The following is a 72,089-nucleotide window of genomic DNA, read 5'->3' as shown; positions in this document are numbered from 1 at the left end:
GTATGGTCTAACCAACACTTGGAAAAGTCTCCTGTATTTGAGTTCAAGTATAGAGACTAGATGTCATTAGATTCTATTTCCCATCTGTGTATCCTCAAACCTTTCTGGATCTACGATGCTTCTAGCTTTTTCGCATTTAGAAAGTATTGTTAAATATTTTTAGATCAAAACAGATTATCTTAACATTGGTAATATTGAAATCTGTTTAGCAAAGATTTACTTATTTGTTTAACCTGTTGCTAATTGTCTTTAAATTCATGCTTCCACCTGCTGCTCTTCCAGTACCACCTGCCTTTGTAGCCAAAGGTGGAAATGCATCTCTGTAAATTATCATCTGATATTAATAAATCACTGTTGTGTATTTAATATTTCAGTAATATTTTAGTATTCTCGTGTGTGTGTGTGTGTGTGTGTGTGTGTATATGTATACATCGTTTGATTAAACATTCTTGTTCATTTAAATAATTCACTAAGGATTATGTAAGGATATGTTAATTGCTTATGTCATGACACTACCATGTGATACGTGTGCGGCTCACTTGAAGTAAACACAAGCTAAGGTTTGCATCTTTCAACTCCCTTGTTTTCCTTTGAATTAGTTTAATGTTTTAAAGTTACAAAACATAACCTTCACCATGTCACATGTTTCTTCCTGCCAATCTGACAAGTTACTTGAGTTCCTTCATTGGAAAAGTAACTCCATTGCAAAGGCCAATCAACTATCTAAATGAGACCATCAATTTAGTAGCAAAAGTATTATATTGAAGGCAGTAGTATGTTGGAGAAGTGCACAGCTTCATTGTATAATCACATTTGATGGGGTTACATTGTAAAATTCCACTTCCACCTGTGTTCTGGTGGAAAGACACTTCTTGTCAAGCTTGTCCAGAGGAATTGATAAACAATGTGCAGAACACAATTTTTAATAATTGTCACTGTAATGCATCATAATACTAATGTCACATACCCTCAAAAATGCATTTCATACAGTCCCAGCCTATAACTTGTGGTCAATGCCAAGGATATCTTTTATTTCTCCTCTTTTCGGAAATTTCCCAAGAGTAAAAGTATTCTCCTTGTGAAAAATGAGCTTTTTATCGTTCCTTGTTGTTATTTCCTATGGCATGTTCTTGCACTATTTCGTGCAGTCTCTGTTCTTCATTTGCAAATCACTTAAATATTCAGTTTGCATCAACAATTGGCAGATGCCACTTTAATGCGGATAAGTGTAAAGTCACGCATGCAGCATACAGATTAAGCAGAGGGATTATAGGAGAAGTGGAAAAACATAAGAAGGATGAATTGGAAAAGGAGTATCAGGGAATAATGGTGTCTGGATGCTTCAAAATATCAAGCCATTTTATCAGAAAAAGTACAAGGGATGTTGGATTGCAAAGGGAGAAGAAGATTTTAGAACAAAGTAAGACTTTCAACTACTCTGCAGAAAGTTGGTGAGGCCAAACCTGACACATTATGTGCAGCAGCAGTTGGACAACCAAACAGCTGGAGAGGAGAGGGAGTTTGAGAATAATGAGGTCCATGATCCATAACTCTTTCCTTCAGAGAGAATACCGTGATAGAGTAAAGATAATCTCATTGATAAATCTTTGGCCATAGTTGTTTGTTTTGGCATAGGAATCCAGAAATATAACTATAAGCTTGTCCTTGAATAACATGAGGAAAATATTACTTCAGTTAGAGAGCATTTTTGGAACGTCTACCAAGAGTGGTGGAGTAGCAAATAGCTCAGATCTCTTCATCTTCAAGAGAAATGCATGATTAATTGTTGGTGGAAGGACAGCAGGAAAGCCTTGGAGAACAAATGACCCCTTCCAGCCTTGAGATCTTCCAAGTCAATGCAGATTTGACAGATTCTCTTGCAAGCTAATGACTGTATGTACATGTGCATTTCACACTATGAAGTAGAAATTTTTGCTTAAGGCTATTCCAGATACACTTACCAACATCTGTGCACTAATACATCCCACATCTAAAGGAAGTAAATGTTGACATTTTTGAAGTAATTTGGCCAAATGCACCAGAAAATCTGTCACTCCTGCCAGTTCTGGACAACGTTTCTCACCCTTTGCATGCCACCTTGGCTGAACAGAGGAGCACTTTTAGTAATAGACTGAGACAACTGCGCTGTTCAAAGAGCGCGATATGAGGTCATTCTTACCCTCAGCCATTAGGCTCTATAATGAGTCAACCTATAGTTGTGCATTGATGACCCCCTCCTGTTAAACTGTTTGAGGTAACTTATTTTTTATTATTTCTTATTTCTTTTCTACTATTTGTATAGCTGTGCACTTGTAATGCTGCTGAGACACTGTAATTTCCTTTGGGATTAATGAAGTATCGATTTATCTACCTCCCTTTTTAGGAATAACACATTCTACTGGCAAAGAAAAATTCACCAAAGTATTTCAGTTGGCTTGGGTCTTAATTAAATCACTTTATCAAAAATATCATACTAACTTTATATATTCGTGTCTGAAATTTCCACTAATTTCACTCTTTATCAGTATGTTAACTTTTAAAACATTTTCCTCTTTAAGCTGTGGCTGCCTCTGTTGTACCTATAGTTATAACCAATCTTCAGTTTGATACTATATAAGTGAAAGTGAGTCGTGAACAGCACTGATCAGTAAGCGGAGGAGTCAAAGTTCAAAGTACATTAACAAAGTATGCATATATTATACAACCTTGAGAAATGCTGCCTTGCCAGCCACCACAAAGACTAAACAAACAAATGATATTATTTTAAAACATGCTGATGTGCAGAGAGAAAAGATCTAGCAAAAGAAAGCAAATAGGATTTAGAACAAAAATGAGTCTACAGACATGAAGCCCAAAGCAGCTGGAGCAGGCCTGCAGCCTCAGCCTCAGTTTAGCACATAGCAGAGTAAATGCAGACACAAGGCCCGGAGTAGCTGGAGCAGGCCCACAGCCTCAGCCTCCGTGTAGTGAAGGGTGGATTAACTGTCATGAAGCAGTGAGCAGAGTGAGTACCAGTCAACCGGGTTTGGTGGGATTGAGGGATGTGGTAGACAGGTCACGGACTGGGGAGAATCGAGCCAGTGATGAGTGCAATAGCAGGTAAACATTGGCACTGAGCAATGCGGGGAATGTTAATGGGCAGCGGGACGTGGGGATGGATGAGGGAACAATAGGCAGTGGGAGGTGCAGTGAGGGTTGGTGGGGGCTTGGGGTGTGAGGGAAGATGTCTGTGGAGGTGTGATGGGGCGAATTTGGTGAGTGATATGACAGGAAGAGGGATGTGGAGGTGTTGCTAAGGTAGGAGGTGAGGATGGGGGTGTAATGGGAGGTGGAGTGGGGTGAGGTGAGACCGGTGGAGGAAGTGAGGCTGTGATGGGGGAGTGGGATGGGAGTTGGAGGTGGCGGTGTGATGGTGAGTGGGGGTGTGGTGTAATGAGAGATGAGGGTGGAGATTGATGGGAAGTAGGAGTGGGATGGGAAGAGGAGATCTGGGTGAGATGCGTGTGGGGTGAAGTAGGTGATGGTGGGGCAGAGAGCGTGGGGGTGAGATGGAGTGGGCACGGCAAGTGATGAGAGGTGACCATGGTAGTATACGGTGACTTTATCAATAAATTTGCTTTGACTTTGGTTCTGCTTTAAGTTTTGCTTTTCTGCTGCTATAAAATCCAAATTCTCAGCGTTATCAGTTGCATTCCGTTCTCAGTGTGTGGTCTGCCTTCACTGGATTTTGTTGGCCACAGTTTAATCACTTCTTTTAATCGATTCATTTGTGGGCGATTTCATGCTCCCAATCTCACTGCCTGCAATTCTGCTTTTCTTCGTGTGGCACAGGCAAATCTTGATGCCTGTTTCTATTTCCATCAGAACAATCATTAGTGAACACAGAGAACATCTCTGGACCCATCAGAGATCTGTGCAGGTTACATTCTGGTCATTACTGTCCTTTCCCATTATCCCTTGCCTCTCCAGCCAGACAGTCAGATTCCCAACTACATCAATGGTTTGGCAGTACCCACCCCCCACGAACATGAGCTGCATAGCCTTCTGAAATTTCATACAAGCCGTGTTCAGAAACAGGGCCCTGCCCATTACTTCATCCATCTCTTCAAAATATTTGGACAGGACTCAGTTCCTGAACGTGGGCAGCTTTGTTATGTTACGAGTAATGTGCCTGCAAGTTCTTCACCTGCTTATTTCACTGCCCTAGGGTGGTGACCATCTGTTCCTGGAGATGTGCCGATATTCAGGCAGACTACTTTCATAATGGCCATTACCTTAGTTCACATTAATTCCACCAGGTTCCTCCACATTACGTAATTTTATGGACCTGGCCATTACTAGTTCTTTGCCCTTTTCCTTCACTGTAGAAAGAGAGTACAAAGCATTCATTTAACAAATCTGGCATTTATTGATATCCATTATAGTCTCTGTCTTTAATGGACCCTTGTTCCCCTTATAACACAATCGTTATATCAAAATATCTACTCAGTCAATCAAAACAAAAATGTTTATTGTGTACTATTACGTGTTTACTAAGTGACAATATATCACAGTGACATACTGGGGAATGAGATGGGTCATTAGATAAGCCGATATGCAATTGTGATCTTATTGTGACATTTTATTATCTGTCAAGCACCAAGTTTGAGGTGTCGTCTCATTGCTTTTTTTTGTGGACAAACATCTTCTGTGTGAAATATGAATCTGCAGCGTACGTTCAGCGTGAGGTGGCAGCTCTTCAGAAGATTCTCAATTGTTCCCTGTCTTCTGCGTTGTATAAAGATAGCTGGCTTGGCAAAAAGTCAGCTCTCCACCAATCAAACAGTCGCTGAGCCCAGATTTGATGGAGCACCATTTGATTTAATCAGCAGCTTTAAAATCAAGCAAGATTCTGGTCATCTCGTTTGCACTTAGCCCCTTTTAAACAGCAGGTACTATGGAGAGCCATCACGATAAATAGCCACTTCCGTGTACACAACAGTTTCTTGAACATTTTATGAATCACTAAGGAGCAGCGCGGCATTAAAAAGAGCTTATGAAATAAACATGAAATAAGCCTTGTAGGCTGGTCCAATGCCCGAGCATTGCCAGCACACTGTGCTTTTAATGCTCATGCATTCCTTTCAACTCTGTTTTATTACTCAATAAATACCTGTACAGAGGGTTTAATACTTAATAACACACACAAAGCTTTCTTCCCTGTGGTTTGCAATTGGGTAGCAACATTTCCATTGTTTTAGTAATAATGCATAAGAATTTCTAGCATAGTACAGCTGGTGTGATTATTTTTTCTATCCTGGGCAATGTGCCTTGACTGGATCTCTGGATTAAAGCAGCATCTTCAATTCTTTCTGTTCATCCTTTCCCAGTGCAAAGAAGAGCAGGCTGTTGCAGTTTCCTGGTGTCATGGCTTACCCGTAATTGATGAGATGGGCTTCGAGCACAAGATTCTGATTGATTATTGTGGAGTCAGATGACGGAGCTTCCTCCCAACGTTTCATGTTGAAATGTAATTGAGTGTGTGGGTGCTGAGAAAACATTCCAGTGTAGAAGGGAAACCATTAGGGCTGTACTACAAAGGTTTAGTAAAGCAACAATCCTTTAAGTTATATTCTCTTGCAAATTTTAACCCATTAATTATAAGTACCATACTTATATCACATATGCACCATGTGAAGGGTTATATGTGAATGTTAATTTGCATTCCACTTTAGACCATTGCAAAAATCCATTACCATCAAAAGGGATAATTATTATGGGGTAATTGAGGAAATGTTATCAGTTCATGCTTGACTCCTTTGAACTGCAATAGAATCATACAAACTCAGCCCACTCTATCATGGGTACCAGCCTCCCCAACATCGAGGACACCTTCAAAAGGTAACGTTCACCATTAAGGACCCCCATCACCCAGGACGTGCCCTCTTCTCAATGTTACCATCAGAGAGGAGGTACAGGAGCCTGAAGAGACACACTCTCAACATTTCAGGAACAGATTTTTCCCCTCTGTCATCAGATTTCTGAACAGACACTAAACCAACCCATGAACACTGCCTCAATATTTTCACTCTCCTTTTGCCCAACTTATTTAATTTAAATTTTGTACATATATATTTCTTACTGTATGTTATAGATTTTTGAAGTATTACACTGTACTGCTGCAGCAAAAGAACACATTTCATGACATATGTGAGTGAAATTTGAATGCAATTCTGATTTCTGATTCCGAACCACAGCTTTGTCTATAATCAGCTAATCATACTGAAAAGGCAGAAATTTTATGTTGCTATATTTTTCCATCTGTTCAAAATACTCCACCAAGATTTAGGATGATCTATGCCCATAAATAATTCCAATCTGTCAGGTTTGCCAGGTAATATGTTTTAATTAGGAGCAGAGCGAACCCAAAATGTTGCGGGCATCCTTCTGTAGGCAGAAGTGGGCATGTGTCTGTTTGAGTTATGCTAGACTGGACTTCCCATTTGTTCATTCAGAGCAATTCACTCAAAGCGAGCGAAAGCAGCACAGAAGATTCAGGCACAGGTTACAGTCTTTGCCCATTAGGTTCATGCAATCTATTGCAAAAGTTTAGTACCAATCATGCTGGAAACTATCATCCAGACCTCTAATCCCTTTCCCATCAGGCAGAATATTCCATAATCTGAAATCATGTACCACCAGGCTCAAGGACAACTTTTATCCTGCTGCTATAAATTGAATTGAATAGAATTGAATGATCTTTATCGTCATTATACATAGGTACAATGAAACTCTGTTTTGCTTCCTCTCAGGCAATCAAACAGAGCCGTAGATAAAATCAAAACAGGAAAAGAAAAAAAAGTGTCATTAGTGCAAGTATTTGAGTCCTTGTGTGTGCTCACAGTTTCAGTCATTGTTCTGTGGGAGTGGAGTGATGGAGGCCACAGCTCTGGAGTAGAAACTGTTCCTCAGTCTATTTGTTCTGGCTTTTAGTGTCCTGAACCTTTTGCTGGATGGCAGCAGGTCAAACAGGGAGTGGCCGGGGTGTGTGGTGTCTCTGGTTCTGCTGATTGCTTTCCTCCTGAGTCTGCTGGAATAGATGGTGTCCAGTCCTGGGAGCTCCATCCTGACAATTCGCTGGGCCGCCTTCACCACGCGATGCAGGTCTTGTCGCTCAGCGGCTGTGCAGCTGGCATACCACACTGGTGCTGTTGGTCAGGATGGTTTCAATTGTGCTTCTGTTGAAGTTAAGCAACAGCTTTTGTGGGAGTTTGTCCTGTTTCAGCTTTCTGAGGAGGAAGAGTCTTTGTTGTGCTTTCTTTACAAGTGAGGTGTTGGTGGTCCATGTCAGCAAGGTGTTGGTGGTCCATGTCAGCGAGGTATTGGTGGTCCATGTCAGCGAGGTGCTGGTGGTCCATGTCAGCGAGGTGTTGGTGGTCCATGTCAGCGAGGTGTTGGTGGTCCATGTCAGTGAGGTGTTGGTGGTCCATGTCAGCGAGGTGTTGGTGGTCCATGTCAGTGAGGTGTTGGTGGTCCATGTCAGCGAGGTGTTGGTGATCCATGTCAGTGAGGTGTTGGTGGTCCATGTCAGCGAGGTGTCGGTGGTCCATGTCAGCGAGGTGTTGGTGGTCCATGTCAGCGAGGTGTTGGTGGTCCATGTCAGCGAGGTGTTGGTGATCCATGTCAGCGAGGTGTCGGTGGTCCATGTCAGCGAGGTGTCGGTGGTCCATGTCAGCGAGGTGTCGGTGGTCCATGTCAGCGAGGTGTCGGTGATCCATGTCAGCGAGGTGTCGGTGGTCCATGTCAGTGAGGTGTCGGTGGTCCATGTCAGCGAGGTGTCGGTGGTCCATGTCAACGAGGTGTTGGTGGTCCATGTCAGTGAGGTGTTGGTGGTCCATGTCAGCGAGGTGTTGGTGGTCCATGTCAGCGAGGTGTTGGTGGTCCATGTCAGCGAGGTGTCAGTGGTCCATGTCAGCGAGGTGTTGGTGGTCCATGTCAGCGAGGTGTTGGTGATCCATGTCAGCGAGGTGTTGGTGGTCCATGTCAGCGAGGTGTTGGTGGTCCATGTCAGTGAGGTGTTGGTGGTCCATGTCAGTGAGGTGTTGGTGATCCATGTCAGCGAGGTGTTGGTGGTCCATGTCAGCGAGGTGATGATGGTCCATGTCAGCGAGGTGTTGGTGGTCCATGTCAGTGAGGTGTTGGTGGTCCATGTCAGCGAGGTGATGATGGTCCATGTCAGCGAGGTGTTGGTGGTCCATGTCAGCGAGGTATTGGTGGTCCATGTCAGCGAGGTGTTGGTGATCCATGTCAGCGAGGTGTTGGTGATCCATGTCAGCGAGGTGTTGGTGGTCCATGTCAGCGAGGTGTTGGTGGTCCATGTCAGCGAGGTGTCGGTGGTCCATGTCAGCGAGGTGTTGGTGGTCCATGTCAGCGAGGTGTTGGTGGTCCATGTCAGCGAGGTGTTGGTGGTCCATGTCAGCGAGGTGCTGGTGGTCCATGTCAGCGAGGTGTTGGTGGTCCATGTCAGTGAGGTGTTGGTGGTCCATGTCAGCAAGGTGATGATGGTCCATGTCAGCTGTTTTGACAACATAACTCCAAGGAACTTCAGGTTTTCCATACTTTCCACTACCTCTCCATGTATATGGAGGGGTGTGTGTACTCTGTCCTCTGATCTCCTGAAGTCAATGATCATCTCTTTTGTTTTAGAAGTGTTAAGGACCAGGTCGTTGTCCTTACACCACTCCGTCAGATGATCCACCTCGAGCCTGTAGGCTGTTTCATCGTCCGAGATCAGGCCAACCACTGTGGTATCGTCTGCAAATTTAATTATGGAGTTGGAGGTGTAGATGGGGGTGCAGTCATGTGTGAAGAGTGTGTAGAGCGTAGGGCTCAGCACACAGCCCTGCGGGGTGCCTGTTTTTAAGATGAGGGTGGTGGAGATGTGCTTACCAACTCTGACTTGCTGTGGTTGGTCTCTGAGAAAGTCCATGACCCATGAGCATAGAGAGAAACCAAGGCCAAGCGTGTTCAGTTTGCTGACCAGTTTATGGCAATGACTGAGTTAAATGCAGAACTGAAGTTTACCGAATGGTCCCTTGGAAGAATTATCTGGAGCCTTGAGTTCAAAGTCTGCATACCTCATTGTGGCCTTGCATCTTGCTGTCTACATGCACTGGACTTCCTCTATAACTGTCGCACTTTATTCTGCACTCTTACTGCTTTACTCTGTTGTGCTGAAATGACCTAAGGAACAGTATGGAAAACAATTTTTTTCACTGAATCTCAGTGTCAATAATAAACCAATTTACCAATTGACTATCCATCCATAAACCTTGCCATACCCTTTGACCAAGTTAATCACCAAGGTAAGTTTTCCCTCATAGTATCTATTGGCCAGGCTCAGAGGAAGCTCTTGAAATAAAGCTGCTTTATTTCAGATGTCATAACTCTGACAAGTATATTTAAGCCAGAAAATCTTAAAGATTTTACATGTTTGTTTGCAGCAACTTGAGGAAATGAACACTTCAGGAAACAAGTGCCTATATTGTGATAACAGAAACTCGGCGACAGAGTCCTCTTTTCATCATTTGAGATGCAATCTCATTGCACAATAACAAGCTACAGTAAATCTGCACAATAGAATGAAAGATCAAGCTAATTGATGACAATTCTGTTGAGAATTCAGACACTGTGAATAAAATTTCCAAAACCATGCATTATGCTTAAAATGAATAATCACCAATGCACTGTTTCTTTTGTTGAAAGCAGGGGTGAGACAGGCATATTAACCATTCTAATAGTGGCAGGTGAGCTTGGTCCTGTTAGCAAAATGTTGAAAGAGGAGTCCTCTGCTCGGTTTCTTGTTTGTTTTGTGTACTCCAGCTCAATCCAAACAGTATACAGACCATGTAGGTGTACTGAGCTTCCAAAGCTGAAGGCCCAATGTGGGCCCAAGATAATACCATTTTGGTTAAAAATAACGTGGGATAGAAATTCATCCTCAGTTGCACGGGATACACAGATGATACACTATGTGCACAGTGTATTCTGCTTTGAAAATTGCAAAGTAGAATTTAATGTGCACAATATTTTACATATAAACCCATGGTCCATTTCTGTCTGGCATGGGAGTAATGGGCCAAATAGCCTCATTTTGTAACATAAATTTATATGATTCTATTATATATTGCAACATTGCATGTTTAGTGCATGTAACAAAGAACAAATCTTATCTCATGTTTCATTTCATGGGTTAGTTGACAGATTCAGAGGGAGGAGAGCAGATAAAACCAGCAGTGGAATTTTACTAAGAATCTTGCTTGCATCCATATCCTTATAATTGCATCATGAATAAATTGTGACAGCTAGGTCATTTATATGACAAGACTAGTCATTGGACTAATGTGCTTCAGTCAGAATTATATGTAAAAGTATTGTGCTCTGAAAATTCTCATCTGAAGCAAAAGGAGAGACAACCTGTCTCTGAAGATCATTTGAAGTTATTTTGAAAGGGACTTGTTATAAGATGTGTTTACCTGGGCAAGACACATAACACATCCTTCACAGTGACATATTCTTTCCTCTCTCAGGCATGTGTGTGTGTGTAAATATATGGTTTATGTTGACCATAAGAATGTCTGATCAAAGTAGAGTAACTGATTTTCTTAGACATCTGGAGTACATATAAACTGGTTGATGTGCATATATGTCAGTAATATTTAAATACTGTATTCCAGATTGTCCAGTGTATGAAATAGCTCCAATCAGCTGCCTTAATATGGGGTCTGGAGAAAATAGTCAAAAATTAACCTGAATGTGCAACATTATAGTAGCCCCACTAATTACTTTAAATTTAGTGACATCTGAAAGCAAATAGATACTTTATCTAATTCTGTTTATATTTTCCTTCATATTTATCCACAACATAGCGTCTGGCGTCTTGAAACTGAAGCAGTCCACCAGCCCTGTAACCTTCTGCGAGGTGAATCCTCTTGTTCAGCCCTGAATTTGAATTGCACGCCATTAATGGCCAGTTCGCTGCCAAGTACCTATGCTCCTGAAATTCTCTCCCAAAATCTTGCTGCCTATCTTTAAAACTCTTCCTAAATCTTGCCTCTTGACCTCATTCCTATCTGGCCCATCACGTGAGGCTCAGTGCATGTGTGGCAAAGTTCCTGTGAATCACCCCGAAGGTAGCTTTGGCAGCACTAAATCTCAGAATGAATGGAAAATGTTTTCGTCATTGTGTGAGAATCTCATGACACTCCACATACGTAGCTGCTGCCGATTCACAGATATACTTAGTCCAGTAGAAATATAAATTCTGAACTTTATCTTGAACATTTTATAGTTCTAATATAATAATCAATTTAAGTTTGTGGTTGCATGTTGCATGCAGTCATTTTGCGCGTTGCATAAATGCAATTCTTACTTTAAAATTCTTACTTTAAAGGAAAACATCTTTGACTTTGTAACCTGCTGTAAGGCTTCACTGCTGATGTAATAGCCTCTCTGTAATGTTTCACTGCTAAGGTAATGGTTTCTCTGTAGCAGCAATATTTGGGTTATGATTAGAGATAACGGGGTTTTGGAATGTATGCTGTCCAATGAGAGGGACGTTGCTCTTTCTTGTGGGTCTGGAAGCAGGGGTTTTGTGGTTTACTGTTGGGGAGTGATGAGGAGAGAAGACATAAATGGAGAGAGTTGGTAGACCGCCAGACGGAGTGGACCTGGACCGAGGGTCCGAGGGTCGGCTATGCTCGGAGGAAGTCAACGCGGAGCAAGTGAACAGAACTGTGAGCTCCAGCGCTGTACACTAGACTGTTTCATGAGAATGGGTTCTTTTCCTTTGCCTCTTTACTAACCATTCAGTCAAATTACGAATTATTGAAGTTCAACCGTTTAATCGCATATTGTGTACTGTTAGTTATTTTGTGGTACTGATTTGTAACAGAGAACACATCGTGCAGCGTCCACCCAAATGAGATTTCTTAAGTTTGGCTGTGTAGGAGGCAGTCTTCCTCTAGATTAAGCCACTAGCCAAACCCAGAGTTACAACTTTAACATTCATCAAAGCTGGGAAAATACTTAGTAATATATCCAGTGGCCACTGAGTTGATGTTCATAGTCTTCTATTTCTGCAGCCCATCTATTTCGAGGTTTGACATGTTAAGCGGTTCAGCGATGCTCTTTTATGCATCGCTGTTGTAACACATAGTTATTTGAGTTACTGTTGCCTCCCTGTCAGCTTGTACTGGTCTGGCCATTCTCCTCTGACCTCTCTCATTAACAAGGCACTTTTGTCCACAGAACCGTCGCTCACTGAATCAGTTAATTTTCTCATAGTCTAGAGACTGCTGTGCGTGAAAATCCCAGGAGATCAGCAGTTTCTGAGATACTCAAACCACCCCATCTGGCACCCACAATCGTTCAATGGTCAAAGTCACTTAGATCACATTTTTCCCCATTCTGATGTTTGGTGTGAACAACAACTAAAGCTCTTGACCGTGTCTGCATGCTTTGAGTTATTCTCACCTGGTTAACTGATTAGGTAGTTGCATTAATGAGCAGGTTTACAGGTGTGCCTAATCAAGCGGCAATGGCGTGTATGTGCATGTGTGAAAAATAATAGATTTTCTCCTACTTATTTCCATATTCCCTTCCAACAAAGATGAAGACCATTTGATCCTCCTACCCATCTCACTCCCTGCTTATTTCTCAAGTCCATCATCGCCCCCTTCGATCTCCTGCCACTCAGCCGCAAGAAGGATAACTCACAATGGAGACAAAAGAGATCAACCTGAACAGATTGCAGGACTACTCAGCAAGTCAGGTAGCGTCCATGGAGATGAACAAACAGTTGACGTTTCAGTCTGAAACCTTTCTTCAGGACTGAAAAGAAAGGGGAAAGATGCCAGAATGAAAATGAGAAAACCTGCAGATGCTGGAAATCCAAGTGACACATACGAAATGCTGGAGGAGCTCAGCAGGCCAGGAAGCATCAATGGAAAAGAGTAAACAGTTGATGTTTTGGGCTTAGACCCTTCATAGTGTCCTGACAGATGAAAGGTCTCAATCTGAAACATGGACTGTTTACTCTTTTCCGTAGATGCTGCCTGACCTGCTGAGTTCCTCCAGCATTTTGTGTGGGTTGCCAGAATAAAAAGGTGGGGGGTGTGGGAAGGAGGCTAGCTAGAAGGTGGTTGTCAAAGCCAGGTGGGTTGGACAGGTAAAGGGCTGGAGAAGAAGGAATCTGATAGGAGAGGCGAGTGGACCATAGGTGAAAGAGAAGGAGGAGGGAACAGGGGGGGAGGGGTAATAGGCAGGTGAGAAGAGGTAAGAGGCCAAAGTGGAGAATAGAAGAAGCAGGGAGGGGGAGGGAATGTATTTTACTGGAAGGAGAAATCAAAATTCATGCCATCAGGTTGGAGGCTACCCAGACAGGTGTTGCTCCTCTACCATGACCGTGGCCACACCTTGGAACAAGAGGAGGACTTGGACCGACATGTTGATCCACGATAAAGAATGCAGATGCTGGAGTGAGGAAGAACCTGTGATAAGCCACAGCACTTCTTTAACCTGCCAGCACATTTTCAACTGGTGAACTGGTAAACGCGTTCATGATTTTTGGAGTGCGGGAGTTGTTCGGAGTAGCCAGGAAAACCCACTGTAGCCGCGGGGAAGTGCGCAGGCGCCACCCTCGGAGCTCTGAAGTCCGCTTCAGACCGGGTCTTTGGAGAGCGTTGCCGGGGCAGCAGCTGGCCGGGAAATGTCCTTGAACCAAGCAGCTTATTAGACCATTTTGTGGGGCATTTAAGAGTCAACTCTGCCGTTGGGCGAGGAGTTACAAAAAGCACAGGCCAGGGAGAAGTGTCAGCTTTCCTCTCTGAACACAGGAGATCCTGCAGATGCTGGAAATGCAGTCACACACGCACAATCACACTCACACACACACACACACACACTCACACTCACACACACACACACACACACACAAACACACACACACTCACACTCACACACGCACAATCACACTCACACACACACACACACACACTCACACTCACACACACACACACACAAACACACACACACTCACACTCACACTCACACACACACACACACACACTCACACTCACACTCACACACACACACACACAAACACGCACACTCAGACTCACACACACGCACACACACACACAAACACGCACACTCAGACACACACGCGCACACACGCACACTCACACTCACACATACGCACACACACACTCACACTCACACACACACACAAACACGCACACTCAGACTCACACACACGTGCACACACACACACACTCAGACACGCGCGCGCACACACACACTCACACACAAACACACACCCGCACACACACACATACACTCACACACAAACACACACACGCACACTCAGACATGCACGCGCGCACACACACACACTCACACACACGCGCGCACACACGCACACTCAGACTCACACACACGCGCACACACACACGCACACTCAGACTCACACACACGCGCACTCACACACGCGCGCACACACACACACACACAAATGCTGGAGGAACTCAGCAGGTCAGGCAGCATTTATGGAGGGAAGTTAACAGTCGATGTTTCAGGCCAAGGTCCTTTATTAAGAGACTTCTTCTCTCTAAAGATATTAATGAATCAGATGAGTTTTATAGTAATCCAGCAGCTTTATGATCAATATCACTAAAGTCTAGTTTGTCTTTTTTAATTCAGATTACTGGTTGAACGTAAATTCCAAGCTGCCATGGTGAAAATTGAAGCTCTGTCTCTGGATTGTTGGCCCAGGGCCCTGTATTTCCAGGTAGGTAAATTAATCACTGCACCAGCATCATATACCTTAAAGACTATTATCACGTTTGGGGATTTTTTGGACTAATTTTCAACATAAAGGCAGGATGGAAATACTTCTGGTTTTGAAAAGAAAATGGATTTCCACAGGTTTTTTTGAGAGGACATCACAGGCAAAGGCATTTGGCAGGATCTGTATAAAGTCAGACACCAATAACATTACCCAGTACGACTGAGGACAAAAGGAGAATCAATATTCCACACTGGAGGTGCCAAACTATCATTCACACCACAGGGAGAGGGAATGACACTTTTTGTTGAGCTTGGCAAGAAGCTACCGGCAAAGAAAGGCAGGATTTGATTAGTAGCTTTCTGACCAAAGCCCCAAATTGGGAGGAGGGTAGGAACCTGTAGTGCTGTTATTGTTACACTCTGGTAGTACATTTCCTTTTAAGAATGTGCTGTGTATTTCTTTTGTGAGACTGTATATATTTCTATGCATGTCCAGCATCTTGTGCTAAGGAAAGCAGCCATTTAGTTCTTCAGTGTGCGGCAGTGAATTTATATATATTAAAATCTATCTGTACAGTTTATAGATCTAGTTCCGAACTCCTTGTGTAAAAATGAAGGAATTATAGGGGCTATTTTTTATTGTAAAATTCAATTGCCTGGAAACAGAAGAAGTATTAATTCCTCTTTGTCATAGAAAGGCGAATTTCATGGCAATTTTTTTTGTTTGTGTGAAGAAAAGTGTTTCATTTAAGTGGGGAATTGTGGACTGCCCATTATCATTACATATGTATGGATGTAAATCTAATCATAGCTGTTCTTCTGGTTATTTGACTTCATGGAAATGAAGTGCTGTCATGACATACGTAAAACCCTCAATTTTGTAGCATTAACTTAACCTTGTAAAATCGTGGGTGGAGCTTTTTGAAAAGAAGCAAAAAACAAATACATTTGTTTTCTGGTCAGCTTTACTCAGTACCGAATCATTGCAGATACATTATTTACCCTCTGGTCTGTTTTGTTCAACAATGCCCTTTTCCAGGTAGTTACTGCCGCAAGAAAGCAGCATCCATCATCAAGGACACCCACCATCCAGGCCATGCTCTCTTCATGCTGCTGCCATCAAGAAAGAGGCACAGGAGCCTTTGGTTCCATACCACCAGGTTCAGGAACAATTATTATCTTTCAGCCATCAGGCTCCTGAACCAGCATGGATAGCTTCACTCATGCCAACACTGAACAGATTCCACAAACCACAGACTCACTTTCAATTCATGCTCTTGTATGTATGTATGTATGTATGTATTTATGTATGTATTTATTTATTTATGTATGTATGTTTTAAATTTTCACCGTTTGTCTTTTTTTAGCAGGTTGGCTGTTTGTTACTCTGTGTATAGATTTTGTAGTCAGTACGTAGGTCTACTGTGAATGTCTGCAGGAAAATAGATCTCATGGTGACATATACGTACTTGCACAATAAATTTACTTGGAAGTTATTCACTGAATGTTTGAATATTCTGAAGTTCAAACCAGAGTCAATATCTAGAATGGTTCAGTCCCGAGTGGAGGAGAATGAAGAATTGAATAATCGCCAGCGAGGAGGAGAAGTTATTACCAATTCGGACAGATTGGGGTCTTACGGTTAGGAAGTCGAGGATTGAGTTGCAGAAGGAGGTACAGAGGCCCAGGTTCGGTAGCTTTTTCATCAGTACTGCAGGAATGATGCTGTTAAACACTGAGCTATAGTTAATAAACTGCATTCTGTCATCAGTATTTGCATTATACTGATTGTACTGGAAAGTGGCCAGTGAGTGAGTGGGCCAGTGAAGGAGTGGAGATTTGAGGCTTTGACTTGAGAGATTCTGGCAGTTTTGGCAGTTGGACTGTGCAATCAAGTCAATCAAGATTTGAATAGCTCAGCAGAAAGCCGTTGATCAGACAATCAAGATTTGAACAGCTCAGACTCAGTAGAAAGCAGCTGATTGGGCAATTGAGGTCAGGTGACTAAGCAGTTTGAAAAGCTCAAACAAGTAAATAGAGGGTTACCTCAAGCAGAGCGGCCAGTGAGTGATTGGGCCAGTGAAGGAGTGGAGATTTTAGGCTTTGACTCGAGAGGCTGAGGACAAGCTTCACTCCAAGTGAGGTAAGGCCGGGTAAGTTCCTTTCAAAGGAGGAAGTTTCAAAAGTTGAGGCAAGTATTGGGTAGGTCATGGCAGCTGAGATCGGCCCCGTGGTTTGTTCATCCTGCAGCATGTGGAAAATCAGGGATACTTCCAGTGTCCCTGACGACTATGTGTGCAGGAAGTGTGTCCAATTGCAGCTTCTGGCAGACCGCATTGAGCATCTGGAACTGCGATTGGATTCATACTGGAGCATCTGCGATGCTGAGAAAGTCGTGAATAGCATGTTCAGTGAGTTGGCCACACCGCAGGTAAAGGCTACACAGGCTGTAAGGGAAGGGGTGGCCACTGGATAGCATAGCAGTAGGCAGGTAGTGCAGGAGTCCCCTAAGGTCATCTCCCTCCTAAACAGATATACTGTTTTGGATACTGTTGGGGGAGATGTCTCATCAGGGGAAGGCAGCAGCAGCCGAGCTCATGGCACCATGGGTGGCTCTGCGGCACTTGAGGGAAGGAAAAGGAGTGGGAGAGCAATAGTGATAGGGGATTCGATTGTAAGGGGACTAAATAGGCGTTCCTGCGGCCGCAAACGAGACTCCAGGATGGTATGTTGCCTCCCTGGTGCAAGGGTCAAGGATGTCTCTGAGCGGCTGCAGGACATCCTGGAATGGGAGGGTGAACAGCCAGTGGTCGTGGTGCACATAGGTACCAACGATATAGGTAAAAAACGGGATGAGGTCCTACAAGGTGAATTTAGGGAGTTAGGAGATAAACTAAAAAGTAGGGCCACAATGGTAATAATCTCTGGATTACTACCAGTGCCACGTGCTAGTCAGAGTAGAAATAGAAGGATATTTCAGATGAATACGTGGCTTGAAAAATGGTGCAAGGGGGAGGGATTCAAATTTCTGGGGCATTGGAACCAGTTCTGGGGGAGGTGGGACCGGTATAAACAGGATGATCTGCACCTGGGCTGGACTGGAACTAATGTCCTAGGGGGAGCGTTTGCTACTGCTGTTCAGGAGGCTTTAAACTAATGTGGCAGGGGGATGGGAACAAGTGCAGAGAGACAGAGGGGTGTAAAATGATGGTAGAAGCAAAAAGTAGTAAGGTGAAAAGTAAAAGTGGCAGGCAGGCAAATCCAGGGCAAAAAGCAAAAAGGGCCATTTTTCAACATAATTGTATAAGGGCTAAGAGTAAAAACAAGCCTGAAGGCTTTGTGTGTCAATGCGAGGAGCATTCGTAACAAGGTGGATGAATTGAATGTGCAGATAGTTATTAATGAATATGATATAGTTGGGATCACAGAGACATGGCTCCAGGGTAACCAAGGATGGGAGCTCAACGTCCAAGGATATTAAATATTCAGGAGGGATAGACAGGAAAGAAAAGGAGATGGGGTAGCATTGCTGGTTAGAGAGGAGATTAACACATTAGCCTGGAGGATGTGGAATCGATATGGGTAGAGCTGCATAACACTAAGGGGCAGAAAACGCTGGTGGGAGTTGTGTACAGACCACCTAACAGTAGTAGTGAGGTTGGGGATGGCATTAAACAGGAAATTAGAAATGCATGCAATAAAGGAACGGTAGTTATAATGGGTGACTTCAATCTACATATAGATTGGGTGAACCAAATTGGTAAGGGTGCTGAGGAAGAGGATTTCTTGGAATGTATGCGGGATGATTTTCTGAACCAACATGTCGAGGAACCAACTAGAGAGCAGGCCATTCTAGATTGGGTATTGAGCAATGAGGAAGGGTTAGTTAGCAACCCTGTGGTGCGAGGCCCCTTGGGTAAGAGTGACCATAATATGGTGGAATTCGTCATTAAGATGGAGAGTGACATAGTTAATTCAGAAACAAAGGTTCTGAACTTAAAGAAGGGTATCTTTGAAGGTACGAGATGTGAATTAGCTAAGATAGACTGGCAAATGATACTTAAAGGGTTGACGGTGGATATGCAATGGCAAGCATTTAAAGATTGCATGGATGAACTACAACAATTGTTCATCCCAGTTTGGCAAAAGAATAAACCAGGGAAGGTAGTGCACCCGTGGCTGACAAGGGAAATTAGGGATAGTATCAAGTCCAAAGAAGAAACATATAAATTAGCAAAAAAAAAGCAGCACATCTGAGGACTGGGAGAAATTCAGAGACCAGCAGAGGAGGACAAAGGGCTTAATTAGGAAAGGGAAAAAAGATTATGAGAGAAAGCTGGCAGGGAACATAAAAACTGACTACAAAAGCTTTTATAGATACGTGAAAAGAAAAAGATTGGTCAAGACAAATGTAGGTCCTTTACAATCAGAAACAGGTGAATTGATCATAGGGAACAAAGACATGGCAGACCAATTGAATAACTACTTTGGTTCTGTCTTCACTAAGGAGGACATAAATAATCTTCTGGAAATAGTAAGGGACCGAGGGTCTAGTGAGATGGAGGAACTGAGGGAAATGCATGTTAGTAGGGAAGTGGTGTTAGGTAAATTGAAGGGATTAAAGGCAGATAAATTCCCAGGGCCAGATGGTCTGCATCCCAGAGTGCTTAAGAAAGTAGCCCAAGAAATAATGTATGCATTAGTGATAATTTTTCAAAACTCCTTAGATTCTGGATTAGTTCCTGAGGATTAGAGGGTGGCTGATGTAACCCCACTTTTTAAAAAAGGAGGAAGAGAGAAACCGGGGAATTATAGACCGGTTAGTCTGACTTCGGTGGTGGGGAAAATGCTAGAGTCGGTTATCAAAGATGTGATAACAGCACATTTGGAAAGAGGTGAAATCATCGGACAAAATCAGCATGGATTTGTGAAAGGAAAATCATGTCTGATGAATCTTATAGAATTTTTTGAAGATGTAACTAATAGAGTGGATAGGGGAGAGCCAGTGGATGTGCTATATTTAGATTTTCAAAAGGTTTTTGACAAGGTCCCACACAAGAGATTAGTGTGCAAACTTAAAGCACATGGTATTGGGGGTATGGTATTGATGTGGATAGAGAATTGGTTGGCAGACAGGAAGCAAAGAGTGGGAGTAAACGGGACCTTTTCAGAATGGCAGGCAGTGACTAGTTGGGTTACCGCAAGGCTCAGTGCTGGGACCCCAGTTGTTTACAATATATATTAATGATTTAGACGAGGGAATTAAATGCAGCATCTCCAAGCTTGTGGATGACACGAAGCTGGGCAGCGGTGTTAGCTGTGAGGAGGATGCTAAGAGGATGCAGGGTGACTTGGATAGGTTAGGTGAGTGGGCAAATTCATGGCAGATGCAATTTAATGTGGATAAATGTGAGGTTATCCACTTTGGTTGCAAGAACAGGAAAACAGATTATTACCTGAACGGTGGCCGATTAGGAAAAGGGGAGATGCAACGAGACCTGGGTGTCATTGTACACCAGTCATTGAAGGTGGACATGCAGGTACAGCAGGTGGTGAAAAAGGCAAATGGTATGTTGGCATTCATAGCAAAAGGATTTGAGTACAGGAGCAGGGAGGTTCTACTGCAGTTGTACAAGGCCTTGGTGAGACCACACCTAGAATATTGTGTGCAGTTTTGGTCCCCTAATCTGAGGAAAGACATTCTTGCCATAGTGGGAGAACAGAGAAGGTTGACCAGATTAATTCCTGGGATGGCAGGACTTTCATATGAAGAAAGAATGGATCGACTGGGCTTATACTCACTGGAATTTAGAAGATTGAGGGGGGATCTTATTGAAACGTATAAAATTCTAAAGGGTTTGGACAGGCTAGATGCAGAAAGATTGTTTCCGATGTTGGGGAAGTCCAGAACGAGGGGTCACAGTTTAAGGATAAAGGGGAAGCCTTTTAGGACCAAGATGAGGAAAAACTTCTTCACACAGAGAGTGGTGAATCTGTGGAATTCTCTGCCACAGGAAACAGTTGAGGCCGGTTCATTGGCTATATTTAAGAGGAAGTTAGATATGGCCCTTGTGGCTAAAGGGATCGGGGGTATGGAGAGAAAGTAGGTACAGGGTTCTGAGTTGGATGATCAGCCATGATCATACTGAATGGCGGTGCAGGCTCGAAGGGCTGAATGGCCTACTCCTGCACCTATTTTCTATGTTTCTATGTTTCTATTATCCACTTGATCCAAGGTCATATGGAGAGCCATTGAGATCATGTCTGCCATAGACCTATTGTAGCGAGAGGCAAACTGCGGTGGGTCCAGGTCCCCACTGAGGCAGGAGTTAATTCTAGCCATGACCAACCTCACAAAGCACTTCAAGCACTAGGTATGATTGCTACTGGATGATAGTTGTCAAGACAGCTCACACTGCTCTTCTTGGGCACTGGTACGCAGAATCGAAGTAAGCTGCAGAGAGTTGTAAAATTAGTCATCTCCATCGTGGGAACTGGCTTCTATAGTAGCTAAGACATCTTCAAGGAGTAGTACCTCAAAGGGCAGGGTCCATCATTAAGGAACCTACATGCCCTCTTCTCATTGTTACCATCAGGAAGGAAGTACAGAAGCCTGAATCCATTCAATGTTTCAGAAACAGCTTCTTTCCCTCTGCCATCGGATTTCTGAATGGATTTTGAGCCCATGAACACCACCTACTTTTTCATTTCTGTTTTTGAACTACTTATTTAACTATTTAACATACTCATATGTACCTACTGTAATTCACAGTTCTTTTTTCTCTCTCCATTATCATGTATTCCATTATACTGCTGCCGCAGAGTTAACAAATTTCATGATAAATGCTGGTGACATTAAATCTGATTCTGATTCCAAATATTTGGAACAGTTCAGTGTAGATTGAAACTGTCCAGGAAGTGTGCAACAGGAGTGATTCAGTTCTGAAAGAAAAACTAAGAGGAGTAGAAATATCAGGAATGTTGCAGTTCAGAATGGAAAGGGAGGGTTTATACCAGGAATAAAACAGAGTATCAAGGAAATACCTGGGGTGATGCAGTATTGAACAAAGCGCAGCAGGGAATGGTATGTTTTACTCAGGGCTGAACTGTTCCGGGCAGGCTGAAGACAGGAGAGACTGGAGAGTGGATCTACACGTGAACTGCTGGAGTAACAATCCTTGAGCAGCGACCGTGGAAGCGAAGGAGTAGTCGACGTTTCATGTTGAGAACCTGCATCGAGAGCAGAGAGGAGAGAGACACCAGAAAGGGGAGAGAGGGAGGGCTGAGGCAAAGGAGGGTACGTGGCCGCATCAGTCTCTATCTTTCACCCACCGCTTTCTGTTTCTCAGCTCCAACCCTCCGACCCCATCTACCCCTCACCCCCCCCCCCCCCATCCGGTTCCACATATCACCTGCCAACCGCTCCCTCTCACCCCTTTATACCAGCTCTCGTCCCTCTGCGCTCTCAGTCCTGACACGGGGTCTGACACGGTGAACTGCTGACTCTCCCTTGGCCTCCACAGATGCTCCTCAACCTGTTGAGCCCCTCCGCAGGCATTTCTTCTCTTCCCTTCCAGACATCCGTTCACTTATTCCTGATCTGCACTCTTTTTTCTCATTCAGTGCTGTAACCCATCACGTTGTCTGATTTGACTTCACAACTGCATTTTCCCCCTGACTTAATCTTCCGTGTGGTCTTTTCACCATTCCTTAACTTCATTGTTTGTTATACATCATAGTGATTCCTTTAGTTGTGTGGCATTCCCCCCTACAGTTTGGCCTCCATTTGTGATTTAAAAGCTTAACAATGACCCTTTTCAATTAAGTGAGAGATACGTGCAAACCATTCTGTGCGGACGGGGTCGTTGCTTTCGTTCGGACTCCTAAAGAACGTGCAAAGTAGCAGCATCTGAAGCCAGTGATGTAACCGAGGGAGGGGCAGGCTCCATCTGGTGAACCTTGAGCCCTCCTCCGAATCGTCACGTCGTGCCTCAGGCTTGGGCTGGCCGGTGAGTATCGTGTACAAACCAGGCATCAAGAGTGTTCGCTATCTCCATGAGAGGGTAGGTTCATGCCAGAAACGCACTTGTTTCCTTATCGGCTGCTCAATGAGCTGCAATGGAAATTAAACAAATTTCACATTTACCGTGCAGATGTATTGCGCTGGAGCCTCAGACTGCATCCTCAATCAACCGCATGTGTTTGGTCTTTGTGTTCGCTAGATGGACTGCCCTGCAGAGCCGCTTGCCTTTCTCACTAGCGTTCGTGCCTTCCACAGAAACTGCCTTTTCTCCTGTTTTTTATGTTGGGTTTGTGGTGCTTCTACTTGTCATCGGCACCATCCCTATGGCACTTATGAGGCAGCCGTAACTGGCTGGAAGAGATCAGGAGATGGAGTGATTTCCTTCCATTTCGGGGAGTGAGAGATTCCTAGTATGTCAGGAATTGACTGCAATACCTGCCTGAATTTCATGCCAATCTTAAAATTCTGAAGCTGTGGTGTCGAGGTAGAGTACCACTGCATTCCATCTATGCATTCCACTAGTGAATATCGTCGCATTCGTGCATTCCCTAAAGCCCTTCCCTTGCACAACATTAGTGGTGTGGAGAGGGGAGGCTTGTAGCGTGGGCAACTGCCGGTCTTCCATTAAAAAAAAAGCCTTGCCCAGGCTTCTGTCCTGGAAACTTTCCAAGGTGCAAATCCATGGTCTATTGAGACTAATGGAGGCCTATGTCGTCGCATGGAAATGAGTAACAACACTTTTGTTTGAAAAATATAGTGGTGGTTGTCAATATTCCTGCAGAATATCCCGTTGTATTTGCTTGCAGCAGTTGGTAAGATTTCAGCTTCCTCAGAATGAAATGGTGCAATTCCACACTGCCATTGTAGGGAACATCGTTGCATTCTTGTTTGGTTCAGCATCCTCTCACACCACATCTGAAAACCATCACAGCAAACCATCAGGACAGCAGAGAAACTCACAGGCTACAGTCCACCATCACTGCAGGACTCGTAAGTCTCCAGGACACAGAAACAGGCAGGAAAATTATTGTGGGCGCAACCCACCCTGCAAACCGCCTTTTCCAAAAGCTCTCTTCTGGAAAGCACCATCGGGCTAGTAAAACAAAAAAAAACTTCACAGCCTGTTTAAGATTTCTTCCCCTGGGTAGTTAATCTGATCAACCATTCCAGTTAGACACCCCCAACCCCCTCTATCAGTCACTGCACTGTTAACACTTTAAAGCACTTTTTATAATGCTGCTATCATTGTAAATACATGCTGGTATTTATGCACATTTCATTCCATATAACCATATAACAATTACAGCACGGAAACAGGCCATCTCGGCCCTTCTAGTCCGTGCCAAACACTTTCTCTCACCTAGTCCCACCGACCTGCACCCAGCCCATAACCCTTCATTCCTTTCCTTTCCATATACCTATCCAATTTTTTTAAAATGACAATATCGAACCTGCCTCTACCACTTCTACTGGAAGCTTGTTCCACACAGCTACCACTCTCTGATTAAAGAAGCTCCCCCTCGTGTTACCCTAAACTTTTGCCCCTTAACTCTCAACTCATGTCCTCTTGTTTGAATCTCCCCTATTCTCAATGGAAAAAGCCTATCCACATCAACTCTATCTATCCCCCTCATAATTTTAAATACGTCTATCAAGTCCCCCCTGAACCTTCTACGCTCCAAAGAATAAAGACCTAACTTGTTCAACCTTTCTGTGTAATTTAGATACTGAAACCCAGATAACATTCTAGTAAATCTCCTCTGTACTCTCTCTATTTTGTTGACATCTTTCCTATAATTCGGTGACCAGAACTGTACGCAATACTCCAAATTTGGCCTCACCAATGCCATGTACAATTTTAACATTACATCCCAACTCCTATATTCAATGCTCTGATTTATAAAGGCCAGCATACCAAAAGTTTTCTTCACCACCCTATCCACATGAGATTCCACCTTCAGGGAACTATGCACCATTATTCCTAGATCACTCTAGAAATTCCTCAATGCCCTGCCATTTACCATGTATGTCCTATTTTGATTAGTCCTACCAAAATGTAGCACCTCACACTTATCAGCATTAAACTCCATCTGCCACCTTTCAGCCCACTCTTCTAACTGGCCTAAATCTCTCTGCAAACTTTGAAAATCTACTTCATTATCCACAACGCCACCTATCTTAATATCATCTGCATACTTACTAATCCAATTTACCATCCCATCATCATTAACGTATATGACAAATACCTGTACCTTTAACTTTATTTTAATATAATTGTTTAATCTTTATAATTGTTGAACAGTGTTTCTGTTGCATGAAGCACCAACACACCAGAGTGATTACCTAAAATATGTAAATGCATCTGGTGAATAAAACTGATCCTCGATACGTGATATTAAGGAATATTATAATAAAGGAAAGAATAAATAAACCTAATTATGACAACTGAATCAAGCAGATTGACTGCCCAGTTCAGTCAGTTCTACCTTATACTCTATGAATATTGAAGAGAGACTTAGATTTGTATAGCACTTTCCCAGCACCTTAATGCATCTTACAGTTAGTGAACGTGTAATGAAGATTGTGTGAACCCAATTAGCACTTAGCAACAGCTGCCAAAGTGAAAATGATCTTAGCTGTTTCTTAGTGATGCTGAATAAAAGGTGACTAATGACCAGAAAGCCAAGGATAATCCCTAATAGGGTGATTTATTTCCACCTGTGTGGGCATTCGGCCCCTGATGCCAGAGACAGCAGCTCTGACAATGTGGCACTAGCACACTACTGATGGGAGTGTGCGCCCATGGAGATGGCCTGAACCTGCGAGCTGTTGACTCAAGTTCCAAAGTTCAAAGTAAATTTATTATCAAATTACAAACAACTGAAAATCTGCAGATGCTGGAAATCCAAGCAACACACACCAAGTGCCGGAGGAACTCAGCAGCCAGGCAGCATCTATGGGAAAGAGTACAATCGACATTTCGGGCCAAGACATTCAATGTCCATTTAGAAATCAATGACAGGGTGGGGGGGGGGGGGGTGGAAGAAACTGTTCCTGAATTGCTGAGTGGGTGCCTTTTTGCTTCTGTACCTACTTCCAGACCTTTTCTTCTCCAGTCCTGCTGAAGGGTCTCGGCCCGAAACATCAATTGTACTCTTTTCCATCGATGCTGCCTGGCCTGCTGAGTCCCTCCAGCATTTTATGTGTGTTGTTTATTATCGATTTATGTATATGTCATCATATACTACCTTCAGATTAATTTTCTTGTAGGCATTTCCAACACAACAGAGAAATATAATAGAATCAATGAAAAACAAAGACTGACAGGTAACCAATGTGCAAAAGAAGATAAATGTACAAATATAAATAACAATTATTAAAGATTCAAAGAATCAGAATCAGGTTTAATATCACCAGCATATGTTGTGAAATGTGGTAAGTTTATGGCAGCAGTACAACGCAATGCATGATAAATATAGGAAAAAACTAAATGTATATACGTATATTAATAAGTAGTGAGATAGCATTCATGGGTTCAATGTCCTTTCAGAAATCGGATGGCAGAGGGAAAGAAACTGTTTGAGTCACTGAGTGTGTGCCTTCAGGCTTCTGTACATCCCTTCTGATGGTAACAGTGAGAAGAGAGCATGTCCTGGGTGGCGGGGGACCTTAATGAAGGAAGTCGCTTTTCTGAGGCACTGCTTCCTGATTTGTCTTGGATACAGCGGAGGCCAGAACCCGTGATGGAGCTGACTAATTTTACAACTCTTTGCAGCTTACTTTGATCCTGTGGGGTAGCCTCCCCCACACCAGACAGTGGTGCAGCTAGTCAAAATACTCTCCACAGCACACCTATAGAAGTTCTTGTGTATTTTAGGTGACAAACTTAATCTCATCAAACACTTGATGAAATGTAGCTGCTCTCTTGCCTTCTTTATAGCTGCATCGATATATTGGGTCCAGGTTAGGTCCTCAGAGATATTGACACCCAGGAACTTGAAACTACGCACTCTCTCCACTTCTGATCCTTCTTGAGGATTGGTATGTGTTCCTTCGTCTTACCCTTCCTGAAGTCCACAATCAGCTCTTTGGTCTTGCTGACGTTGAGTGCAAGGTTGTTGCTGCGACACCACTCCACTAGCTGGTATGTATTACTCTTATATGTCCTCTCATCAGCGTCTGAGTTTCTGCTAACAATGGTTATATCATCAGCAAGTTTATAGATACCATTTGAGCTATGCCTAGCCACACCATCATGGGTGTAGTGAGACTAGATAGTGGGCTTAGTACAAATTCAAAGTCTGTATACAGATTGCAACCCCGAGTTTCATCTTACTGCAGACAGCCACGAAACAAAGAAAGCATCATACACCCAATGTCCAAAAATAGAGTAACATTGAGAACAAGAGTTATGGACTCCTTGAAAGTGAGTCAATAGGTTGTGGAATCAGTTCAGAGTTGAGGTGAGTGATGTTATCCACATTGGTTCAGGAGCCTGATGGCTGAAAGGTAATAAGTGTTCCTGAACCTGGTGACGTGGAACCAAAGGCTCCTGTGCCTCCTTCCCGATACAGTAGTGGGAAGAGCATTCCTAGGACGGTGGGGGTCCTTGATGATGGATGCTGCTCTCACACCACCGGATTTACCTACGATTACTATCCTTCAACCATCAGGTTCCTGAACCGGTGATGTTAACTTCACTCACCTCAACACTGAACTGATTCCACAACCTATAGACTTTCTCTGAAGGACCCTACAACTCAAGTTCTCAATATTATTTATTTGTTTCTTTCTTTCTTTGCACAGTTAGTCTTCACACATACGAGGAGCGATTGATAAGTTTGTGGCCTAAGGTCGAAGGAGTCAGTTTTAGAAAACCTAGTATATATATTTTTCAACATAGTCCCCTCCTACATTTACACACTTAGTCCAGTGGTCATAGAGCATACATATCTTGGACCTCCAGAAAGTGTACACAGCAGGGGTGATTGATAAGTTTGTGGCCTAAGGTAGAAGGAGATGAGTTATACAGCTCTCATTACATGCACATGCAGTTCAACTCTTTGAGTGATTATGTAGAAAGTTTGAAGTTAATAACTCATCAGTTAATAACTCATTGGGGTGATTGATAAGTTCGTGGCCTATGGTAGAAAGAGATCAGTTATTAACTTCAAATGTTCTGCATAATCACTCAAAGAGTTGAACTGCATGTGCTGTATAATTCATCTCCTTCTACCTTAGGCCATGGATTTATCAATCACCCATCTGTGGACACTTTCTGGAGGTCCAAGATCCATATGCTCCACGACCGCTGGACTCAGTGTGTAAGTGTAGGAGGGGACTATGTTGAAAAATGTAAGTGCTAAGTTTCCTAAAATTGACTCCTTCTACCACAAACTTATCAATCACCCCTCGTAAACTGGTTGTTTTTCATCTTTGTCCGTGTTCATTGATTCTATTGCATTTCTTTGTCCAGTATCTACTGTGAATGCCCTCAAGAAAATGAATCTGGTGACATACGTACTTCGATAATAAACTTACTTTGAGCTTTAAACTTCAATGTATGGGTTGTGTAATTAATTCAGGTTGCCGGAACAATAAAGAGCCACTTGTGGGATGTTCAATCACGATGCAACGCAGTTACAAATTTTTACGATTCTCTTTGGTTATGCATCATGTTCTGCCTGTGCAGGAAGAGAGAGAGTGAAAGTAGGCAGCTGAAACTCGATGGAAGGCACTAAGCATTTGCAATCCTGAGAGCATTTTGATCCAGTACACATCTCAGCCTTTGCAGTTGTCTTGTAATGCTAAATGTTGCTGTTAATAATACAAGGCACCAGAGCAGAGGAAGATGTTCAGAGATCCACAGGAAGAAGCCTAAGGCATTTAATATCCCAATCCATGATTTAGTTATCATACATTTATGCTCATGTAATAAACATTTTGTCGTTACTTTTATTTATTTAACAAATTACCTGAACTACTAATGGATGGCAAAATTAAGATGGACCTTCATCTAATATTATCTTGTGATCTTGTTAATTCTCCATTTCGCATGGAAGTGTCTCTTTTTAATGTCACTTGTTTTTCACATAACACATTGAGCTGCAGCACCAAGATTTTTTTTCTTACCCACGTAAACTGTTTAAGGAGAAATTAGACAACCTTGCAATGCCAGGAGGTATGTAAGGCATTCTTAACATAATTAGGCAGAATATGTTATATATAACCTGGCTCTTTCTGCTGTCTGTCTTGTCGAGGTGGCTGCATCCCATGCGGGGTCTATGCGGCTGTGCACATACAGGGGAGGTGGGTGAATTGAGCTGCCCATTCCTGTGCCCTCAGTGCCAATCATGATCGTCCTGGAGACCCCAACGGCAGTTCCATAGGAGGCCCGTGCAAGATTTCCATGGTATTCTCTGTTGTAGAAGATGGGGAAAGCGGTGACTTTTAGCTACTTTTAAATTTGCATATTCCAACATTAGAATATCCCACACTGAGAGAAAAGTAGTTTTGGCACTTTAAAGATCTCCCTCTTGCACAGGATTTCTCCAAATGTGGGCATCTGGGTTATCTGTGATGCTTGCTCGAAAGTAGTCGGAGAATCTATGTGTTGATTACCTGGGAGAACAGTGCCAAAGGAACCTATTTTTCAGAGATACAGAAACCACTTCTCTTCAGGGTGATAGTTTACATTTAAGAACCATCACTGAATTCAACAGTGTATGATATTTCTATAGTTAAGTGCTAGGCATGTACTCTTTGTTGCAAAATATTTCGTCTTTATAAAAAGGCCTCAGGATATCACGACAATAGCCAGTGAGTGCATTGCTTTAGGGTACTGTCACCTGAAGCAGAAATGGAATGATTTAAAACATGGCCGGAATTATCTCCAGGATTGCTTTTACATTAGGATCTATCACTTTGATGGTTTCAAATGTTAACTATGTGACATAAAAGCAAGTTACAGATATAAAAGAAATTAAATGTGCTGCTTTAATACTGGTCTTCTGGGACCAGGAGCTAGCCAGCCAGGGAAACTGCTAGTCGTAACATGAAATGAAGGAGACAACAATCAAAGCCAATTATTATTATACCATGAGATTGGCTACTTCATGCCCCAGGGATGTTCTCAGAAAAGTTAAACAAAGCGTCTGTAAAACAACAATTCTCTTCATAGGGTTTGACACCACAATGCTAGATGCAATGACTGAATAATTGTTAAATTATTGTACAAAACCTCAGTGAATGATGACACACACACATATAATGCTCACAACCAAATTAGTACGAGGCATTAATGGCCAAAAATTTAAAAGTTAAGTACATTCCTTTCCAATATGATCCTTTCAAAAGATGAGCTTGTCAATACTAAAGTACATATTTTTGTTTCCTATGGTTCTCCCAACAACTGAACATTTATTTCTTTATATAAAGTGGAATGGCAAGGGAACATCTTTTCACTCTCGGTGTAGCTATCCTTAAAGCAAGCAGTAAAGTTGCTTTGTTTGCAAGTTTCCAGAAGGCGCAGTGTCTCCATGGAGATGTTCCCAAAGTGTTAAACTCCGAAGGAATGGAGAAGTGAAGAAAGGGTTACATGACCTATGAACCTTCTCAGAAGGTGTCAGATGTGTCTTCCTCTGCTCTAATCAACTGAAGATCAATGGACCAGGCTCCATAGAGTCTGCTCCGTGTGTTACCATGTGCCTTTTGAACTGATAAACAACTAATTCATAGCTTTTACAACCATTCTAATAACACAACGCTGACACAAGCTATTTCCATGGAACAGTATTGAAGCTGGAAGCTATCTGAAAGACTTCAGTCCATTACTTTGAAGTAGACAGGCTACACCAAAAGTGTTTAAAGAGTACCCATCAAATATCAGTGTTAGTTCAACTGCACCCGTATTGGATTGACTGACCATGTCAAAATACCTATATTAATTGCTTATACATGCAGGAAAGTCTCGGGCCTGTTTAACTCCATACCGGGTGGATTTTACTATTGTAGTTTCTGCTGAGAAGATGCATAATAATTGCTGGAAAGTATCATGAACATCATGGGAAGTATCATGTTTAGAAAGGTACAGCACAGGAACAGCCTTTCAGCCCACCATACCTGTACTGATCAGGATGCCGGATTAAAGTCATTTCTGCTTGCACGTAATCCATTCCCTGCCTGTTCACGTCTCTGTCTTACAGCTCTCAAAGATTGCTGTTAAATGTGTTTCTGCCATCCTCCCTGGCACCATGTTCCAGACACCCACCGCTCTATGTAACAAAACTCGGATTAGCTTTTCTCATCCTGTGTACTCAAAGTGCGGCACTTGAGTCAAATCAGTGAGGGTTGTGCTGGGGGCAGCCTGCAGGTGTCTCAATGCTTCCAGCACCAACGTAATATGCCAGCGTTTTACTAACCCTAACTGTGCACCTTTGAAATGTGGGAGGAAACTGAAAAAGCCAGGGGAAACCCACACAGTCACAGTGGGAACGTATAAACTCCTTACAGACAGCGGGGTGGGGAGGAGGATATCAAACCCAGATCGATGATCACTGGCAACGTAAAGCGATTGCACGAACTCCTATACTACTGTACCCTGCTGAATCCTCCTCACACATCTCCCCAAAACCATTTCACCCCGGACTCTCAACTATCTGTCATATCTTATAGACTTTTATATACTTCTGCCAGGCTAGTCCTGGGAGCTAACAGGTGATTTTTGATACTAGAATAATACCTGGTATATTTTAATTTCCCGGCCCCATTTCAGAATTAGAATCAGAAAGAGAACCAGGTTTATTATCACTGGCCTATGCTGTGATTGATTTTTGTTTTGCAGCAGTAGTGCAGTGCAAGTCATGAAAATTACTATAAATTTCACAAATAAATAAATAGAGCAAAAGACAAATATACAGGTTGTGTTCATGGGCTGTTCAGTGATCTGATGGTGGAGAGGTTTTTAAAACATTGAATATGGGTTTCATCTTCCTCCAGCTCCCACCATGGTAGTGATGTGAAGAGGACAAGGCCCCGATGGTGAGAGTCTCTAATGCCGACTTTGTGAGGTACCACCTCCTGAAGGTGACCTCACTGACGGGGAGGCTCGTGCCCGTGGTGGGGCTGGCCAAGTCTACAACCCTCTGCAGCCTCTTGTGGCCCTGTGCATTGGGTGGCTGCCATGACTAAACCAGTCAGAATACCCCTCAACCTCATTTCGAAGCACAGGCAGCTCAGCGCAGAGAGACAGCAGGACACGATCAGGGGACAGAGACTGCCTCCAAGGACCTGGTGAGTCTACAGGGTTGGATGCCAAACTGTTCCAAAAGCATCCGTGTGATTACGAGAGATGGGGGGGGGGGGGGGGGAAGCAGGTGTAAATACAACAAGGAGGAGCCTAAGATTTCACTCTGGGTCCCAGCAGAGCATTTCTTCATTTTTCATCATGGTTTTGGCCAACGACGTATTAATTTCTGCAATCGAACGGTATTCATTATGAGTTCCTCTATTTGCTGACTTGCCTATGGGCGGCTCAGCAGTGTAGCGGTTAGCAAAGCCAGCAACCTCGGTTCAAGTCCCGCCATTGTCTACAAGAAGTTTGTACTTTCTCCCCGTGATGGTGTTGGTTTCCTTTAGGGGCCCACAGACCCCTCAGTTAAGGGTAGTGTCGGTGGCATAAAAAAAGGTTGGGAACCCCTGCTCTTGGTGCTCCGGTTTCCATAACACCATAAGATATAGGAGCAGAATTGGGCCGTTTGGCCCATTGAGTTTGCTCTTCCATTTCATCGTGGCTGATCCATTCCCCTCTCATCCCCTATCTCCTGCCTACTCCCATATTCCAAAAACTTACGGGTTAGTAAGTTAATTGGTCACATAGGTGTAATTAGGTGGTGAGGGCTCATTGGGCCAGGAAGGCCTGTTACTGGTAAAATAAAATAAATAAATCTCTTGCTGGGTGGGCTTGGCAGAGAGTAGAATGCTTTTATGTTCTGGATGCCAGGACCCAAAGATATCAGCAGAACACATCCACCTACAATAAGCTGGACCTTGCTTTCATTGTTCTACATGGAAACCCTGACAGGCCAACTCCCATTGGCCCCTGAGGTACTTTATGTCTCTGCCTTGTTAGCCCCAGATGGGAGGGAATAAAATCTCCTAAACTCCCCCTACCCGACAATGCAAAAATGTTATTTTTCAAAGAATTTCTGCAGTGATTAGAACACAGGATTAGGATCTGTTTTCAAATTCCGCTGGAGTGGCTGAGGCCCCGCTTTGTGCTCTTCGGTTGAATGTCAACCTTTCAGTTGTGGAAATTGGATTCAAATCCAACCCCGACAGGAAAGGTCTCCTCGCACTGAGCAGTGCATTGTTCCAAGTTAACACTGAGTCTGAATGGATGCAACTGAATCATTCATTTAGGAAATAATTACAGAACCAGTCCACCAGGAATAATATAATGTGGGAAATGCAGAATTTAAAACATACTTCATTTATTTTCTAATTCAGTGTCAGCTATCAACTATTCGTGTTGTTTTAGGAGCCTAACCAAATCCTTTATTAATCCTTGTTAATGGGCATACAAACTGGGCACAAATCCTGGAATTTGTGGTTCAACCAATGCTGTGGCTTTATCTTTTTCACAGTAACTGCAGCCATTCAAGAAAAATCACCTCACCTATCACAAAGATAATAAAAGATATTTGCTAGGTATTGGCCTTGCCAGTAACCCCACATCTTGTAAATGAATATAATAGGATTCCTGACCCTTCAAAGAAGTTCAAAGTAAATTTACACTGGGCGTGTTTGTAGGTCTGTGGCCCATCCACTTCCGACATGCTCTTCCGCACACCACTGTTGCAACATGTGGTGATTTGACTGTCACCCTCCTGTCTGCCTCATTCAATCTGTCCATTCTCCTCTGACCTCACTCATTAATAAGGCATTTTCAACCACAAAACTGCTGCTCACTGGGCGTTATTTTGTTTTGTTTTTTTGTTTTTTGCACCATTCTCTGTAAACTATAGAGATTGTTGTGCATGAAAATTCCAGGCACTATAGAGTCATAGAACACTACAGCAAAGAAACAAGCCATTTGACCCATCTAGACAATGCTGAACCATTAATTGCCTAGTTCTATCGGCCTGCCCCAGGACCATAGCCTTCCATACCCTACCTGTCGATGTATCTATCCAAATTTCTCTTAATGTTGAAATCAAATCCACATCCACCTCTGACAGCTCCCTATCACCACTATCACCACTCCCTGAGTGAAGAAGCTCCCCCTTAAGTTCACCTTTCACTCTTACCCCATAACCTGTAGTTGTAGACTCACTCAACCTCAAAGGAAATAGCCTGCTTGCACTTACCCTATCTATACCCCTGATAATTTGATACACCTCTATCAAATATCCCCTCAATCTTCTACATTCTGAGGAATAAAATCTTAACCTCGTCAATCTCAGGTCCTTAAGTCCTAGCAACGTCCTTGAAATTTCTCTCTGCGCTCTTTCAATCTTATTTTCTTCTTTCCTGTAAGTAGGTGACAAAAATCTGTACACAATACTCCAAATTAGACCACACCAATGTCTTCTGAAGTTTCAACAAAACGTCCCAGCTCCTGCACTCAATACATTGATTTATGAAGGCTAACATTCCAAAAGCTTTCTTTATGACCCTATCTGCCTATCGAACCATTTTTAAGGAATTATGGATCTGTATTCCCAGGTCTCTCTGTTGTACCATACTCCTCAGTGTCCTATCGTTCACTGTGTAAGACCTACCCTGGTTGGTTCTCCCAAAATGTGACACCTCACACTTGTCTACATTAAATTCCATCTGTCATTTCTCAGCCCACTTTTCCAGCTGGTCCAGATCCCGCTACAAGCTCTGATAGCCTTCCTCGCTGTCCACTACATCCCCAGTCTTGACTTCATCTCACAAATTTGATGATCCAGTTAACCACATTATCATCCAGGTTGTTGATATAGATGACAAACAACAACAGACCCAGCTCCGATCCCTGTGGCACACCACTAGTCACAGGCCTTCAGTCAGGGAGGCAGCCATTACTACCACTCTCTGGCTTTTCTTACAAAGCCAATGTCTAATCCAATTTATTGCCTCATCTTGAATGCCAAACAAATGAACGTTCTTGACTACCCTATTATAATGGACCTTGTCAAGTGCCTTACTAAAGTCCATGTAGATATTATCCACTGCCTTGCCTTCATCAATTTTCCTGGTAAGTTCCTTAAAAAACTCTATAAGATTGGCTAGACATGATCTACCACGCACAAAGCCATGTTGACTATCCCTAATCAGTGCCTGTCTATCCAAATACTTACATATCCAGTCTCTCAAAATTACCTCCCAATACCTTTCCCACTACTGATCTTAGACTCACTAGCCTATAGTTTCCTTGTTTATTCTTACAGCCATTCTTAAACAATGGAAAAGCATTAGCTACCTTCCAAGCCTCCGGCACATTACCTGTGGCTAAGGGTGCTTTAAATATTTCTGCTGGGGCCCTTGCAATTTCTGCACTTGCCTCCCACAGGGTTTGAGGGAACACCTTGTCAGGCCCTGTAGATTTATCCACCCTAACTTGACCCCCTTTGCAAAAGCCTCCTCCTCTGTAATGTGTATAGGGTCCGTGACTTTGCTGCTGCTCTGCCTCACTTCTATAGATTCTGTTTTTATCGGCTGAGTAAATACAGATGCAAAATATCCATTTGATATCTCCCAGATCTCTTTTGGCTCCGTGTATAGATTACCACTCTGATCTTCCAGAGGACCATCTTATCCTTTTGTTCTTAATATATCTCCTTCACCTTGTCTGCTAGGGCAACCTGGTGCTTTCTTTTAGCCCTCTTCATTTCCTTCCTAAGTGTTGTTTTGTATTTCTTATACTCCTCAAGTACCTCATTTGTTCCTACCTGCTATATATCATATAGGTAGGAGATCAGCAGTTTCTGAGATACTCAAACCACCCCATCTGGCACCAACAGTCATTCAATGGTCACATTTAGATCACGTTGCTTCCACATTCTAATGTTTGGTCTGAACAATGACTGAACCTTTTGACCATGTCTGTATACTTTCATGCATTGAGTTGCTGCCACATGATTGGCTGATTAGATATCCACCTTAACAAGCAGTGGGCAGATGTTCCTAATAAAATGGCCACTGAGTGTATTATCAATGTATATGTAGGTTATGATGTACTACACTGAGATTCATTTTTTATGGGTATTTACAGAGAGAAAAAGAAAGATAATTGAACTTATGCAAAACGATACATATAGACGGACAAACAGCCAATGTGCAAAAGAGGACAAACTGAAAATAAAACATCATACTGAGAATTTAAGTTAAAAAGAGTCTTTGAAAGTGAGTCTGTAAGTCATAGAATTTGTTCCGAGCATTAGTGAATGAAGTTATATGTACTGGTTCAGGAGCTTGATGTTTGTAGAGTAATTATTGTTCCTGAACCTGGTGGTGTGGGACAAAGGGTTTCTGTGGCAACACACACAAAACGCTGGAACTCAACGAGTCTGGTAGCATCGATGGAAAAGAGTTAGCAGTTGGTGATTGGGTCGAGATCCTTCTTCTGGACTGTGAAGTAAGGGGGAGATGCCAGAACAAAAAGGTGGGAGGGGGGAGGGGAAAGAGGCTAGCTGGAAGGTGATAGGTGAAGCCAGGTGGGTGGGAAAGGTCAAGGTTGGAGACAAAAGAATCTGATAGGAGAGGAGAGTGGAAAGGGAAGGAGTAGGTGCCCAGGGGGAAGTAATAGGCAGGTGAGAAGAAGAAGTGAAAGGTCAGGTTGGAGCATGCTCAGCAGGAATATAAGATGTTGCTGCTCCACACTGAGGGTCATCTTATCTCGGAACGGGAATGGGAGTTGAAATTAAAATGCTTGGCCACTGGGAAGTCTCGCATATGGCGGATGGAGTGGAGGTGTTCGATGAAGCGGTCAACCAATTTACGACAGGTCTCACCATTGTAGGGGAGGCCACATTGGGAGCAGCAGACACAATAGACAACCTCAGCAGATCTGCAGGTGAGGTTTTGCCTCACCTGGAAGGACTGTTTGGGGCCCTGAATGGAGGTGAGGGAGAAGGTGAACGAGCAGGTGTAGCACTGGGGCCATTTCCAGGGATAAATGCCAGGAGGGAGCTTAGTGGGGAGGGACAACTGGACAAGGAAATCATGGAGTGACACCAGTGGAAAGCAAGGGGGTGGGTGAGGTAAATATATGTTTAGTGGTAGGATCCATTTGGAGATGGTGGAAGTTGCAGAGGATAATGTGTCAAACGCGAAGGCTGATGGATTGGTAGGTAAGGCCAAGAGGGGCTCTATCACTATTACACCAGCGGGAAGGTGGGGTGAATGCAGATGTATGGGAAATGGAGGAGGTGTGAGTGAGGGCAGCATCTACAGTAGAGGGAGGGAAACCTGCTTTCTTTAAAGAAGGAGCACATCCCTGATGTCCTGGAATGGAAAGCTGAATCCTGGGAACAAATGCAGCCGAGGTGAAGAAACTGTGAAAAGGGAATAGCATCTTTACAGGAGGTAGGTGGGAAGAGGGAGGGTCGAGGTAACAATGGGAATCAGTAGACTTATAAAAGATGTCAGCTGATAGTTTGCCTCCAGAGATGGGGACCAAGAAGTTGAGAAAGGGGAAGGAGGCATCAGAGATGGACCAAGTGAATTTAAAGGCAGGGTGGAAGGTAGAGGCAAAGTTGACCAAGTTGATGAGCTCAGCATGGGGGCATGAAGCAGCACTAATGCCGATGTCAATATAGTGGAGGAAAAGTTGGGGAGTATAGGGGGGAAAAGCTTGAAACATAGACTGTTTACATAGCCAGCAAAGAGGCAGGCATAACTGGGGCCCATGCACGTACCCATGGCTACAACCTTGAGTTTGGAGAAAGTGGGAGGAGCCAAAGGAAAAACTGTTCGTGGTGAGGACTAGTTCATCCAGACAGAAGAGGGTGGTGTTGGAGGAGTATTGGTTGGTTCTTTTGTCAAGAAAGAAGCAGAGAGCTTTAAGGCCTTCCTTACGGGGGATAGAAATATATAGAGCTGAACATCAGTGGTGAAGATGAGGCGGTGAGGACCAGGGAATTGAAAGTTACTGTACCTCTTTCTGAAAGGTAGTAGTGAGAAGAGGGATGGTCTGGATGGTGGGGGGCAGTTGATGATGAATGCTGATATCTTGTGTCAGTGCTCTATAAATGTGCTCAGTGGTGGAAAGGGCATTTGCATGGGCAGTCTGGGCTCAGCCCATCACTTCCTGGAGCCTTTTCCACTCCTGGGCATTGGTGTTTCCACACCAGGTGGTGAAGCAACCAGTTAGGATACTCTGCACTGTGCACCTATGGAAGTTTTTCAAAGTTTTTGGTGGCATGCCAAATCTCCACAAACTACTGATAAAGTGGAGGTGCCGTTGTGCCTTCTTTGTGATGGTGCTTACATGCTGGTCCCAGGCCAGATCAGATGGAATAATGTTATGCTTTGCTAGAATAGTGGATGTGAACGCTCAATTGAAAGTAGCTGATACTCTTGCTGATCAAACCACTTTAAATAGATTGACTTGAAGTGTTCATGAGAGCCCAGATAGTAAAAAGAGATGTTAAAACATTTTTATCCAAAACAACATCTAACTTCTGTTCACCGGATTACAAATTAATACCATGAATGAATCCTACAATTCCAAAGCAAACAACACTTTTGAAAACCAAAATCCTTGATAAAATATAGCCCTCACTCATGAGTTTGATAAAACGTAACACTCAGCGATTCAGGAACAGCCTCTTCCCTTCTGTCATCTGATTCCTAAATGGACATTGAACTTGTGAGCATTACCTCGCTTTTTAATTATACTTTCTGTTTTTGCACTATTTTTAATTTAACTATATATATGTGTGTGTGTGTGTGTGTGTGTGTGTGTGACTTACTGTAATTGACTTATTTTTTTCTATATTATTATGCTGTGCATTGTACTGCTGCTGCTGATCTAACACATTTCACGACACATGCTGGTGATAATAAACCTAATTCTGATTCTGAAGTGCACAATCAATTCCTTGGTTTTACTGATGGTGGGTGCAAGGTTGTTGTAGCAACACCACTCAACCAGCTGATGTATCTCACCCCTTTACACTTCCTTGTCACTGTCTGAAATTCTGCCAACAGTTGTGTTATTAGCGAATTTCTATATGGTTTTTTGAGCTGTAGAGAGAGTAGAGTAATTGGATGAGTACACACCTTTGAGGTGTGCCTTTGTGGATTGGCAGGGAAGAGATATTACTTTCAATCTGCACTGACTATAGCTTCCCGATGAGGACATCGAGAATCCAGTTGCAGAGTGGTACAGAAGCCCAGGTTCTGATGCTTGTTTATTAGTACTTAAGAGATAGAAACATAGAAAACCTACAGCACAATACAGGCCATTCGGCCCACAATGCTGTGCTGAACATGTACTTACTTCAGAAATTACCTAGGGTTAGCCTTCTATTTTTCTAAGCTCCATGTACCAATCCAGGAGTCTCTTAAAAGACCTTATCATATCCGACTGCACCAACATCACCGGCAGCCCATTCCATGCTCTCACCACTCTCTGCGTAAAAACTTACCCGACATCTCCTCTGAACCTACTTCCAAGCGCCTTAAAACTGTGCCCTCTCATGCTAGCCATTTCTGCCCTGGGAAAAAGCCTCTGACTATCCACACGATCAATGCCTCTTATTAGCTTGTACACCTCTATCAGGTCACCTCTCATCCTCTGTCACTCCAAGGAGAAAACACCGAGTTCACTCAACCTGTTTTCATAAGGCATGCTCCCCAATCCAGGCAATATCCCTGTAAATCTCCTTTGCACCCTTTCTATAGTTTCCACATCCTTCCTGTAGTGAGGTGACCGGAACTGAGCATAATACTCTAAGTGGGGTCTGACCAGGGTCCTATAAAGCTGTAACATTACCTCTTAACTCAATTCCATGGTTGTTGAAGGCCAATACACCATACGCCTTCTTAACCACAGAGTCAACCTGGGCAGCTGCTTTGAGTGTCCTATGGACTCGGACCCCAAAATCCCACTGATTCTCCACACTGCCAAGAGCCTTATGATTAATACTATATTCTGCCATTATATTTGATCTACCAAAATGAACCACCTCACACTAATCTGAGTTGAACTCCATCTGCCACTTCTCAGCCCAGTTTTGCATCCTATCGATGTCCCACTGTAACCTCTGACAGTCCTCCACACTATCCACAACAGCCCCAACATTTGCGTCATCAGCAAACTTAGTAGCCCGTCCCTCCACTTCCTCATCCAGATCACTTATAAAAATCACAAAGAGAAGAGGTCTCAGAATGGATCTCTGAGGCACACCACTTGTCACTGACCTCCATGCAGAATATGATCCATCTACAACCACTCTTTGCCTTCTATGGGCAAGCCAGTTCTCAATCCACAAAGCAAGGTCCCCTTGGATCCCATGCCTCCTTACTTTCTCAGTAAGCCTTGTATGGGGTACCTTACAGATGATGGTGTTAAATGGTAAGCTGTAGTTAATAGACAGCAGCCTGACAAGGAAGTATTGCAGTTGTCCAGGTGGTCCAAGGGCAAGTGGAGAACCAGTTGAGATTGCATCCACTGTAGACTTGTTATGACAGTCGGCAATCTGCAATGGGTCCAGGTCCAGATAGGAGTTAATTCTGGCCATGACCAACTTCTCAAGGCACTTCATCACAGTTAATGTGAGTGCAACAGGGTGATAGTCGTAGAGGCAGCTCACCTTGCTCTTCTTGGATTAAGAAAATCTGCAGATCCTGGAAATCCAAGCAACACATACAAAATGCTGGAGGAGCCCAGCAGGCCAGGTAGCATCTATGGAAAAAAGTACAGTCAAGGTTTTAGCCCTGCTGAAGGGTTTTGGCCAGAAACACTTATTCTAACTTTTACTATATTTATGTATTGCACAGTTCCGCTGCTGCAAAACAACAGCTCTCATGCCATATTTCAGTGATAATAAACCAGATTCTAATTCTGATTCTAAATGTTTATTATTATGTCATAATTTTTATTGGTACTTAAGACATAGGATAGATGGAGATCGGGTAAATGGAGCTCGTCAGCCTGGGAGGGTAGTCCATCTAAGAGAGGGAAAACTCTGATTCCAAACCTCCGCTGTCTTGCAGCCATACCCACTCATGGGAAAGGCTTTGGGAGTAAACCCTGAGCACAAATTGGGAGCTGGAGTCCCTAAGGCAGTCCGACGTTGCCTTCAACCTCGCTTTGGCAACTCCTGCGACGTCACTGGTGCCAAGCTGTATCGGCCCTTGGACAACATTGGTGGTGTGGAGAGAGGAGACTTGCTGCTTGGGCAACTGCCGGTCTTCCATACAACCCTGCCCAGGCCTGCACCCTGGAGAGGACAAGACTTTCCAGGTGCAGATCCATAGTCTTGCGAGACTAACAGATGCCATCACAAGACATAGGAGCAGAATTAGACCAATCAGCCCATCGAGTCTGTTTGCCGTACAATCACTTGCTTTCAGCAAAGTGGATAAGGTGTGCTAATTAAAAAAATTCATGTCCAACCAGTGGCAAAATTTGTATCAGTCGAAGGTCTTTTATCATGAATGTGCAAAATATATTAAATAGCAACATACTACCACAGGAATGACTGCACTGTTAGGACATATTCTGGAGTTATGGTATATAGCAAATAGTAATTTTAACAGCACCCAGTCTTTAAGCCTAACCGTGAATTTAAAACGCAGCTCTAAACAATGACCACAGAAACCTGCATATGCCTGAACGTGGCACAGAGTCGGTGGGAATTACATTCATTTTGGGTGTCTGGAGTGTGGGTGTGAAGACGAAGGCGTTTGAAAATTGTATGTAATTCAAAGGAAGCACTGTAGATACGTTATAACTATAGAATTGTCCTGCTGTCATCTTTGATCTTTAGCATATTAAATATGTCATGTAATATCAGGTCAGGAAGGCCTGATCTTCCAAGGGTGTCTCAAATTATGATGCCTGCTGATCACTTTTGTGAAATAAACAACTCTATATCCATTAGCTTCAGTGTCTCTCTGGCAACTTTGTTCTCATCACAACATGCACCAAACAAGCTTATCAAATTCATTCATTACTTGCTGTACAAGTAGATAACTTTGACAATGTTTTGAGTGATTAATCTCCATACATCTGACCAAAGCAGGGAATGAGGAAAAACGCAATGGTGCAGAGATTTATAAACTATAGATCCAAAGTTACTAGTTCCTCCCTAGGAAATTACATTACTCGCCTCTTTGTCTTGTTGGATCCTAGTGTTTTTGTAATCCAAAGTCAAGAATGAGGTGCAAAATTATTGCCTTATAGCGATTTTATTAAGTATTGCAAAAACAAGTTAAAAACAAAGAAAGATGAGAGAACAAAGCAAAAAGCAGCTGTGGTTGTCTCACACTCAGGCTCAAGATACCAAAATTCCAGTGATAACAATTAACGTAAACAAGAGCCAGATTCAACTGGTCTGAGACCTGCTACAGAAAAGCCAAGAAGTTTCTAGAACAAAACAACTGTACTCGAGTTACTGGAAAATTCACTGAACAATTACACACACACACACAGATATACTTAGTGGCCACTTTATTGGGTACACCTGCTCATTAATGCAAATATCTATCAGCTAATCATGTGGCAGCAACTCAATGTATAAAAGCATGTAGACGTGGTCAGGAGGTTCAGTTGTTGTTCAGAATGGGGAACAGATGTGAGCTAAGTGACTTTGACTGTGGAATGATTGTTGGTGCCAGATGGGGTGGTTTGAGTATCTCAGAAACTGCTGACCTCCTGGGATTTTCACACACAGCAATCTCTAGATTTTACAGAAAATGGTACGCAAAACAATTAACATCCAGTGAGTAGCAGTTCTGTGGGCAAAAATGCCTTGTTAGTGAGAGAGGTCAGAGGAGAATGGCCAGACTGGTTCTTGCTGACGGGAAGGCAGTAGCAATTCAAATTACCGCACATTACAACAGTGGTGTGCCGAAGAGCATCTCTGGATGCACAACACATTGAACCTTGAAGTGGCTGGGCTACAGCAACAGAAGATCATGAACATACCCTCAGTATTATGTAAAAGAGCTGCTTAATAAAATGGGCACTGAGTGTAGGTGATCATATAAAAATACAGGGGAGCTAAACTGCAGGGAAAATACATGAAAATAACAATTCTACACAATAATCCAATAATGTCTTGGCAATTTACCCATATATTGCATTCTAATATTGAGAATTGTAATGATGGCCCAGATTTTGCAGATAGCAATAAGCTCTAAACAAGTGTCACTGAATTAACTTTAAAATGGTATGATTCTCCTGGTGCAAACTTAAAAAAACCCTCAAAAATTTTCTTCAGCGTGCTCCATCAGTATTACAGATCAACATGGAAATAAAACTGACATCACCTGAGGCAATCAGAAGTTATCATGTCCATGTAAAACTAATAGGAGGCAGGGCATAATGTCACTCCCTTATAATGATTAAACTTCACAGAATTGCATCAAAACTTTGAGAAACTTTGGAAAAGACTAAATTACTAAGCCATGGGAGTGATTTTAAAGAATGTCTTGGAAAGATTTTTGATTTTTTTTTAACTTAACAAGCCTTGGGAAATGTTTTAAAAATCTTTTTAAATTTGAAAGATTTGAAAATATCATTTTAATTTAACAAGCTTTGGGAAAGATACTAAAATGCATTTTTAATTAGCAAGTGATTCAAAAAAAATTTAAATTTAAATTTAAATTAACAAACTATTGAAAATTTTCCAACTGGGTCTCAGCCAGCCAATTGAAATCTTTCCCTGGGATGGGAAAATATTCCATGCTATTACGCAGATAATTCCAAATTTTATAGCAAGTAGTCACTATAATTACTAGGTAATCAACACTAGGGCTAACTGCCTAGATGAACTCTCCAGTGATATTGATAACACAAGGGCTAACTGCCTAGATAATCTCGCCAGTGATATTGACATCAGGGAGAGCAACAGCAAACATTTGGTCAGTTCAGCAACTTTGTGATTTTCACATTGAACCACTTGTCCATAAAAATCACAAATTCTCTGGGAGAGATGATAGAATACATTGACAAGCTCCTTTCATTATTCTGCAAAATTAGACTAATGCTCAGCAATGGCTCAGTTGTTAAAGACTTCTGCATGCAGCATTAAAGAAGTTTCCAGAACTCTCTGGGACAGGATTGACCAGTCATGGGTACCCTCTTCTAAGGCAGACTTTCAGGGTTGAGAACGATTTGTTCCCTCTCCAGTTTTGTGGCATCGGAATCAAGCAACAAGGCCTGTGGGTGACCAGAAGATCTTTTACAGGATGTACACCTGAGGAAGCTAAGGGCCTCTGTGTGTTGCCAATAAATGGATCCATGATTCTCAGTGCCATTCCAAATTTTGCTCCTCCATTTTGTGTGACAATGGGCCAGAAATTCCCATGTGTCCATGGGAATGTTAGTTTTTTCACAGAATCTTTGAGAACATCTTTGCATCCTTTCCTCTATCCACCTGGTAATCCGTAGCTGTGACAGACCCTGAGCAGGGTCTTTGTTTCAGAGACACTGAAGATACTGGAGGAATTCAGGAGGTCAGACAGCATCTGTTGAGGGAAATGTAGGATCAATAGTCAAGTTTGAGGCCCTTCCTGATGACTGTAGATGGATGGAATCCTCTCTGCCATTAAGGAGCACCAGGCAATGACACGCTCTGTAACTACCTGCTGTAGTTACAATAGGATTTGTCTACACTCTCAAAAATAACCAGAATCACAGAATGTCTAACATGCAGCTCCTCTTCCCAGATGTGAAGTTCCTCTCTTCAAAAGTGACAGAACTTCAGTAGAGATACATCCCACCCCCAGGGCCCCGATTTTTGTAGTTGGCGGTGAATTATTGCATACATCTTCTGGTCATTATCATTTAACCAATCCTGGTCTTCTCTGGAAGAGAAGCTAAGACTTCCTTCAGAGGTGCTAATTACAGTGAACTTCACTGCTGTCCAGTTGTTGTTTAGGAGGAGCAGTTAGACCAGCATTTCTGTTTTCTTTGTTGGTTCAGTGTAACACCAATCCTATCTTGCGTGACAAGTCGTCGCACTCTTTGAGAAAATCAAATTGGACTACCTGCTAACAGGCCATCAGAAGAATCCAGGTATCAGAAGGATGCAGTGAATAGAATCCACGCACTTCTGGAAATAAGGTTTTTATAAGAAAAAATAATACGTATAAAATATTTACATGAGCATGAACAATTCATAATTCCAACATTCTGTTTCGGTTCCAGATCATAGATATCAAACCAAAACAAATTCCTTTGTAATTAGAATCAGTGAGATTCTTTATTACTCTAATCTCTCTAACGAATTAAATCTAGTGTTATTCCCTATTTAGAAGTTTACCAACTAAACTTTCCTTTCTAACTTATCCTAGTTAGAAAACCAAATATACAGTAATTACTATTATAGTTAACTTCAGTGTCAGATCCAGACAATATATATCTACAAGTTTAATTTCAAACTCAAAAATTATATATAAACAGTTTAACTCTTTTCATGACAATTTTCCAACATCACAAATTTTAAACAAAATAAATCTCATTCAGTAACTTATCAAAGTCTTTGCAAAAATAATCAGTTCTTTCAGAAAATCAAATTTGGATTCTTTGAATGAAAATAAACCTGTACATCCAACCATATTAAATTCTCTGCATAATTACAAATTTCATTCCCGCGCGGGTTCATCGAATCTTGGGTGGCTCGCCACCTTGTTTCTTGGTTCATTAGACGAAATAGTTTATCATCCATGGCAAGTCAATTCACAAACTTGTATAAAAAATTTCACCAAATCCCTTGGCACGATTTTACAGAACTAGTTCCCAACTACACGGTAGGGATTCTGGACTCTGGTCTCGACCGCTATTGTCTCGTTAAAGCTGCTGCATGTTATAGGCGTAGTTTCAATAAACCTTTTATCGCTATTGTCTCTCCTCCAGGGGTTTCACTCTGAGGTAGGGTGAAGATACTCACTACTAAATCAATTCTTAACAGTTCACGCCTTCAGCTTCTAATCGATGCTGCGTTTCTCTCCTTGTCCATCCTGTGTCCAGCCTGCCCTGCCCTCTCATGGTGCTTATTTTTCAAAATTTCTCTTTTTTAAAAAAATCCGTTAACCTTGTTTTCATCCCTCTGCAGGTAGAAGTTTCTAACGTTACATCTTTGGGTTTAATTAACCTGGGTTACACCAGGCCAGGCAGAGAAGATTAGGTGAAGATCAGGCAGTCATGGGGGCTTCTCATGACACAGCTACAGTGGGTATCTCTTGTTCAAATAATGACATAACCTAACACCTGGATCAGGTGTGTTGTCACACAAGATTTTAGGCTCGTCTCTCCAACAAAACAGGGTATTGATTGCAACAAGGCCTTGGCCCAGCGTTTTGTCGGTAAGAGGACTTCACTGGAGTATGTTTTCTCCACTCCATCCCTACCAATCACTCCTTGCAAGGGGATTACTCACAACTCACAGCCTTTCTGATTCTGGAATTGAAAGAACAGGACGTTCCTTCAGTTTGTCTCCAACCTTATTGCAGCCCAGGTCTTCAGCCATCATAGAAACAGAAAATTCTGGAAGCATTTGACTGGTCGGGCAACATTTGTGGAAAGAGAATCAGAGATACCACTTCATGTCATAGACCCTTTGTCATTATAGGGAGCAGAGCAGAGCTTGCATTACTGAGAAAGAAGTGGCAGTGACTTCAGCAATAAATGATTTTTTTCTAAAAAAAGACTGCAGAAGGACAAAGTTTTAATAAAGAATCTTTGACCCGAAATGTTAACTCAGGACTAACAGCAGTACTTTGAAATACTAGGTTTCAAGTACAGCCGTAGGCTCAACACAAACTAGGCATTTAATCCTGCTGGGTTTTTGCTGCAGAATTCACAGCTCTGCACACACTTCCCCAGTTTGCCAAACTGCAGGCAGCACCTGGCATTCTTTGGTAGCACACACAAGGTGCTGGAGGAACTCAGCATCAATGGAAAAGAGTACAGTCGACATTTTGGGCTGAGACCCTTCATCAGGGCTGGAAAGGAATGGGAGAAGTCAGAATAAGAAGATTGGAGGAGGAGGAAGAGGTACAAGGTGGCAAATGATAAGTGAAAATGGGAAAGGGGGGAGAGGTGAAGTAAAGAGATTGGTAAAACAGATAAAGGGTTGGAGAAGAGCAATCTGATAGAAGAGGACATATTAACTCCTTACATTCCCATCAGCTCTCTCTGGTGCTGTTCCCCCTTCCCTTTCTTCCATAATCCTCTGTCCTCTCCTATCAGATTCCCTCTTCTTCTGCCCTTTATCTCTTTCACCAATCACCTCCCAGCTTTTTACTTCACTCCACCCCCCCATTTCACCGATCATCTGCCACCTTGTACTCCTTCCTCCCCTCTCCCCACCTTCTTACTCTGACTTCTCCTCTTCCTTTCCAGTCCTGATGAATGGTCTTGGCCCAAAATGTCAACTGTCCACTCTGTCCCATGAAAGCTGCCTGGCCTGCTGAGTTCTTCCAGCATTTTGTGTGTGTTGCTTTGAATTTCCAGCATCTGCAGATGTTCTTATGTTTGTGACCTTGCATTCTTTTCCAAAGATTGTCACCTTGTCATGGTGAAGGGGCTTGAGGGTTCCTGAGATCACGAGAGTGATGACGCCTGGAGCTGTCCTCCTGGTAGGGACAGCCATGGTGGTAAAGTCAAAGGGCTGGTCCCAGACAAAAAGCCATCACAATCAAGACTTCACTGGTCGAGCTGGCCAAAGATCATGAGATGTCACAACAACGGAGTCTCCAGCCATCTTGCATGCCATGCCACTGGACACTGATCTCCCAAGGATCATGAATTGGCTGCTTGTGCATCAGTCTCCCCAAGTTAAGCAAGGTCATGCACAAGCATTCTCCATTAAGGGAATAACTCTTTGAGAGAACATCATACTTGAGTTAGTGATCGCACTTCCTTGGACTATCTGGTTTCTTGGAATCCTCCTACCATGGGTCACTTTGGCAATACCCCTGAAGGAGGACAAGATCTGTATGCATTATGACCAGAATATTTCACAATCACAGTAAAGGTTTGCATGCCTACATCAACTGGAGATAGTTTTTTTCACTATCAGTTCCAAAATGCTTATGGATCATTTTCAGCTGCTCCTATATCCAATGTTAGCTGTTTAAATCAATTTAACAGGTTGGAATTTATCTAATGTAGTGAAAACCTCGGGTCAGGGTGATTAAGTCAAAAATGGGGCCCATGATAAATTTATCTTTCATTGGGACAAACCTGGACAGGCAAGTAAAAGGATTAATTTAACTAACAATGTTCTGCTGGCATATGATTAACTGGGGAAAGGGGACTCATGCAGAATAGATCAGTTCTTGTTCTGCCTCATCCAAGTAATCAGCCCAAACTTGCAAAAGATTTGGCCAAACGCAGGTGAAGCTCCAGGAACTTAGCCCGAGGATGTAAAATTGGAAGTGAGTCAGCTTGGTTAAAAGTAAATTTAAATTTTCTTTCAATGTCATTTGATCTCTTGCTATCTCTCTCCAATGACTCGCTTCAGTCTACTGTTGCTCCATTGTTCTGGTGAGGTGGTCCTGTTCATCTACACCTGGATTTGCCACTGTAAAGCACTCAGTTTTCCAGCTACAAAATTACACAGACATAAATGAGCCCTGCCTGAAGAAGGCATCATGTGGATTTGTTGTTCCAGAGCTCACTATTGAAACAGTGGGGTGGTGACAGATACAGTCTCAATGACCCAAGTTAGGCTTTAATGGCAAGAAACATTGAAACTGACCCACTGCCCTCTGTTTTTCAATACTATGAAGACATTTAAATTGAGTTCTGGATTCAGGAACGAGGGAGCATAATTTTAAGATAAGAGGAAGAAGACTTAACAGGAACTTGAGGGGCAACTCTTTACACGTGGAATGAACTGCCAGAGGAACTGGATGATGCAAGTACAATACATTTTAAAAAAACAGTTAGACAAGTACATAGATTGGAAATGAGTAGAAGCCTATGGGCTAATTCCTGGCAAATGGGATTAACTTGGTTGGGACATTTTGGTTGATATAGTCCAGTTGGGCCAAAAGGCCTGTTTCTGTGCTATAGAACTCCTATGGCTCTACTTATATTTTTGACCTTTGATACTAATTAAAACAACGTACATTCAGGAAATGTCAAGTGTAATCGGTTAAACTTTGACCCATTAGGTGCAAAATACCTTCGATCATACAATCTCCATCGTGCAGTAAACTGATAAACCTGAGTGAGGGTGAAGGCCAAGACACCTCATACATGTGGACTCCACTGCTACATTCTGTTGGACACAAAGCCCAAGGGTTTGTGCCAAACAAAGAGACTTCCTGTAACTAATTGCAGACTCAGGATTTTATCTTCTCTCTGGGCTAGTGTGGTGTGAGAAGACGAACTTCAGGAGATCATAAGGTGATACATATTGCTGTAAAGAGGCTGAGATTGTGGGGAGAGTGTCAGGGCATTAGACCGGAGTGATTTGGGACATGGAGGTGCCACAGTTGGCTGAAGGGTGTGGCAATGGTAATGATCAAGTGGTAGGGTGAGGTTAGTGTTAGGGAACAGTAATTGAGGGCCTGAGGTAGCCAGGAGACTTACATGTAGGAGATTTCAAGTCCTGAATTCCATAGTCTGGAACTATTCACTTATATCCTTCCTTTGGAAGCAGCTTTCACAATGGTGATGAGATCAATATCAACAGGATAAGATAGATAGATACTTTATTGATCCCAAAGGAAACCAGAGTGTTGCAGTCGCACTAGAAGTTCACAGATATACAACTATTAGAAGAAAAGTAAGAAAGAATAAAAAAATAAGTTATATCAAGCAGTCTAACAGGAGGGGGGAGCCATCACTTCCCCAGCGATAGGTTGATAGGTTGACTCATTATAGAGCCTAATGGAGATTTCAAGATGGCGGCACAACGCAGCTTGCAGCAGCCACTCCGGAGCTGATTATCTGTTATTTGTGAAGTGGGGTGCCGTGCGCAATCATAATCGATTGAAAACGGACGTGGGAGCCTGGTGGAACATCAGGAAATCTCCAGGAAGACCTTCTTCATTGCTGCTGTTGCTGTGAGGTCCGGGTCTCTGCTGGGAAGAACAGGCCCCCAGTCCTCGGGGTCACATTGCCGATGGTCATTGGTGGGGCCGTCTTAATACGCTCAGCAGAGGATGGTGCTCGGAGCAGCTGTGCCGGAGGGGATGGTCGTCGGCTCGGAGGTTCAACGGACTCGGAGTCCGCTGCGGTCAGGTCGCTTTCATTGTGTGCTGCGTCTGCGAGGCTGAGTCGGGCGGCGCCGTGGAAGTCCATAGCAGGGGTATTCCCTTATGCTGCCGGCGTGGGATGGCGAGTCTGTCGGGACCCTGGGGACTTGTGGAAACTGTGTGGTGATTTCTTTTGAACTTATAGTCCTTTAACATCTTTGGACTATTTTTACTGTGCCCATGGTCTGTTTTTTTTATCAATTATGCTATTGTTTGCACTGTTGTAACTATATTTTGTAACTATATGGTTTTGTGCAGGTCCTGTAGCTTTAGTTTTTGGTCTTGTTTGTCTGGTGGATTTGGAGCTCCTTTCCAGGGAACACACTAGACGGTAGCACGACATTAATATGCAGCAGCCTCTCCAGACTCTGGATTGGGGATTGCCAAACGTTTTGTGGATTTTCTGGTGTAGTCTATTTTGTCATATGCTTTTGTGATATCTTTCTGGAGGAACGTTGTCTCATTTTTTTAACTGCATTGCATTTGTGGCTTCTAGATGACAATAAACTGAATGTGAATCTAATGGTCGAAGGTAAGAATGACAGGCTTTGGAGCCGTACAGTTGGCTTAGTCTATTACTAGAAGTGCTCCTCTGTTTCGCCAAGGTGGCATGCAGAGAGTGAAGTAAGAAACATTGTCCAGAGTTGCCAGGATTTTCCATAGGGCCCTTTATTCTACTACCGTCTCCAGTATGCCAAGTTTGACTTTTATAACAGAGCCAGCCTTTCTAATCAGTTTATTGAGCCTGTTGGCATCACCCGTGTTGATGCCATTGCCCCAGCACACCACCACATAAAAGATTGTACTGGCAACAACAGACTTGTAGAACATGTGAAGGAGAGGCCTCTATACTCCTAAGGATATCTATCTCTTCAGGAAGTAGAGACAACTTTGGCCCTTCTTGTACACAGCCTGTGTTGGTGCTCCACTCAAGACTGTCATCCAGGTGCACCCCCAGGTACCTGTAGGTCCTCACCACATCCATGTCTTCACCATCAATTGTAGCAGGAAGCAGTGCAGGCTTAGTATTCCTAAAGTCCATCACCATCTCCTTTGTCTTACTAATGTTGAGCTGCAGATGATTTAGCTTGCACCGTTTGATAAAATCCTCCACCAGGGCCCTGGATTCATCCTCCTGTCCTCCCTTTATACACCCAACTATTGCTGAGATATCAGAGAATTTCTGCAGATGACATGACTCTGTGTTGTATCTAAAGTCTGAAGTATACAAGGTAAGCAGGAAGGGAGCCAATACAGTCCTCCATAGAGCCCCAGGGCTGTTTATAGCTGTGTGTCAGACATTAGAGAGATTAAATAATTCTGCTCTTATATTTCATTAAGCCTATCTCAGTCTCACACTTGCAAAGTCCTTGACAACATGCACTAAGTATATTGAACAGAAATGCCGTTCACCTACACCATTCCATCCCACTACATGAGTCAAACTTTGTCTTGGATACAGTCAGCTTCTTGCATTCATCCAGACAAGTAGAAACAATGACATCATGCTCATGGAGACATTACAGATGGGAATCTGGAGAAACAAGCAAGTGGCTGGGGAAACTCAGCCTGTCAAGGGGCATCTGTGTAGGAAAAGGAATTGTCAACATGTTGGGTCAAATCAGAATTAAGAATAAAGATGGAAGATAGGGGCCAGAGAAGACTGATGAACTGAGGAAAAATGAAGGATATTGGGTAATGGAGCTGCTAGTGGAGGAGAAGGGGTGTAACAGAGAGATAGACAAACTGGAGGAACAACATCTAGCATTCTGCCTGGGGAATCTACAATCCAATGGTAACAGCGCTGAATTTTCCAGTTGCATCTAACTGTACCTCTAGTGTGTTCCCACCCACCAGATTTGGGTCTGTTTCCATCTGCCCTTCATATCTCCCCTAATGGTTCCCGTTACCACCTTCCTTATTTATCAGAATCCAACCCTTTGTGTTCCTGATCATCATCCTTCCAACTCTCTCCACCTTTAACCTACCCTCCCACCATCTGCTTCCGTTTGTCTCCACCTATCATTTACCTGCCTCTGTCTCCCAATTCCACAACCTGGCTCTAACCACCTGTCATTCTTCACCCCTCTATTCTCCACCTCTGGCCCCCACCTCACCTCTCCCCTTTACACTGGCTATCGCTCCTCTCACTCATAGCCTTGATGCAGGCTTTTGACCTGAAATGTCGACATTTCCTTTTCCTACTCATTACATTTACCAGCAGTTCGCTCGTGTCTTTTGGGTACCAAGAAGTAAGTCACTCACTGTGTGATACCCAGATTCTGACTGGCATTCTGCGGTCAGAAGATTACCCATTTATCAGCCCATGCCTAAAGTTTACTGGTTCTTACTGAATGTAGATAATGACTGATTTATCTGCTGTGGAGTTCCAAATAGAATTGAACTTTGGGCAGTCATCACAAGTGTCTCCTCCTCTGACTTTAAAACGGAAGGAAGATCATTGATGAAGAAGTAGAGAATGGTTGGGGCAAGCTCACTGAATCAGAAGCAGGTTTGTTTTCACTGATTTGCCATGGAATTTGCTGCTTTACAACAGCAGTACAGTGCAAAATGTAAACATTACACAAATAAATAAATACTGTAAAAGTCAAATTACGAGGTAACGTTCATGGGTTTATGGACCATTCAGAAATCTGATGATGGAGGGGAAGAAACTGTTCTGAAAACATTTAGTTTAGGTATTCAAGGTCCTGGATCTCCTACAGTGTTGACCTCCAACAACCTACAGCACCATCCTTGCACCAAATTGACTCCAACCATTGAAGTCACAAGAGACTGCAAATGCAGGAAACTGGACCAACATCGGAGATGCTGGAGGAACTCAGTGGGTCAGGCACCAACTAGGGAAGAAAATGGCCATTCAATACTTTAGGTCCTTCATTGTCCTGTCCATTTTCCACCCTAAGGTTCTGTCTAACCCATTTCTAACATCACCTGTGTTGCTCGAACTATTAACACAAGGGATCCTGCAGATGTCAAGCAACTTTGCTCGTCTGCAACAGGGAATACTTCACAGTGGCCAACTCTTTTAATTCCACTCCCCGTTGTGATTCTGACATGTCAGTCCATGGCCTCCTCTTAAGTTGGAGGAGCAACACCTCATATTCCGTTTGGGAAGCCTCCAACCCGATGGCATGAATATCAATTTCTCCAGCCTTCAATAATTTGTCCTCCCCCCCCGCTTCTTTTTCATTCCCCGTTCTGGCTTCCTTCTTACCCCTTCTCTTCTCCACACCTGCCTAACCGCACGACCTGGTGCCCTTCCCTTTCTCCCATGGTCCACTCTCATCTCATATCAGATTCCTCCTTCTTCAGCCTTTCCTCCACCTATCTTCCCCCCTCACAGTTTTGGCTATCACCTTCTAATTTGTATTACTTCCCTTCTCCCCCCCCAAAAATGTCTACTGTCTATTTCCCTCCATAGATGCTGCCTGACTTACTGAGTTCCTCCTGCATTTTGCATGCTGTTCCAACCACTGAAATGTTTTACTTGGGAGCCTATTGACTTCAGTTTTTAGCAGGATCATTGACATCAGACTTGGTCAAATGTTGCCTTGATGTTCAGCTCAACACAGAAAATGCTGGAGGATCTTAGCTCTCATGGTCCACTCTCCTCTCCTGTCAGATTCCTTGTTCTCCTGCCCTTTACCTTTTCCACCTATCATCTCCCAGCAAATTACTTCATCCCCCTCCCTCACACACCTGGCTTCACCAATCACCTCCTAGCTTGTACTCTCTCTCTCTCCTCCCTCCACCTTCTTATTCTGGCATCCTCCCCTTCCTTTCCAGACCTAACGAAGGGTCTCAACCCGAAATGTCGACTCTTCATTCGCTGCCTGGGCTGTTGAGTTCCTCCTGCATTTTGTGTGTGAGCTTTGGATTTCCAGCATCATAAACTGAATATCTTGTTTATGATATCCATCTCTTTGGTTCACATTTGGATCAAGGCAGAACAGAGTGGTTCTCACAGACTGGGAGTCAATGAGGTGGACCGGCAGGTAAGGGAGAGCAAGTGCCTCTTGAGAACAAACGCTGATGCCATCTTCCATCAGCTTGCTGAAGATTAGATGGTAAATCGCTGGACTGAACTTGCCTTGAGGCTTGTGGACAGGGTGCACCTGAGCCGGTAAGGGATTGGCTGAAATTCTAGTACAGTACAGAGTGACTGCCACCCTGCCAGAGATGCTGCTTTTAACACGAGGTGACAAACCGTTCTTTTCTGCCTTTCCTGGTGGACATAAGATTTTCCGCAGCACAGGTAGAGGAGGGATAGTTGTTCACGGAGCAGTCCTGACCCCTCAATCAGTATCTAAAGCAGATGGACTGGCTGCTATCGCTGTGCAGTTTGGAGGAGCTAGCAGCGTGCAAGCTGGCAGGCGAGCTCCCTACATTAAAGCAGCTTCTGCATGTGAAAAGCACTCTGCTGGTTGTAACATGTTTTTGGATGTAGTAAGAGGTGCTTTATTAATGCCAGTTTTTCTTGGCTAAAACAGGGGCAGGGATTTTATTTACTTCAATGGACTCCTGTTTGCATTTTAAAGGTGGCTTGGTGGGATGGGAAGAGGAGAGGGAAGGAAAAGCATCTTTTGACAGCACTCAAGCTGCCTACAGGTATTGCCACTTGGGCCACAGTCCGTTCTCACCCCCAGCACCTTTATTCTCTTGCTATGAGTCAGTGGTGAAGAAGGCAAATGCAATGTTAGCAATCATTTCTAGAGGACTGGAATATAAAAGCAAGGATGTAATGCTGAGGCTTTATAAGGCATCGGTCGGACCTCACTTGGGAGTATTGTGAGCAGTTTTGGGCCTCTTATCTAAGAAAGGATGTGCAGGCATTGGAGAGGGTCCAGAAGAGGTTCACAAGGATGATCCTAGGAATGAAAGGGTTAACATATGAAGAGCTTATGAAGACTTGGACCTGTACTCAATGTAATTTAAAGGAATGGGGGGGGGGATCTCATTGAAGCCTATCAAATATTGGAAAGCCTAGATAGAGTGGACGTGGAGAAAATGTTTCCTATTGTGGGGGAGTGTAGGACCAGAGGGCACAGCCTCAGAATACAACAGTGTCTCTTCAGAACGGAGATGAGGAGCAACTTCTTTATCTGGAAGGTGATGAACCTGCAGAATTCATTGCCAGAAATGGCTGTTGAGTGTACTTAAAGTGGAGGTTGATAGGTATTTGGTTAATAAGGGTATCAGAGATTACAGGAAGAAGGCAAGAGAAAGGAGTTGAGAAGGATAATAAATCAGCCATGAGAGCCACTAGAGATAATAAATAAGTGGAGCAGACTTGATGGGCTGAATGGCCTAATTCTGCTCCTATGTCCTATGATATAAGTAATGGCAGTCCTTGCTACACGCACTCTTCTTCGGTTGTTTCGGTTGTCCATTGGAATCCAATGACGACGTCCACTCCTGTAACGGTGAGATCTTTGATGACTGTACAGCACACACACACACACACACACACACACACACACACACACACACACACTCACACACACACACGCACACACCGCCCTCCGTGTCTGCGTGCGGATGCATACGTGAATCCGCTCTGAGTTTCAGAATTCATTGAGTGATGCCAGAAAGCAGGAGCTCAGCCAGTAACTTTATTTGAATTCCCAGGCAAAACTGCCCATCTCATCTCTCGGAAACAGTGTGAGTTTCCAACTGGTATTAGGTATTGAAATAAATCTCCTGCAGACTTAAAAGATAGACTTGCATTTACATAACACCTTTTATGACTTACGGATGTCCCAAAGCACTTTATAGCTAATCAGATTAATTTGAAGTGCAGCCACCATAGCTGCGATGGTAACATGGCAGCCAATTTGTGCACAGCAAGCTCCCACTACGTCTGATGGATGAATATCGTCCAGAACACAAGGGGGATCTCCTCTGTGCTTCATCATGAAGTACCAGGGGATTGTTCTTTGCATCCACTGGTGAAAGCAGATGGGGCCTGTTTAACATCTCATCCAAGCAACAGAAGCTGAAAGTTCAAAGGAAGAGCGCAGGACAGGTAATTTTATTCCTTCTGGTGCGGAGCTGACATATGGCAGACCAAGATGGATTGTGTCGGGCTGTGCTCTGTGCATCTGAGTCTGTGCTCATATGATGTTACCGCTCCATAGCAGATAGCTGCAGGGGAGAATTTAAACCCGTTACAGTGCAGGGTGTGAGGGAACATTCCTGCCTCTGTGTAAAGCTGTGTGTGGACTTGCTGCAAGATAGATCCAAAAGGATTTGAGAACCAGAGGACAACTCGGAGCAATTCAGACAACTCGGGTGCAGTTTTTAAAATGGTCAGGACAGCTACAGATACAAGAGCACTTTATTTATTTGTTTGTTTAGCTATTTATTTACCTGTTTATTTATCTGCCTATTGATTAATTTACTTACCTATCTATCCATTTACCTGTATATTTATGCTTGTTTATTACATAGTTTTTATTTGTCCATTTATTTATTTATCAGTATGTTTGTTTGTTTGTTTATTTTTTCTGTCTATTGTTCTATTTGTTGAACGAGATACAGCACAGAACAGACCCTTCCACAGCACCCAGCAATCCCCCAATTTAATCTGAGCCTAATCACAGACCAATTAACCTCCTAACTGGTACACCTTTGGACTGTGGGAGGAAACCGAAGCACCTGGAGGAAACATACGCAGTCACGGGGATAACGTACAAAGTCCATAAGGGCCGCGGTGAGAACTGAACCCAAGTCGGCTGTACTGTAAAGCATTGTGCTAACCACGACGCTATTGTGCCACCCAAATTTATTTAGTGATACAGCGCAGAACAAGCTCGTCCAGCCCAACCACAACCCACCCCTTTAACCATCGCCTAATAAACAAAGAACAGTACACAATGTTGTGCCAACCCTTAAACCCTGCCTCCCATATAACTCTCCACCTTAAATTTCTCCATATACCTGTCTAGTAGTCTGTTAAATTTCACTAGTGTATCTGCCTCCACCACTGACTCGGGCAGTGCATTCCACGCACCAACCACTCTCTGAGTAAAAAACCTTCCTCTAATATTCCCCTTGAACTTCCCATACCTTAAAACCATGTCCTCTTGTATTGAGCAGTGGTGCCCTGGGGAAGAGGCGCTGGCTGTCCATTCTATCTATTACTCTTAATATCTTGTATACCTCTATTATGTCTCCTCTCATCCTACTTCTCTCCAAAGACTAAAGCCCTAGCTCCCTTAATCTCTGATCATAATGCATACTCTCTAAACCAGGCAGCATCCTGTTAAGTCTCCTCTGTACCCTTTCCAATGCTTCCTCATCCTTCCTATAGTGAGGCGACCAGAACTGGACACAGTACTCCAAGTGTGGCCTAACCAGAGTTTTATAGAGCTGCATCATTACCCCGCGACTCCTAAACTCTATCCCTCGACTTATGAAAGCTAACGCTCCATAAGCTTTCTTAACTACTCTATCTACCTGTGAGGCAGTTTGTCTGTAAATCACAGACAATTTACAATGACAACCGGTCTGACCGTTCCCCTCGGTCACCCCAAACCGGTCTGGAAAGGTGACCTTTCCAGCTCTTAGCTTCATCCCACCCCGTCCGGTCTTCTCCTATCATTTTGCATTTCCCCCTCCCCCACTATTTTCAAATCTCTTAGTATCTTTCCTTTCGGTTAGTCCTGACAAATGGTCTTGGCCCGAAACGTCGACAGTGCTTCTCCCTAAAGATGCTGCCTGGCCTGCTGTGTTCCACCAGCATTTTGCGTGTGTTGTTTGAATTTCCAGCAACTGCAGATTTCCTCGTGCATGTGGCACCAACCATCATTCCACAATCAGAGTCACTTTGATCATATTTCTTCTGCCATTCTGATACTTGGTCTGAACAACAACTGAACCTCTTGACCTGCCTTTATGAGGTACTTCCGAATGACTGCACTGAGTAGATATTTGATTTAGTGAGCAGGTGTGCTGGCGTACTTAATAAAGTGGCCACTGAGTGTATGTTGCTGTGGCGATCATACACTTCACCTAAATTGCTGATCAAGGTGCAGATTTGGGGTCTTTTAAGCTTATGACCAATTTAGCCTCCTGGATACCAGACGCATCAGCTTCACCTGGCATTGTTATGCTACACTGATAGCCCTGTGCAGTTTGCAATGTAATCGGTCATTAGAAAATGTTGTCCATCCAACACACCTATGATAACGCTCCCATCTGCTGACTTGTAGACGCTAGATTATAGAGAACATTAAATAGAGCTGTTTGCAAGATAAATGAAAGCACACACTCAAAAGCAGAGGTCAAATTCCTAAAGGGGACAATATATAAAAGTGAAGCCTGAACCTGTGTATGCATAAAGTGTGGAATAGCAGTGTGCATACCCTAGGTCCTGTATGCAATGTTTACATATTGGTGCCCAGAAATCTGTGCACTTTTTGGATGCATCCTTGTGTGTTACAGTTGTTTTGTGCACATTATATTGTATTGGCAATCATCTCCAGGTCAATTAGCTACCCTGGGGAGATCAGCCCTGACATGTTCATGCACAATGCACCCGGTGCAGCTGACATTTTGCCTGACAGCAGTTACACAGAGTAGGCTTTCTCCACTCCCAGCAAAATCTGGAAGTTCTGGGGGAATCCCTCGTTATGAACGCACAAGAGAGACAGGAGCACATCACATGGGCTTTGTGAGACAGCCATTAAATGTCCACACTGTCATACTGATGTCCTGCACACTGCTCCACGTTTCAAAGGCTAGCATTATGTTCGATAATTCACTGCGGCTCTCTTCATTGATTGCAGCTTTTTTTTCTCCCCATTGCTCATGACCTGAACTAATGATCACTGCTCAGCGGATCTGTCCAGCGCTCGTTCTGGCTTGGGGCCACTCACAGCATGGGGGCTTATAAGCTAGTTCATTGTATGGGGGAGGGTGCCCAGACACACAAGAGACGCTATTTCCCTTGCCTGCGTCTTCCTGTCACTTCCACTTTTTGTGGCTCCACTGTTGCTGGCAAGGAATGAGTTTTGTTCATGCACCAGCTCGTTTCATTGGCGGTTGCAGCATTGACAAACTATGCATTGGGATTCCAATGGCCGAGATTCCACTTCAGCGCTGAACTCGTTACACCTTGATGCCGAAATGTGTGAGCTAAGCTCCAGAACAGTACTTTGTATTTTGCGGTCAATGTCATGATCTCATTTTGGGACGACTACTGTGGGCATTAATGCCTCATCATATTTGTTGAAGCTAACAAAAAACTCCAAGTCATAAAAACCTCAAAGGAGTTTGTACATTCTCCCAGTGACCGCATGGATCTCCTTCGGGTGCTCCTTATCCCTCCCACGGTCCAAAGACGTACCAGTTGGTAGGTAAATTATCCCCTGATTAGGCTGACATTAAATTGGGGGATTGCTAGGCTTGAAGGATGTGGAAGAGCCTGCTCCATGCTATACCTTAACAAAAATGACAAAATAGACAAATGTGATCTCCATCCACAGAGAAACGAGCGAAATCATTCCTTGGAAACTTGTGCTATTAGTCATGCTGGTTGTCCTATTGGTTGAATTAATTTTGGCTTTGGTCTCTATGTTTTTAATATCTACACTGTTCACTTTGTTATCTCTTATTCCACGTCCAATTTAAATTTGGAACGGTAGCCTTCTAGAACTGCCAAAATTTGATTTCCACAATGCTTTATTGTGCTGTTCACATGTTTTGCATTTGTCTGGTTTAGTTCTATATTTAGGTTCATGCCTCTGTGATCTGAATTTATAAAATGGAGAGTAATGTCTTTACTTGATATTATCACTTGCCATAGTGCCTCAAGACCCTCAGCCCGAAGACCCCATAATTTACTAATTTCCATATTCTATTTCCATCCATCATTCTAGCAGCAGCTTATTACCTCATGCATTATTATATTAAAACACCTGACTTTAATCAATGACCTTTACTCATCTATTAGAATTATTTCCCCACAATTAACTTTCTCCACTCCGAACTGCAACTGAAACATTGCGAACTTCATTACACCTTCCTCTATCCCAAAATCCCAGCCCAGTTTTACGGAGAATAAGAAACCGGGAATCCAACAGATCCAGCTGTTGTTGGTTCAATCAGAAAATGCCATGTTTCATTCATAGGCATTGACTGGCTCGGTTGTGTATGCTGGTGAATGGTTGGGTGTGGTTTCTTTTGGGAAGCTTGTTGATTGTTTAATCAGCTTATGCTCTTCCGTACAGGTAGGCTAACATAATCATGCAGCTCTGAACCACTTTTGCAATGTGGGCATTAGAAACAATTCAGTGCGTTCTGCAAAAATCTATATTTATGTTACTGATACATTAAGTTTAAGGTTAAATTCTGTAATCATTACATATAAAGTGTACATTTGCAAAGTAACAATATACAGCTTAATATTAATATATTTGTATCAGAAGAGTCTTTCTCCAGAATAACATCACCAACAGATGATTTGATAATATGCCGGCTTCATCATGGGCGCTAGTCTCCCCACCATCAAGGGCATTCCCTTTTCTCCTTGATACTATCAGGGAGGAGGTACAGAAGTTTGAAGGCACACACTCAATGTTTTAGGAACAGCTTCTTCCCCTCCACAATCTGATTTCTAAATGGACCATCGGCCCGTGAACTCTACCTCACCTTTTGTTCTATTCCTGCATGACTTATTAACTTTTTTTTGTATGTGTCTTATTGTAACTTATAGTAACCTTTTATATATTACACGGTCCTGCTGCCACAAGACAAAAGATTTCACGCTATGCATCAGTCCATCACAGATAAAACCCTCCCCACCACTGAGCACACCTATGTAGAGCGCTGCCACAGGAAAGCAGCATTTGTCTTCAAAGACCCCCACCACCCAGCTCATGCTGTCTTCTCACTGCCGCCAGCAGGAAGAAGGTGCAGGAGCCTCAGGCCTCACCCTACCAGTTCACTGCCATCAGGCTCTTGAATCAGTGGGGATAACTTCTTTCAACTTCACTTGCCCCATCACTGTGGTTCCCACAACCTATGGACTCCCTTTCAAGAACTCCTCAGCTGATATTCTTGATACTTACTGCTTATTTCTTGTTATTATTATTTTATTTTTGGATTTACACAGATCGTTATCTTTTGCACTTCGGCTGTTTGTCAGCCCTGTTGGGTGTGCTGTTCCACTGATTCTTTAATGGTTTTTGTATTTACTGAGTATGCCTGCAAGAAAATGAATCTCAGGGTTGTATATTGTGACCATCATGTACTTTGAAAATAAATTTACTTTGCACTTTGAACGTTAATGCTAAACTTGATTCTGAATAGTGAAAACCAAAATAGCTTAATCTGCAGTAGTCATCTGATTAAAATATGTGTGTTACACTTTGAAAACGTATTTTCTTTTACTTTGTAGAACTGTTAACATTCTTCAAGAGGAACACATACCAAATGGTTTCACAATAGAATGCCTGTGAGTTATTTGGCCACACACCAACTATTTGATTCAAGTGTTTTACAGCAGTGATCAATGAGACAGATGAGACTGGAGTCGTTCTGTTTCCAGAGGATTTCCAGCAGTTTAAAAACACCATTATGGTCAGTATTAGACCCTGAAGATTTCTTCAAAGATAGATATTCTTCACAATATTAAAAGAAACATTGGATTTTGTGATTAAGACAAACTGCTTCTTGTCCAAAATGTTGAACAATGATAAATTATGACAGGGCACATCTTTGATCAATAAATGTGATGTTCTATCAGGTACAAGTGACAAGAAGGGATGAATGCAATTAATTTTTAACTACCACAAACCAATGGGGAAGTTTAATTATTCATTAAACAAGACCCTGCATCTCCATCTAATGAGATGTGAGGGAGTTTTTCATTAATGTTAAACTCACTCTGTGTTTCATGTCCACGTTAGTTAAGAGACAGGGTCACTCTGATGGGCCAGTGGGGGTGGGATTAAACGATAAAGTGCAGGTAATTTATACCTAAATTAAACAAAAAACATTGTGTACAATCCTGTACATAAAACTAGCATCTCCTGATGTGAATTGGGATATATTAGATTGCATTGACTACATTCTAAGAGGTCACACCAATAGTATTGCTCCCCAAAATTAATTCTATGTATGGCTTGTGCTCAGATTTTACATGATTTATTTAGTTAGCCATACTAATAAAGAGACTTCCTAATAAAGTTGGTGTACACACTGTTTGTCATTTTGTTATTACCTGGACAGAGCAAACATTGAGATGAATATTAATTATATATTAAAGTTTCACACATTTCAATCAATTGCTTCATTCACCATTCACGCTCTGAATCAAGAACTATTTCTCATATGATGACAATACCCATGACTGTTGCTGGAAATTCAAAATTTGTCCTATCATGTTTCTACATTCCCTGATGATGATAACAACTTATCTTCTCTGACTTCTGGTATGGCTGCAATAAACAAATGGATGAGCAATAATTTCCTAAAACTAAACAAAGTTAAAACTGAAATACTTTTGGTTGGTCCCAAAGCCAAAAGAGGTAAACCTACTGATAAACTTTGGAACTTGGCTCCCCTTGTAAAATCAGAAGAATCCTTGATCAGATTTGAATTTTAAATTACACAGAAAGTGACCAGAGCACCATCTCTACACTTGAGAAATATTGTAAAGTTACATCTGTTTCTGTCATGTAATGATGCTGAAAAACTAATTCATGCCTTTAGATTACTGCATTGCACTTCTTACTGGCCATCCTAAGCAATCTATCGACAAACTTTAGCTCATTCAGAACAGTGTTGCAAGACTTCTAACTAAAACCAGGATGAAGGAACATATCGCTCTGTCTTAAATACTCTGCATTGGCTTCCTGCAACTTTTAGAATTGATTTTAAAATCCTGTTACTTGTTTTTAAAGCTTTGAATGGTCTGGGCCCAGAGAACTTCACAGAATCACTTTCATTCTATAATCCTTCATGGGCTCTCAGCCGTTCTTCCGTCGGTCTCTTAAATTTAAACAATCTCCTTCAAAAGATAATTGGCATGTCAGCTTTTTTAAGCTATGCTTTTAAACTGTGGAATTCAATACCTAAAACGATAAGGGATGCAGACTCAGCTGAACTTTTAAACTCCAGCTCAAAACTTAATTATTTAACCTTGTTTTTAACTGTGTTAACTATTTTTGTATTTGCACTTTATCCCATGGTAGAGCAGTTTGAACTACAAAGTTTGTGTGCAAAGTGCTCTGTAGATAGGTTATTATTTTCTGAGCTGAATTTCCCTGCTATCCTGGCTGATGACTGGATGCATCATCATTCTGATTCTGTTGGCAACAAAAATTGATGGAGGATGGCAGATTAAATTAGCTGCAACTTATTGAACAGGTTTTTAAACCTGTATCAGCTCTGTCAAGAAAAAAAGAAGTAAATTTACTGTTTTATTCTAACACAGCCCAGAGGCAGCTCATACTTAGTATTTATTCTTTCCGATATCAATTGCCCTTCCATGGTATTTCCATGAACTTACTTCCTGTTATGCCACCACCGTTCAAGGCAGCAACAAAGGTCCTCCATCTCTGTCTGTCCTTGGCCAATTCTGGTCTTAGTCTTGGTGGTGTTCAGGGCTTTATTCAGTGTGCCGGTAGCTTCCTCTCTGTTTTCACTACTGTCAGCCATGCAAGTCTCAGGTGAACACAAGAAATACCGCTGTACTCAGATGTACAAGGATGCTTCATTGCCGTTTCTGTAACTAGTCAAGGTTGTTAGTCCTGAGCCGAACCCCCACACTTGAAGTACCGGAGGACCACTCTTAGTCTGGCCTCTACCCTTTGACCTGTTTGGCATGGGTGACCCTACCAAGAGGTAAAGCATAAAGCAACATACACAGGATGCTGGAGGAACTCAGCAGATCAGGCAGCATCTATGGGAAAGGGTAAACAGTTGATGTTTTGGGCCAAGACCATTCCTCCGGACCTTTCTTATGCTGATAGCTGTGCAAAGTCCCCTACCATTTCATAATGAAACTCAATATACTGTGAGCGCCTGGAATGAAATCACATTTCTGAATGGATATGTTGTAGCATTCCTGATTCAACACTGAGTTCAACAATTTCAGAGCATTTCCCGATTTTTAATTTCTTATTTTAGATTACTAGCATCCAGTCCCTCCATTTTATTCTGATCAGAGTTGGCACATTGGGCACAGACCCCATTATTTTAATAGGAGTGTCAATCTTTATATAAAAAAAGATATTAAGAAGTGTATAAATAATTTATAAAGCACTATGAGGCCTCACTTGGAGTATTGTGAGCAGGTTTGGGCCCCTTATCTTAGAAAGGAGGTGCTGAAACTGGAGAGGGTTCAAAGGAGATTCATGAAAATGATTCCAGGATTGAATGGCTTGTCATATGAAGAGCGTTTGATGGCTCTGGGTTTCTATTCACTAGAATTCAGAAGAATGAGGGGGGACCTCATTAAAACCTATCGAATGTTGAAAGGCCTTGATAGAATGGATGTGGAGAGGATGTTTCCTATGGTGGGAGAGTCTAACATCAGAGGACACAGCCTCAGAATAGAGGGGTGTCCTTTTAGAACAGAGATGAGGAGTAATTTCTTAAGCTAGAGAGTGGTGACTCTGTGGAATTCTTTGCTCAGGCAGCTATGGAAGCCAAATCTGTATGTATTATCAACCTCTGGCTTAAAAAATACTTGATTGGTCAGGGCATGAAAGGATACAGGGAGAAGGCAGGAGACTGGGACGGAGAGGGAAATGGATCAGTGTAGCAGATGCAATGGGCCAAATGGCCTAATTCTGCTCCTATATCTTATGGTCTTATAATAATAAGTGGATAGTTTTTATCATAATTTACATATTTTAAATAGAAGTCATATTTTTATTTAATTTATGTTGGTTAATATAAATTATTTTTCATACTTTTTTATTAATCAAATCTATTTAGTTATTAAAATTCTGTTCATTTATTTTCAAAGTCATTAGCCGCATTGAGAAACTAAAAGTACCTGTGAGAACACAAGCAGTGAGAAGTCAAAGTCAAAGTCAATTTATTTTCAAAGTAGGTATATATGTCATCATATACTACACTGAGATTCATTTTCTTATTGGCGTTTACAGGAAAATAAAAAATGTAATAGAATTTATAAAAAAACTATAGATAAATAAAGACTGACAAACAACCAATGAGCAAAAGGAGACAAATGGCGCAAATTAAAAAGAATGAATAAATAAAAGCAAATCTGTAGGTTGCGGAGTCAATTCAGAGCTGAGGTGAGTGAAATTATCCATGGTGGTTGCAGGATAATAATACCTGTTTCTGAACCCAGTGGTGTACAGAAAGGCGTGAGGTCTTACTTTTGGACTCTCTCTCTTGCAGAACAGCCACAACAATGAGGCCACCAGCACGGTGAGGGGTTCACAGCTAAGTGAAGCCAAAGGGCTAGTGTGGAGTTAAGCACAGAGACACAGCTGGGTCTGACACAATGTGACCCGATATTACCTTTCCATTTGTCAAGCTGAGTTTCTTGCTGTATGCAGAAGTACGAAGAGATACAGGTACAGTGAAAAACCTGCCTGCAGCACCATTACAGGCTTGTGCTAAAGGTTCTGATAGCACACAGATAAAAATATGCACAAGTTATACCAGACAGTCAAAAGATTGTGCCAAACAAGGCATTAGTGCAAAAAAAACCTCCCAATCAGACACAAGTCCTTGGTAGGAGCTTCCCATGTCCAGATTCGCGTTGTATTCCTGATGTACAATGGCGATTATACTTTCTAAATGCTTCATTGCTTGAAACTTACTGAAGGACGCCATGATGGGTATCATATAAATGTAATTCTTTTTAGATACTTCAGCTGGCCAAAGATTATTAGCAGTTCCAGGAAGCTCTCACTACCACAAAAATGTTGATTCCCCTCTCTGATCCCAGTGGATGATCATATTCCTCCAGCTTCCATTACCTGTGTTCTCCCCTGAACCCACACCCCTGTCTGTTGAAAAGCCTGGACTGGTTTGCAGAGGCTTATGAGGTGGTAGGTGAGGACAAGGAGAATACAATCCCTGTTAAATTAGAGGGAGAATGGGGTGAGTACAGACGTCCAGGAAATGGAGGAGATGTGGGTGAGGGAGGAAGGGAAACTCTGGTCTTTGAAGGAGGACATCGATGTCCTGAAAAGGGAAGCTTCATCTTGCGAATGGATGCTACAGAGATGAAGGAACTGAGAGGGAATAACATTTTTACAGGAGACAGGGTGGAAAGAGGTACTGTCAATATTGCTGTGGGCATCAGTAGGTTTATAAAAGATGTCGGTAAGACAATTTGTCTCCAGTGATGGAGACAGAGAGACCAAGGAAGGGAAGAGTAGTGTCAGAGTGGACTAAGTAAATTTAAGGGCAGGGTGGAAGTTCTCCTAAGCTATTGTCAATGTTAGGGTGGATTCCCTAATGAAGAATGCCTGTGAGTGACTTTATTTAAAGTGAGGAGGCTGATGCATGGGCAGCCACCACATGGCCCTTGACAGATCAGGCTCAGGGTCCAGTGGCACGGAACACAAGACAAATGGGGATCCTTCATTGTTGTGGCCTTTCTCCTCTGCCTTCACTGCCATTGTGAAGTGTCATCATTTTCTGCCAGCTCCACCATTGGATCACTCTGTGACCTTTCTGCCATGGATGACCCCACCAGGAGCTAAGCACCAGGTGGACTTGCTCTCGGGATCTCTGGAACTCATAGGCCTCTCCGCCATGACAAGGTGATGATCCTGGGAGAAAGGGGCCAGTGCTATCCAATGGAACACACAGAAAGATTGATTCAAAAGACTTTGGGCACTGCGTGTTTATTTTCTGCTTTGTAACTCTGGGCTATTTTCAGAAAATAAATGTGAACAAAGAACAAAATGTGAAAATGAAAGATGCAGTTGCTATCAGGGATGTGTGTGTTTGCATCGAGTGTGTGCACATAGAATAACCTATCTGTTCAATGGGTCCTTAATGAGGACCTGTGATGAAGTAAAGATCACCTAGGGTTAAATCCAATTGTCAGTTGTAAAATGCTTTTGGAGGCTTAAGACCAATTATTGTGTTCCTTCATGACCGTTTAACCAAAGCTTGGAGGTGGATAGGAGGGGCAGGGTCACAAATGCATCTTTGTCCCTATTTTCCAAGATCACGTCACATTTAATCACAGATTATGTAAAGGTAAATATTTTCAGATCATGGAATATTGATCCTAGGCAGAATTAGGTCTATTATCAGTGGTTTCTGGTTTCCAGTTACTCTTTTTTTGTTGTTATTTTGTGCAACTTTGATCGGAGTGACCTGCAGGTAACAACAGTACCTGATTGAGATTAGATTGAGCTGAACTGATCTGAATCTGAATATGCCTGGACTCTTTCAATGACTTTTGTGGGTTGCTGTTTTATATTTTGTGTATTTTGTTCATTTTTTTCTGCCATTTGCACGATTTGTTTTTTCTTTTCGCATGGGGGTGTGTCCTGATACTTTTTTTGAATGGGTTCCCAGATTTTCTTTGTTTCATGGCTGACTGTGGGAAGACAAAACTCAGGGTTGTATACTGCATACATATTTTGATAATAAATGTATCTTGAACTTCGAATAAGACATGAAATTTGGTGTTTGTGGCAGCAGTACACCGCAAGACATATACATTATGATAAATAAATAAATAAATAAATGATTGATTGACTGATTAATTAATTAATTGATTAAATGCATACATAAATAGTGCAAAAGAGAAAGAGCAAGTTAGTGCTCATGGGCACATAGACCATTCTGGAATCTAATGACAGAAGGGAAGAAGCTGTTCCAAAAACAGTGACTGTGTGTATTCAGGCTCCTGTACCTCCTCCCTGATGGTAGTAATGAGGAGAGGGATGACCTGGATGGTAAGGGTCTTAATGATGGATGCTGTCTTCCGGAGACACCGCTTCCTGAAGATGTCCTTGAAGATGGGGAAGGCTGCGACGGTGATTGAGCTGGCTGACTCTGCAACACTCCGCAGCTTCTTTTGATCTTGCGCTTTGGAAGATCACATTGTCATACAGCAGAAACTGTTTGTTTCCCTAAGCAGCTTATACGTAGACAGCAATATCATTGATATATCATTCCTTGGATAATCAGCAGATTAAGCTTCCCATTCATTTAGTTATGTGATCTTTTTAAAATTTGGAAACTAATGAACATGAACTCTCCATGCTGGGTAGCTGATGGTCATTCCAACAACGTGAGTCTTCGTCATACAATTATAAAAAAAAAGAGCATGGTATCATAACAAATAAGAGTAGAAGTCATCCACAAGAGTCCTTGTACTCACTGCACTCATTAATGGTAACCTTCTACCTCAAGCCAACATTCCCACTAATCCGTGATTCAGCTAGATTCCAAAGGTCTATAAACCTCATTCATGAATATACTCAATAGCTGAGTGTCCACAGCCTGAGGTTTCCAAAGGTTTATGATTCTAAATGAAGCTCTTTCTCCTCATCTCAAAGGCCAATCCATATGTCTGCAGCCCCAATAGTCAAAGATCACAACCTTTCAGTGACCACCTGTAAAACCCCTTCAGAATCTTTAAAGAGATCATTTGCTAAATGCCTGAGGGAATCTAGTTCCTCATTGGACAACCTTCTTCATCAGAATTCTTCCAAGGCTACTTCCTACTTCCTGAGTTGAGGAGAGCAAATATACCCTCATCACTTTAGTTATGATCTCACCAAAATGTGATGCATTTGCAATAAGACTTCTTGTAATAGAGACTTCATTAACTGACCTCCTGAAAATTAAGGCCATTTGACTTCCTAATAGCTGTTAAGTTATAGCAAAGGTCCACCACCATTTTAGCATGTTCTGTTATCACAGTGGGAGATATTAGTAGTGTAGTGTTTAGAGCAATAGCAAACACCGATCAGGGTTTGATTCCCACCGCTGTCTGTAAGGAGCTTGTACGTTCTCCCTGTGACGCCATGGGTTTCCTCTGCGTGCTGCAAGTGAGGGGCAGTCCCGTGGGCAAAATTGCTTTGTTAATGACAGTGGTCAGAGGAGGACGGTCAGAATGGATCAAACTGACAGGAAAGCCACAACAACCCAGATGACCTCGTTTCACAACAGTGGTGTGCAGAAGAGCATCCCTGAATGCACAAGAAGCCGTACCTTGAAGTGGATGGGCCACAGCAGCAGAAGATCATGACGGGCTCCACTCCTGGACCTAATAAAGTAGCCACTGGGTGTATATATGGGGTTAATAGCCACATTACCAACCACCATGGGGTTCTTACTATTAGTTGCAGGTCTTCACTGATGACAACTGATTTCCTCCTTTTTAACTTCTAATTATTATTTTTCTAAGAACATAGAACAAATGCTACAGCACAGGAATAGGCCCTTTGGCCCATGAGATCAGCACTGACTAAGAGCCAATTTAAATGGCTCATCTGCCGGCACATGATCTGTAAACCTCAATTTCCTGCCTGCTCGAATGCCTCTTAATTTTTTCTCCAAATTTGCTTCAATTTTCCAGTTCAGAGTTGCCTGAAATATTAATCTGCCTTTTTTTATTCATAGATGCAGCAAATCGGTTCTGCATTTCTGTTTTTATAACAGATCACAAATATTTGTGAACATTTTTATTTTGATTTTTGCCTTGGCTGGTTTGCAATCGAAGCTGACCCAGTAGCATGCCATTGGCATTCTCCTTTTGCCCTCATCCATATGAATCTAATGTGGCAGAATAGAGGAACACGTTAAAAATATCTTACAAGTCGAGCACAGTGAATCAAAGGTTATATGAGGGAGACCATCAGTGAGGACAGGGGTTTAATACCCCAAGGTTACTGAACGTAGAGTTGCTGTTGAAAGAATATATAAAACAATAAATAAAAATATAGTTATGCAACATAGAAACAGAGTTCTTTGGCCAATCAAGTTCACGTTGACCATTAAGTGCACGAATACACCAACCTGTTTTTAATTTTCCCTCTACCGTGGAATTCATTTAATTGGCCAGTTGGTTAATTGGGGCAACTGCTTATTTGGGGGAACTCTTAAAGAAAAAAGTCTAATCGAGAAAATAGTCAGCAGTCCCTTCATTTATTGGGGACACTATGCTGCTTAACTAGGACAGGAGACTGTTGCCGAAGAGTTTTTAACTAGGTCAGTCGCGTGTATTTGTATGGCAAATAGACGCTACGTCGTTGTGAGAGCGTACCGTTTTTAAATAATGTCAGTTGCATGTGCTTGTGTTTGATAAGCACTGATTTTTTTTTTTGTTACTGATAGCTGGCAAGAAATTAGCAATAAGACAACTCCGAACAGTTTTGCTCACTTCAGTTTGAAGCATTCAGGCTCGGAAATACTGAGAGTGGAATTTCACTACTTCACCATTAGGAGCTACAAGGAATTTGAAGGTGTCAACAATCATCTTAAAAGTTACAACGAAAATGATGGCTTGGAGGGTACAACCATTAAAAGCATTAAATGGCAGTAGTCCATTATTTGCACTACAGTCGCTGTCTGTGCTGGTTTTGTTCATTTACACTCAGTCAAAGGAACATAGCAGCATACACTGAATGAATATATCTGGCAATAACTATTAGGAACTAATACACAGCTTTATAGTATAGTTGTTCTGTAATTCATTTAAGTACATAATTTGTTACTCAATTAAACAGTAGTTTGCCTCTATTGTACCTTTTTAACTATTTCCCTAAATCTTCGGCTAATTGTAACAGCTGCTTACGTGGGCCAAAATCTACTGGTTCCAATATGTCCCAATTAACTGGAATCCACTATATTCCCACCATTCTGACCCCTGAGATTCCGCTTCTCATCTTACCACCAGGGGCAATTTGCAGTTTCCAATTAATTTCCCAACCTTCAATTCCAAATGTAGCCTGAAGGAAACCGGTACACCCATAGGGAAACCACGTAGTCATGGGAGAAACGTGCAAACTCCACATAGACAGCAGGTAGGGCCAGAATTGAGCCTTGGCTTCTCCCCCTTTGAGGGAGCAGCTCAGCTGGGACCATTGTTTCCGCAGAGTTTAACATGCCTCTATAACAGAGGTTTCAGAAGCTATTCTAGTGGGTCCTGAATTATTATCCATCCGAACAAAAAATGTTGGGCCTTGTGGAAGGGAAGGGTCCAATTGATCTTGGAGTAGGCACAACATCATGGACCGAAGGGCCTGTACTGTTCTATGCGTTCTATATGTTCTATCTGCATTGCATCTGTGGCTACACTTCACAAAGAACCTGAAAAGTTCCACAACTTAGACAGCATTTGTGGTCTGAACAGAGAATACCTGTGAAAATACCCAGATTCGTCACCCCACTCGGACAATACATTCCAGATTTCAACCATTGTCTGGGTGAAAAGTTCTTCCTTGTTCCCCTGTAAATTTCCTTCCCCCTACTTTCAACCTGTGCCCTCTTGTTATAGGCAACTCTGCTAGGGGCAGTGGTTTTCATCCATTCATCCTTGCTACCTCCAAATGTCTCCATGCCTTGTTCCAGTTGGCCTCATGTTCTCTTCATGCCCTGTTCCAGGACCCGCTGTGTCCTTTTCCAATGCTGCCTGCTCCAACAGACTATGTGCACTCCAGTTCCAGCAGGACTGCAGACCCAGGTGATAGGGAAATATATCTGAAAGACGTAGATCTCATGTGATGACCATGGCCTCTTCCTGGATTGTACCTCATCACTGAGCTTCTCACTCCTATATAGTAGCAGTTTTGGGAGGAGCAGCCCACTACATCCTTCA

Source organism: Hypanus sabinus, chromosome 23 (genome assembly GCF_030144855.1).
Source record: "Hypanus sabinus isolate sHypSab1 chromosome 23, sHypSab1.hap1, whole genome shotgun sequence".
NCBI classification, from domain to species: domain Eukaryota; kingdom Metazoa; phylum Chordata; class Chondrichthyes; order Myliobatiformes; family Dasyatidae; genus Hypanus; species Hypanus sabinus.
The sequence above is the reverse complement of the archived record's forward strand: the minus strand, read 5'-3'. Positions refer to the sequence as shown.